The following is a 58,913-nucleotide window of genomic DNA, read 5'->3' as shown; positions in this document are numbered from 1 at the left end:
TGGACAATTTTAAAAGGTAGAACCTAGGAGCCTAGGAGATTTGTTTTATTTCCGTTTAAGAGTAAGCATTTCCCTTACAAAAACACCTAATTATTTTATATTCCCTGACGTGCCTTTATGTGCGCACCCCGCCCCCAATCACCCATAAATAAAAAAAAAACGTCATTTCAGCTGGGTTTTGTTACTTTTGTAGTAGCTTGTCCTCCGCCGCCAACAACTAAAACAAAAATAGGCAAAACACTGACAACCTTCCAATGATATCAAGTGTCTCACATCTTTCAAGTTTGATTTATTTTGTATAATTCCTTAGTCTTATTGACATACAAATATTTAAACCAATTCATACAAACAAATACAAAAGATTCCAAATGAGGGAAAAAAGTTGGGCAGAAGGCCAATAAATTTGAGAAATTAATAATCACTTTATAATATCATAGATGATTATTACATAAGCAACTACTACATGACTCTACACGGTAAAGCCAGGTTTTTGTATTTCGCCATTTTGTGAATAAGATTTTTAAAAGGGAAGATAAAACTTGGGAATGCCCCCCCCCAAAAAAAAAAACAAAAAAAAATTCCTAGATTATTTTGAAACAATTCAGGACTATATTTTGTCTAATTAGCTATGGTGAAAAAAATATTTGATGCGAGGCAAGTTCAACACTCGATATATATTGCGTTTATCCTTTTGTGAGGTTAGTTAATTATTATTAAGAAAAGAAAAAGACATGCAAAACCACCACGAAAAACAATTGTGCAAACGAAGTAAAAATATATCAAGTAAAAAATGTGCAATGACATAAATCACAAAAGGACAAACACAAATGTAATTTGAGTGTCACTCATACCTGTTGCAATGCATTTTGATGGATAGAAGTTCCTGAACAGTTTATTCTTTAAATTTTCCTAAAAATTAAACGTGTTTGTGTTTTCTAATGAATATACAATGGAAAGAAAGTCACGTTTTAGTTAAACCCACGTCTTGTTAAAGCCGTTAAATTTAAATAAAGTTTGTTACATTTCTTCAGTTTTTAAACAATAAATGAATCCTTTTTGAAATATTTCAAAACTCCTCTGACTTAAATTGGTTTTCTTAAAAATGCACTTGCAATATCAAATTAAATTTATAGAGCACAATTCTCCATTGTCAACTGAACAAAAAGCAATAGAAAGCCTTAGGTGAGACTTCGTTTATAATTTACCGGGAAGATCCTATTGAATGCATTAAAGGTAAGGAGTATGAAATTATTAACTTATTGATGCAATAATTTTGGATGACCCAGGACAGATCAAAGGAACATCCCTTCTCCCAGACATGTCACTGCTAAAAAGCCAGTGACAAATATTACCCTTACAATAATTTTTCAGCAAGTTTCCATTATTGTCCATTGTTAACTGTCTGTTGCAGTATCCGGTTTAAGATTATTTTAGAGGCATAAATAATTTAATGAAATCAAAATTACTTTTCATTTTATTTTAGTGTTGTTGCTTTAGTGTATAACATTAGTGACGTTGCATTATGCAGTCGATTTATCATTTCATATTGTGCAAGCTAGTTTTTTTTAAACTCAAGTTTCCGATGAGAGCATCCTTGTCAAGTAGAGCAGCTTCGTCATTGTCCAGTCTCGTCCAAGCTTGGTGGTCCTCATGTCCTAACCATGACAAAATAAGCAAGCAAATTAAAAAAAATACATATATTAGGAAATCAAGCACTGTGTATTTAGTAGGAGGGACAAACTACAATCAGAGGAATAACAAATTATAATCCTCATACCCTGGTCTTTTTTCGTTTTCAAAGTAAACTCACCTCAAGTATCAGAAATGGCCAGGCCAGCAAGCGGTGTCAGTCCATCGTCGGTCCTCCCAGCATACGATGGCTTGAGGCACGCTCATCCTCATCTCAGTAAGACAATTCCCTCATCAGTCAGTGGTCCTCATTTCTGTACAGGGTTTCAAATGACGAAAAAAAAAATATCTGAAATATTATTAAGAAATATGTGCAAGGAGAAAGAAAACTTCGATTTTTACCCCACAAAGCAACACAACGCTATACCAGCACTCGTTATGGAAGGACACAGAAAAGTGCCAATCACCAATTTTGAGTTCTGTGACTAAGAGGAAGCCTACATGTAAACTTACTTCAAGAATCAGTATTAAATTGGAAGCCAAGCAAGTAGGTCATCCGTTCATATGTCGGTCCTCCTCCCTGCTTCCGGTTCCTCGAGTTTCTGTGTGATGAGGCTGTTGGAGCCTTGGAGGGTTCATTTTCGTCCAGACAAAGCAGCCTAGCTCATCCATGCAGTCTCAACTTTTAGATCATCAATTTCTTTGATGAAAGCTGCAACTCTTTCCTAAGTGGACAGGGGTACGAAAACACTGGGCCTAGCCCATTTGTTACTGAAGTGAAACATTGCAAATGTAGCCAATAATTATGTCTAAGCCTACCTATAACCAGGTCATGGGTAGGACCCAATGGAAACCAAACGATTCTACCCATGTTTCCATTATTTCCTTTGTCATAATGTGCCGACGCTGATAATGGCAGGTTGCTTTGGAAACTGCATATAACTCGCACACTATAAACAACCATTAAAAGAAATTCACGTGACATTAAGATGACAAAATGCCATCTTAATCCTTGCCGATCCCTTCCAAATCGGACTTACATTGAACATAGTACTATACGAAGGGAGGGTTACACGTAGGCTAATATCAACAAGGAAATAGTAGTTTTCTATGTTACTCTAAACCTGTCGCATATCTTGAAATGCTTTCTTTTGAAATTTACGTTAACTAATTCAACGCTTTTTTTCCGTTATGGTTTTCGTGTTCTCCCCTTCAATAAAACAGCACTGTCGACCTTATACGTTATCAAAGGTCAAAGTAAGAGAACCAAATGAGTAACTCAAAGGAGAAATAATATACTTGGTGAATTAACATATATCCCTGCCGATCTTTCCAAATCGGACTCACATAAATGATGTAGATTAAGTTTAAACCTTTACAAAAACACGAAGAAATGTCGCATGCGATCTAAATATGTCGCATGTCTTATACAGCCATTTTCCCTATCGCTTTGTTTATTACACTTAAGTTGTACCCTTTCACAATGCATAACCTGGCTATTTCTGGCCTTTTTGAAGGCAAACTTCTTGCCAATGTCACAAATTGCAGTTATTTTCACTGACGAATAATACTTAAAAGATGTGGTGTAGGCCTAGAACTTGGGGAATGCCTTTAACATGCTGCTTTAATTGAAATTCAGTCATTTTCTTAACATCGATATAAAAGAGTTTTTCCTTAATTTCCGTCATTTTTTAAAACTTTTTTTTTGCCGTCATTTTCCCCACCGTTTACCAAAATTCGCTTTCCGACTTTTTTAAGCAGTGTAGTACCGTACCGGAAGTGGCTGCCGATTATAATTTGAAATTTGTTGTTTAACATTATTTCGGTCATTTTCCTTAGCAAATTTGTGCATGGCATAGAGCCTAGAAGTTTAGAAAATTACCGATTTTCAAATATTTATTTCTTTCGAAGCCGCTGTTAATCGTTTTACCGTAATTTTCGTTTCTTTAATTTCGTTCTTCCGCAATCCAATCTTTTTTACTTTGTAGGTAAGAAAAATAACACTGATATCAAGTATTATTCCTCTCACTAACGCTGTGATTTTTTAGCCGTGTAAACTATGTTTCGTCACTTCACTTATATGCCGCTTTGATTTTCGGTGTAATTTTCGTAATTTTCCTGTAGCTACCTGTAGAAACAGAGTGCCGTGCTTCGAGAAGAAACTCCACGTACTAAGTGATTTTCGTTGTAATTTAATTTGGACCGATTTTATTTTTGTTTCCACGTTTTGTCACACGCGTTTAGTCAAATATTTCCTGTAGGTATCGCAGTAAAGGTAAAAACAACACTGATTTCAGTTATTTTCAGCGTAAGTTTCATCATTTTCTCAGCCACTTGTTGGAAGCGGAGAAGCTTTCTGTAAGAAGAAAATCCGCTCACGATTTGATTTTCACTGCAATGTATTTTACACACATTTGAATTTTTTTCTTCAATTTTCGTCATATTCGCAAATATTTCAGGTATAGGTATCTCAGTAAAGTTAACAAGTAACAGTGATTTAAGCTATTATTTCTTCCAATTATAGCGGTAACTTTGGCGTAAGAATTCGTATTTTCGTCGTTTTTATGTTTTATAATATTGCAAAATAATATGCAGTCTGATTTTTGATCCAATATTCCGCAAATTGGAAAGTGTCTGATGAGGGCATCCTTGTCCAGATAGAGCAGCTTCGTAATAGAGCAGCTTCGTAATTTTCCAGTTTCATCCAAGCTTGGCGGTCCTCATCTTCTAAAACATGACAAAAAGAGTAAACTAGCAACGTTTAGAATTAATATTTAAAGAGGAAATCAAGCATCGTAAGAGGTGACATAGTATTAAAGGAATAACAAATTTAAGTGTAGGCCTACATTATGCCTGGTATCTTTTTAAGTAAACATACCTCATGAATCGGTAATGGCCAACCAAGCAGGCAGAGTCAGTCAACCGTCGGTCCTCCCAGCTTATGGCAGCTTGAGGCAGGCTCATCCAACATAGGGCAATTCCCTCACCGGTCAGTGGTCCTCATGTCTGTAAAAAGATTCAAATGACGAAAGAAAGTATCCGAATTATTATTAAGAAATATCTGAAAGGTAGAGCAAGAAGGGGGGGGGGGGGAGAAATGTTCGAATTAACCCCACAAAGCAGTGCCCCACTACCAGCACTCTTTATTTGTGGGAGAACATAGAAGAGCGCCAGATCACCCATTTTGATTACTTGTTTCTGCTCATTCTTTAGGTACATGTAACTAAAAACTAACCTCAAGAATTACTAATGGGAAGCCCAGCAAGCAGGTCATCCGTTCATCTGCCGGCCCTCCTCCCTGCTTCCGGTTCCTCGGGTTTCTGTTTGATGAGGCTGTCGGAGCCCTGACGATGTCTTGAGGCAGGCTCATCCTCATCTCAGTAGAGCAATTCCCTCATCACTCAGTGGTCCTCACTTTGCTGAAAGGATTCAAATAACGAAAGGAAACATTTGAATTATTGAGCTGAATTCGTGCCAGGGCTCGAAAGGGGAAAGAAAACATTGAATTAACCCCACAAAGCAAAGCCCTGCTATATGTCCAGAACTCGTTTGTGGACGAACATAATAACAGAGTCAGATCGCCCATTTAAATTAGTTTTGTGACTTGATTGTTCCTGTTCAGAGGAGGCCTACATGTAAACTAACCTAATAATCAGGAATGGGTAGCCCAGCAAGCAGGTCATCCGTTCATCTGTCGGTCCTCCTCCCTGCTTCCGGTTCCTCGGGCTTCTGTTTGATGAGGCTGTCGGAGCCCTGACGATGTCTTGAGGCAGGCTCATCCTCATCTCAGTAGAGCGATTCCCTCATCAGTCAGTGGTCCTCACTTTGCTGAAAGGATTCAAAAACGAAAGGAAACATTTTAATTATTGAGCTGTATTCGTGCCAGAACTCGAAAGGGGAAAGAAAACATTGAATAACCCGACAAAGCAAAGCCCCTCTACCAGAACTCGTTGTTTGTGGACGAACATAGAAGAGCGCCAGATCGCCCATTTTGATTAGTTCTTGATTGTTTCTGTTTAAGTAGGCTACATGTACACAAACCTGATAGCCAGTAATGGGAAGTCCAGCAAGCAGGTCATCCGTTCATCTGTCGGTCCTCCTCCCTGCTTCCGGTTCCTCGAGTTTAATGCTGATGGAGCACTGACGATGTCTTGAGGCAGGCACATCAATCTCAGTAAAGCAAGTCCCTCATCAGCCAGTGGTCCTCATTTTTCTGAAAGGATACGAAAGAAAAGATTTGAATTATTGAGCTGTATTCGTGCCAGGGCTAGAAATGGGAAAGAAAACATTGAATTAACCCCACAAAGCAAAGCCCGCTACCAAGAACTCGTTCTTTGTGGAAGAACATTATAACAGAGTCAGATCGCCCATTTTGATGAGTTCTGTGACTTGATTGATCCTGCGAAGAGGAGGCCAACATGTAAACTAACCTCAAGAATCAGCAATGGGTAGCCCAGCAAGCAAGTCATCCGTTCATCTGTCGGTCCTCCTCCCTGCTTCCGGTTCCTCGAGTTTCTGTGTGATGAGGCTGTTGGAGCCTTGGAGGGTTCATTTTCGTTCAGACAAAGCAGCCTAGCTCATCCATGCAGTCTCAACTTTGAGATCATCAGTTTCTTTGATGAAAGCTGCAACTCTTTCCTAAGTGAACAGGGTTACAAAAACACTGGGCCTAGCCCATTTGTTACTGAAGTGAAACATTCCAAAGCATTATGTCTAAGCCTACCTGGAATAAGGCCACTTGTGACAAAATAGAAACTGAACGATTCTACCCATGTTTCCACTATTTACTTTTAAAAACACACATGATCTTTTTTGTCATAATGCACACGAAATGCCGACGCCGATAATGGCAGGTTGCCAATACGTTGTACCCTTTCACAATGTACTTTATTTGTTGGGGGGGGGGGGGGGAATTAGGTCTTTTTGAAGGCACTTCTCGACAATGCCAACCATTTTGATGTGTTTGAAATGCCGCTGTATATAACTGAAATTCAGTCATTTTCGAAACAGATATTTTATTCATTATGGTGTTTTTTATTCTCGTAATTTCGTCAATTTCATTTTCTTTTGCTGTCGTCATTTTCCCACCGTTTGCTAAAATTCGCTTTCCGACTTTTTGAGGCAATGTAGAACAGGTATTTCATACTTGTTTTAAATCTTAATTTCGGGTTTTTTTTCTGTGGCCAAATTTGCACGTACATGTTCATGTATTTACTTCTCTCGTTTCGGATGATTAATTTTTATGCCGTTATTTTCGTCATTTTGATTTGTTATTTCCATTTATGGAACCCATTTTGTTTACTTTGTGGCAAGAAAAATAATACTGATTTCGGGTATTTTTACTCTTACTAACGCTATTATGTTTTCCTCGCGTTATTTTCATCATTTTCCTAGCGTGTAGGCCTACACGTAGAAAGCGGAGTGATTTTTTTTTTTTTAGGAAAAAAAAATCGCTTACGATGTGATTTCGCTACAATTTATTTTGGACCGATTTGAATTTTGTTTTCAGTTTTCGTCATACGCGTAGTCAAGTAAATATCCGGGTAGGTATTTCAGTAAAGGTAAAAAATAACACCGATTTCAGGTATTATTTATTCCAATACTGCCTAACATTTTAAAGTTGATTTCGTATTTTCGTCAATTTGAGGCTTGCCGCTTTAAAACCGTAACTTTTTTTGCCCGCCGTATTGGAGTTGAGAAAAAAAAATAACACTGATTTCAAGTATTATTCCTTTCAACATCTGCTTCGATTTTGCTTAACGATTTGACATTTTCGTAGCCGCAACGATTAATTTGATTTAAATATTTAATTTTGTCTATTGTCAGAGACAACAGACGGATACAATTAAAAAAAAAAACACCACACAGAGAGCAATGCACACAAAGGCAAAAAAATCAAACATGCAACATTTACAATGAAACAAAATACAATCTACTTTTGAGTTTTTTCCCCCAAAAGTCATTCTTTCTGTAAGCATTTTTTTACTCACAGATAAGTTTATCTTTAAATACTTAATAATGAACCGAGCTTAAAAGCTCTTCACAAAATAAAAATGTCTTTTCAATAAATTTATGCAAAGTATAATTAACCAAATTTATGACTTTTGATTTTTCTACGATCATTAAAATATTGTCAACTGTCATGTGCCCTCACTGCTCACAGACTAGCGAAGTATAGATAATGCGGCGCTTTTTCAGACGCTGTTAATCCCAGATGTTTTTACCTTTTAGTGTTACTATACGAGCGTATATGTCACCTTAACAGAGAGCTCATTTAGGAATTAGTGTTATTTATTAACCAACAGTTTTCTCTGTATGGCTATTTAAATAGTAACGTCCTTCCGTGTTTTTGTTAAATGGTTTAAGTTTTGATGTTCAAGTTCTTCTGAAGGAAGGGGCCTCTTGGAAATCGGCGCTAATATGCACCGAAGAGGGTATCCCTTACAAGTGACACTGCACCAGGCATGGTCACTGTCATTAGCCGATGGCCTAGATTTTATGAATCTTGTTTGTTCTTAAACATTTTATACAATTATAAAGAAATCATATCGTCGTTGGTGGACAACGCACCAGGCATTGCCACTTTCTGTAGTTGTTTTACTAACTTTGTTTAATTATTAAATCTTAAAATTAATGTGGCCTGACGTTGCGAACTTAGCAAGTTCTTCTTCAGAGGCTAAAACAGAAATGACAGAGGTACATACATTAACATGGGGGTGCACACAAACATGCAGGGCTGAAAGAAGAAACACAAAAGGAGGATTAGGTGTGAAAGGTGCGGAAAGATGCAGGGGAGGGTGGATGAGAGAACAAAGAAACAAAGGGAGAGGGCAAACCACAAGGGGTCTTGTGTAAACAGGGGAGGGACCAGAAAGGGGAAGGATCAAAGGTCACAGGGAGTGGGAGCGGACAAAAGAGTGTGAGAGTGAAGGGATGATGCGGGGGGGGGGGGGACAGTATGGAGGTGGAAAGGGATGAAAGATGGGGGAAGATGAGTAAACACAAACAAGGAAGACCAGGTGGATTATCCGTAACAGAAGACAATGGAGGAAGAGAAGGATTAGTCATTTCCAAGTTGGATGTTGAGACCATGTGGTTGAATAGTACGAAGACGATTCATCCACACTTTCTCTCTGCTGAGGCGAACTGAGTCCTTGCGATGGCCAAGAGATTCAATGCCCTGCAAAATCATATCAGAAATGGAGTGGTTAGGCAGGTTGAAGTGATGACCAACAGGGGTGTCTAGTTTCTTGGTGTTGACCGTTGACCGGTGGGCATAGAAACGCTTCTTGAGCGTATTCTTAGTCTCACCTACATACTGCACACCACAGACCCTGCAAGAAATGAGATATATGACATTAGAGGTGTTACAAGTGATGTTACCAATGGTTCTGTGGGTAGTGACAGAAGAGTAGCCAGAAAAGGAGTCAGACTCCTGGATATGAATCTGGCAGACAACACATCTGGAACTGCACTTGAAAGTACCATGCTGGGTGGGAGGGGATGCATCTAAGGAAGGGACTTCAGCTCGAACAATCAAGTCCCGTAGATTTCGAAGACGCCTGTAAGCCAATGTGGGGCCGTTGGGGATGGCGCGGGCAAGGCGATCTGAAGTATGGAGGATATGATGATTGTCATTAGTGATTTTGCGAAGGGGAGGGAGATTGGGGTGAAACGTGGTAACCAAGGGAATCATGGGTTTGGCCATGGCATCAGGGGCCTTTCCCGTGAGAGCTAGATTTCTGGGGATAGCTTTAGCTCTGGCAATGGCACGATGAACTTGGCGAGAGCTGTGACCCCTGGCCACCAAGTTGTTCCTCAGTATCTGTGTATGGCGGGAGAAATCGGAATCATTAGAACAAATTCTTCTGAGTCTGAGTGCCTGGCTAAACGCTATGCCAGTTTTGCAGTGCCTGGGGTGACAGCTGGAGGAGTGGAGGTACTGGTGGGTGTCTGTGGGTTTGGAATACAGGTCAGTGGTTAGTGAGTTGCCTTGCTTGCGGACGGTGACATCCAGAAAGTGGGTTTGGTGAGCCGAGAACTCCGATGTGAATTTGATGGTTCTGTGGAAGGAATTGATGTGGTTAGTGAAGGTCAAGAGACTGTCCTCATCACTGGTCCAGATGAAAAAAACATCATCAATATATCTCCACCAGATCCAAGGGCGACATGGGGCCGAGGCAAGAATGCGTTCTTCGAGGTCGCCCATGAAGAGGCAAGCCATCGACGGGGCCATGCGAGTGCCCATTGCAGTGCCGTGTACCTGTAGATAGTGTTCACCAAGGAAGGAAAATTGTTCTTCGTTAGTATAAGTCTCATGAGGGTGCCAACATCACTGATGGGAGGAGTCATTGTTTAATTATTGTTTTGAGTTGGGCAAAGTACCAGCCAATGTCCGTATAGAGGGCAGCATTCCAGTTGATGATCGATAAAACATCACAAAATGACTCTCGATCAATTACAAAATCGACTTTAAATTTGCGAGTGAAGTTTCTTAATAGCGAAAATAAAATAAAATACACCAGTACTTTCAAGTTTAGGGGGACAGTGTTGTTCATAAGACAGATTTTCGTTTGCATTAAGTTAGTGTTATTTGTATCCTTTTTTTTTATTATAGAAAACTACTAAAACTCCCCATCGCACTGCCTGCAGGCTCAATGTGCGCATGCTCGCAGCGGGCTATGCTTGTTCCTTAATTTTCCTTTGCTTCATTTTCCCTAACACTGTTCATTGCACTTTGCTAAACAGTTCCCTAGATTTTATCACTTCGAAGTACGGTACACGAATTCGCGCGATTACGCAGGTACGCGGATACGCGGATATGCGGATACGTGGGTACGAAGACCAAGAGGAGATGAACATTGTTCTTATTTAGGGCCTACTTATATACATATGACAATCACAAAGTACGTACGTGATACATTTAATTTATCACATACGTACGTGATAATACAATATTACGTAGTAACGCAATATTAGTATTATTATTGCGTACATACCTGATAAATAAATACGTATTACGTACGTACATGTATTGCATATGTAAGTGATAATACGTTTTTCCTTAAACGAGTATACGTTGTGTATACGTACTTAATAATTATCATGTGGGCCCTACGTACGTAATAATTATCACGTGGGCCCTACGTGATAATATTACCTACGTACGTGATAATATTTAAGTACGTGCGTGAGTTACGTACGTACGTGACAATAACACATACGTAATAGTATTATGAAAAAAAAAAAACTCCCATGTCCCTTCACGGTCTTCGTACCAAACCGTCTCCGGTCTAGCCACAAAAAAAAACCACGAGTTTGCCGAACATTACGTAAGAATATGCCTTATTGTCGAACGGAAAAGCGATAGAACGCGGTGCGGAGGTTTCTAAACGCGTATAAGAATATTTCGCCGAATTTAAATGCCTATAACATTATCCTAACACTCCTAAAGATCAAGCAGCTGCTTTGCTTTGCGGATGCTGCATAATGCACGCCTGCAGCGTCTGCACTCCTCCCAACTTGACCTACAAAAAACTAATTAATAATATTGTTTGCATCACTTGCACCAATGTTTTGCCTAGAATGTTGATTAGGTTTTATATTGTTTCAATTTATTTGTTAGTTTCTGAGACTGAGGTGGAGAACATCTTTTAACCTTCTCCAGAAAGGGAGTTACATAAGACCTGCAAGTCAATGTGACAATGAAGGAGACACTGTCACAGGTTTATCATTGAAAATACTGGTGTAAATTAGCGAGTTTAATTATTCAGGGACAAAAATTTGAAAAAAAAAAATACGTATCAAATTCCTATGCAAATTAACTCACGTGCGAACACAATGTCACTGCACGTGTCTGACGAATTCTTTCGAAATTGTATTTTTTCCCCACGTGCGAACACAAAGTCACTGACGAATTTCTATGCAAACTTGTTATACTCAACGTGCGAACGCAATGTCACTGCACGTATTTTATAAATTCCTATATGCAAATTAACACACGTGCGAACACAATGTCACTGCATGTGACAAACTCCTATTCGCATTGCATTATTATTGAATATAATAATAATGTTCGTTCAACCTTAATTCTGCTGTAATTTATCTTCCATAAATCTTCTAAACACGTTATTTGCATAATGTGCATTCAGCACAAGCCTGGGTTAGAAATGAGAATCGGATAGAATGCTAATGACGTACTCCCGATGGGCGATTACATTTTGGTCACGAGACTTACTTAGAGGGGTGGCACAGTTTCATACTGATCAACTTGAGTTGAAAACAATTGCCTGTTTCAATAAATTTGTGAAGGACGAAAACAAAATGTACTGCACCCACTTTTGGGGGTTGAATTTTTGGACTAGCTGACCGGTTACAGTCGCATCACCGGGGCACTTGCTCAATAAAAGGCATCTTCCGTTGGTGTATTAGCGTATCCTGGGTTTTTTTTTTTTTTTGGGGGGGGGGGGGGGCACATCAGTGCTGAACTTGATTTCGACATGTTTATTTCACCGGACACTTGGCCTCCGTAAAATCAAATGGGGGGGGGGGGGGGCTGGTACCAGTTTACAAAAATTGGAGCGCTCTTCGAAACCGGCCATTTTATTCTGGTTCTGTATCTGTGCATGCATAATCTCATCACAAGGATATCTTGGAAAAAAAATAATGACAGTGCGGGAACACATTGCCCGATCGTAGCATGAAACCCAATGGAGCCAAATTATTCAAACGCCACTTTTGAAGGATTTCCGGTACAAATGCAAGAAACTATTGATCTTTTATGAAGAATTTGGGTTGGAAACACATTAGCACAGCTGTACCGATATTCGTGGAAAGAGTGCCCGGGGCCTATCGCGCGTAGCAGCCGGTCTATTTCGCGGTCCTTTCATGGTGACTGCGGGCGCGCGGCATGTACCGCGTTCACCGTTTGTAAATCTCAACTTTAGGTCCTCAGTTTCATTAAAAAGTATTTTAGGAATTAAGGATGTATATTGTGAAAATAAAAAAAATAGTTATTTGTTTGGTGTTCTTAAAATGTTATAGGAGGAGCTGAGGCTCAACTTTGAGAATCAAAACCGAAACTCAGATAACGAAGATTATTTGAACGTGATTTACCCTCTTCTCTTGCGGAAAGGGATTGTTTTATTTTCATGATGTGTGACCTTTTTATTATTGGTTATTATTACCATTTATTATCATAATTATTGTTATTGTAAATCATTTCAAATGGCGTTTCAAAAATTTGGCTCCATTGAGATTCACGACACGACCAGGCATGCAATGTGTTCCAGGGGGCGAGTCGGCCAGGGGGCCGAGTCGGCGGGGGGGGGGGGGGGGGGGAGTCGGCCAGGGGGCGAGTTGACCTTCAATCGGTCGGTCATGCTGTGGTATATTATTTAGCAATGAAATAGGCCTTCGTGATCATCGCATTTTGTAACACGGCAACATTTGGGAATGCCAAGGTTTTTCTCTAATGTATGCATTCGGGTAGGTATTCATCCAAACCAGACATAACTAGGGCATTGTAACCGGGGAGAGTGGGATATATTAGTTTTAAAATCCTGCCGACTACGCCAAGTGTAACCGGGGAGAAATTGCTGACATTCCGGGCATTTCGGTTAATTTTCTTGTAAGGCTAGCTGCGAAATAACTTGGCTTTCGATCCAAGACCTTGTTGCGTTCAGACCATCAATTTTTGCGAGCTCTTACACTCTCCACTTTTATCTACAAATTTTGAGTGAGGCTCCCTGATACTTGTGATAGCAGTAAAATATTGTCATCTATTTTAACTGCTGATCTTCTATTTTGACATTGGACACGGAGAAGGCATGAACGTAGACCATCCCAAGTGATGCTATCCTTGGAGCAACTTCATTAGCCTATTTTCCCTTTTTGACTGTCGTTTTTGTATACACCCAACAAAGTTTCGGTTTTGTATACACCCAACAAAGTTTCGCTTGATATACCCAAAGTTCATATATATACTGTAATTCTTTTTGTAAATACCTAATAAATTGTATATATATATATATATATTGTCTCATATTTGTGCTGTAAATAAAACATTTGATATTATTGAGACAAACAGAAATTTCGCTCCACTCCATTACAAAGCGCGGTGGAATGCCAAACTCGCCTGCTCGCTACGCCCATTGCATACTGTTGAGCAAAATTCTAGGCGGCGCGCGCTGTGCAAAAAAAAGTTTAGTTGGCCGCGAGAGGGCGCTAGGCAAAAAGCATGATCGCGATGGCTGCTCACATGTGAAATGACACAAACACGAAGTTACAAAAATTATGAAATGAATGCTGGAGCACGGAACCAGTCGGGTAAAAGTAAGTACTGAAACCCGACCTGGTTACACCATGATATCTGGCCATCACTTGTCACCCTGTGCACAATGAGACTGATCTGAAAATTTCTCAGTTCAGTTTGTAATGCCTAGGCATTGCTAGGCCTAGCCCTGTCATGCCTGTGGCCGCGGTATGCTGCGCTGAACCTCTGCAGAGGTTCAGCGCAGCATACCGCGGCCACACTAGTGGGGCTTTAATATGCCTAGCGCCCTAGGCCTCAAACAAAGTTCAATATTTTCCCTGCTTAATTTGACTTTTTAGGACATAGGCCTTATTAGCACTTTTTGATGGCTGATAGGACATTGAAGGGAAACATTAGTAATGGCCAGATATGGAATCCATCTTTCCGAAGTAATAACATACATGTAACAACAGTTTATTCTTCCGAAGTGGCTATCGTTACGGCAGCCGTTGTTTAGCGCCCTCTACGAGACTTTTTTGATACGCACACAGGAATATAATTATTTGTTTCCCCACGTTTTAGCGAGCAGTGTGACAGCTCAGTCGATAGACATGATAGATGGTAGGATTTTGCTCCGCAAGGTTGCGGGTTCGCATCTCAGTTTTGCACTCGAATTTTTTTACTTTTTTAACCTGAGGCTTTGGAGGATTTTTTTTAAAAGGGAAATAAAGTCCGAATGTTATAACGTTCATATTCACTTTTTTCCATCTAATTTTATATTTTCTTCTCATGTTTTTATAAAAGTTGCAGTACTACCGTAACGATAGAAAATGGGAAATGCGTTACGGCTGCCGTAACGATCGATAGCCACTGCGTTACTCTTCAAAGCCAGAAAATTAAAAAAGCAATAAGCCTCTTAAGAGTAGGCCTACTACTGCGCATCCGCACATCGAGATTCAACAATCTACTTTTGTGGATAAACAGTTTGCCATACGCGTGCAAAATCTTGGTGGGGTAGGCCTACCAACAAAATCAAAGAAAAGATCTTGTTTTGAAGTAAATGCAAACTTTTGAGTTCTTTTAATGGCACTGTCGAGCGCAAAAGTTTCCATCTTTTTGATTCGATGAAAAATTGCAAAATGCGGATTTGGTTCAAGGGAAGATACATTTGCAAACATCAAAAAATGAAATGATCAAATTATCACGAAATACCTTACTGGATTGTTAAGGAATGACGTACAATCTGAAGCATCCTGTAAAATCGTGGGTCCTGGTGTGCTGACATTTTCAAGAAAAACTATTTTTCCAACGCTGGTCGGCCGACCAGCGTTGGAGAAAACTGCTCCTAATTTTTTATATTTAGTTATTCTGCATTTTCTTTACAGTTGATTACACACCTGTGAAGGGGTACAAGCCTGCTAGACCGATTCTCTGAACTTACAATTCCTCAAAGTCTATAAATTGATCGGTTTCATCTTAAGTGGAGTCAGGGAATCAGACTACAAGAACATGATTGGTTTTTTTGGTTTTTCCAGCATCTACAAGCCCAAAACGTGAAACAAGTCAGTTTAACAATATTTGCTATAACATACTAATCCTCCAAATCCATTTATTTCAGAAAATTGCAGCAAAAGCAAATGTTGTATATTCCCTTTAATTACCACATCCCCCATAGACTTGTGTGCATTTATCTGCTTTAACTCAATCGTTGAATCTGATGTGCGCATGCGCAGTAGTATAGTCTCCGAAGTGGCTTATTTGTTAAGGACTAATTAAACAACGTATTTTGAGATTTTCAGATATGAATCAGATGGCGGTTTTACAAAAATGTAATTACGCAGTGAACATAGTGAAACTGTCTAAGCCATTGTCACGGCTGGCAGTCAACCGTCTGGTTCCCTGACCTAGTAATAGTGGTATTCGTTATCTTTAGGAGCCCGTTCCTAAGGTTAGACTTGCCAAAACAGCTGACTATAAATGACACTCAAAAGTGACTTTCTGATATTTCTTGGCACATCTGAACAGCTGGTAGGCCTAATGACACCTCGTTGAATATCAGCAGGTTAATTTTGTAGAAAGAGGGCAGGGCTTTGATTTATGAGGGAAATTACGGGGTAAAAAACCGAAACCAGAAACACTTTTTTCCCCTTGTTAATACATGCATACCTTTGTTTCTTTTACAGATGTGCTTTTCTTTAAGGGCAGTAACAAGGCATTTGTGTAAGAAGTACCGCGCAACCTTGGGACTTTTATCAACGGACAAGTTGATGATCACACCTGCTATAATGAGCAGCTCATCACCTGGCAATTCAGGAGCTATAGAGGGCGCCGCAGTTATTCAACATCTTCACAGAGATGGGGACAACACAGTGGCCTACAGGTGTAAATAAATATACATAGACCCTGATGATGTTCACAGGAAGATATCCTATATACATGTATGTGCATGGCTTTCTGCACAATCGGAATAAAATAGATTGTGCGCACTTTGCGATATACGCACACAAACCAGTACGTGCATGCGGTGTGTTCCGTCCTCTTTGCTCTTGAAACTGTTACAAAAAAAAACACCCTCTCTGAAGAGAAGGCTTAAAGGAAAAATACAACATTTGCAAACATCGAAGAATAAAACTACTGAGTTTTTACGAAATACCTTACAAGGATGTTGGTAAATGACAGTCTTACGCATCCTGTAAAATTATGGCACCTGGTGTCAAGTCATTTTCAAGAAAATGATATTTTTGTATACATTTCCAACGGTGGTCGGCCGACCACCGTTGGAAAAACCTAACTATTTTTCAACTACTGCTCCTAATTTACAATTTGTGTCAGTCCAAATGTTGTTTGCTATTGGTTACATGTTTATGAACGGGTGCAGGCGAGCTAGACTGGTTCCCTTACCTTACAATTTTCCGACATCTATAAATTGATCCATTTTATCTGTAGTGGAGTTAGGAAACCAGACTACTTAAATATTTTTGTTTTTCTTGGTTTTTCCAGCATTTTCGAACACAAAACTTCAAACATGTCAGTGTAACAATATTTGATCTATTATACTAACCCCTCAAATAGTTCATTTCTGAATATTACAGCAAAAACCAATGATGTACATTCCCTTTAATGCATATATTACGTTTTCTTTTTCCTTGAAGGCAAACTGGAGGAAAGTCACCAGGAGTGATGTTTCTCCCTGGGTTCATGTCCAACATGAATGGAGGCAAGGCTTGTGAATTGGAGAAGTATTGTCGGCGGGCGGGATTGGCCTATGTCAGGTAGGCCTATATGATAAAGACTAAGGTCCCTGACCTGCGAGAGCAGGCCGGGTGGTGGTGCTGTCAACCCACAAAGTTGCACTTTTCATCTCAACATCCGTGTTGTGCATACACTGTACGCTTATCCTGACGAAGGATGCTCAGTGTGCACAAAAGACATAATTCATGCTAGTTTTAGTCCAAGACTGGTTTGGGATTTAATTCTCAGCTACCCAAGAAATTCTGAGCACATGTACGTACATTTGTACCTCGCGCATGCATGAGCTTGAAATTTCGAGAATAGATTCATACATTTGGCCAATGTGCATAAAAGGGAACTGAACTTGGGAAACAGATTCTTATATACCTGAACTTGGGTGATAGATATTTCTATTTAACTAATGTGCTCTTCAAGGGAAAATACAACATTTGCAAACATCAAAAAATAAAACTACCAAATCATTTTGAAATACCTTGCTGGACTGTTAGTGAATGACAGTGTAAAGCATCCTGTAAAATCATGGCACCTGGTATACTGTCATTTTCAAGAAAAGTGGTATTTTTGTATCTATTTTCAACGCTGGTCGGCCGACCAGCGTTGGAAAAAACTGGCTTTTTTTCAAATACTGGCCCCAATTGACCATCGCACTTGTTTGCAATCGATTACACACCTATGAACGGGTACAAGCCAGCTAGACTGGTTCCCTGACCTTACAATTCCCCAATGTATGTAAACTGCTCTGTTTCTTCTTATATGGAGTCAGGGAACCAGACGACAGGAAAATGATTGTTTTTCTTGGTTTTTATAGCATTTTTGAACCCAAAACCTAAAAAAAGTCAGTGTAACTATATTTGCCATATTTCCAACCCCCAATTCCATCCATTTCTGAAAATTACAGCAAAAGCAAATGATGTATATTCCCTTTAAAAGGCACTGAACTTAGGTAAAAGATTCTTCTGTACAACACCTGAATAAATCCCCGTCATGTCATTGAATTATTTGCCCCAACTCAAGGCCCGGCTGCATCGCAAAAAAAAAAAAGTTCTGTTCCACGGTAATCATGGTAATAGAAGCTCCATTACACGGTAACACTATTGATGGCTCTGACCAATCAGATGAAGAGAGTGTATTCAGGTGTTGTATCAAACAATAATGAATGTTTCACATTCACACAACGGTAAGAGTAATTTCATTCGGTGACAGATGCAATTTTTCATTCCACTCGGCCTCGCCTCGTGGAATGGAACATCATCTGTCACCTCATGAAATTACTCTTACCATTGCACTCATAAACAATCATTGTTTGTATACTACATGTGCATTTATTTGACCAATGTTCTTCTGAAGGGAACTGAATTGGGTAATAGATTCTTCTCTGTGACCAATGTGTGTACATTCCCAGGTTTGATTATCAAGGCTTGGGGGATTCACATGGGCATCTGCAGCCAGGGATTAAGGCCTTTGACGTATGGAAATCAGACGCACTTGCAGTTCTGGATCACTTGACAACGGGACCTCAGGTAAATAGGGCGTGCCTTGCCGGTCCACGTTCACTTTTTCTATGAACGTCTTGGTACCAAACACTGACTAGTCTAGTCACAGACTCCCGTGTTTGAATTTAAGCAAATATATGCACTTGTTATTCGCGTGATCAATTGAACGGAAGTTCAGGTCAACAATTTGAAGTTGAAAATAGTCATTGATTCATTACTGGAGCAAGCCCAGTCTAATGTGGCTTTCTTAGCTGTAGGTAGCTTTCCAGCACTTAACTGGCTCATCACTCGTCACTCAAATTCTGTTGGGAGGCAGGCTGGCTCTGGACAACAGACGCAGGTACATTGGGGATAGCCTGACTGTTTATCAAGGACAAATCACTGTTTTATTAGTATGTGCAAACATGAATATGAACCCGGGAATCCTGGGTTCGCGAAAGCCACATTAGACTGGGCTTGGTCCAGTAATGTCGCAACGTTTTCAATATGTTGTAAATTGTAATGCTTTCTTTTCTTTGAAATACCCATTGCCCTTGGTTTGATGGGTCCTGTCTGGACACATAAAACCCCCAAAACAGGATGTTAATTACGCGTGTACATGTAGTCAAGTCCATCACAAGTCCCTTTTACTCCCTGCAAGTCCATCACAAGTCCTCCAGTCCCAACTCAACTCACAAGTTATTCAAATGAGCTTTGACAAAGGCAATTCCTTTGTTATTTTTCAATCGTTGTTACTTGTGACTGGACTTGTGATGTGATTTACATGCGACATGATTTGTGATGGAATTGTGATGGACGCGACTACATGTGGGATGCTGCGGTAGTACACGTGAACCAGTCACCATGCTTGCACCAATTTATGAACACGAAGCGTACAGTGTACAGTACAACTTTCTTGTATCCATTTATGGAGTACATTATGCGTACAGGGAAAGGGGGTTTGAACCACTGCGTATGCCATACGTACATGAAGGGGGGGGGGGTTCTAAAAAGTCAGCATTCCGTGCGTACGTACTTAGGGACAGCCCTTAAGGAACATGAAATGGAATAATAAGTAAAGAGTATGAAATATAGGAGAAATGAAGCATAACAATAGATAAAATTAATCAACAAGTAATGTAATTAATTCAGTCTTAGACCCCGTTCCCACTTGATCCACCAATTGGGGGATCTGATCCACCTTTTGCCAAATTGCCGGATCAGATCCCCCAATTGGTGGATCAGATCCGGCAATTGTGTGTAGTGGGAACGCTAACCATTATAAGGTGGATCAGGATCAGATCCACCTTTTCTGATCCACCTCTCGACCAGGATACAGATCCCCCAATTGGTGGATCAGATCCGGCAATTGGCGGATCACGATCAGATGGGAACGCAAAAGGTGGATCTGATCCGGCAATTTGACCTGTTAACATCCGCCCGGTGTACGAGTGGCGCGAAAATGTTGCGGTCTCATGAACGAAGAAACACGTTTTCAGGCGTGTAGCTCATGTGAAAAGTTTCAGCGTATGCAACATGCACAATAAACAACCGCAATTTTTCCATCATGTCTCATGAACGAAGAAACACGTTTTCAGGCGTGTAGCTCATGTGAAAAGTTTCAGCGTATGCAACATGCACAATAAACAACCGCTGAACTACGGGCTAGCACCTCACACGCACCAGCACGTGGTATCCTAAAACAACACTAGGCCTTTTTTGTTGCGTCATGGTTGCGTGTTCGTCCATTTCTAAACCTTTTTCATTCGTGAAATTTTTCCATCCAAAAATGACTCTGAGTCCACACTCACCGAAACACTTCACTTTGGCACGGAATCATGGAAAAGCTTACGAGTATGCGATGAGAATATAGCCGATAATGCGGTACGTACGGCGGTGACAAATCTGTAGTATTGATTATAGAAAATTGGAAAATGATGTCGTAGTACACCATGTGACCATTTCTAACCAATGAGAAGCTTCAGAACCAGGGAATCCCTTATCGATGCATTGGTTCCTGCCGTGATGTCACACAATGAGCAGCGGTAGCTGTTCAATTTCACCAGTTAATGCACGCATGGATTCGGCACGGATCCTCTACGGATCTGTGATTTATGTTGGTCAATTTGCGTAATTTTCTTCGGTGAATTCTGATAGCGCTGTTTGAAAACTGACCCATCCTGGCCTACCATGCAACACTGGCACTCCCATCACAGAGTGCGCGCAATTCTGAACTCCGTGACCCTTCGGACTCGACATTTCCGTACGAAAAGGTGGTTCAAGCATAAGTGGGAACGCGTCTTGCGGTTTCGTTGCGGTTAGATAACGATCACACCAAAATGCTGGATTTTGATCCACCTTTTCCCAATTCGGAATGCGGTGTTAGTAAGGCTCTTAACTGATAATAATTTTAACATGCAGATGCTAGTGGGTTCCAGTATGGGTGGTGCCTAATTACTCCAAGCCTTAGAAAGGGATGTCCATCCTTCTGAACTTGAATTTATTGACAACATGCAGATCCTAGTGGGTTCCAGTATGGGTGGTGCCTATGATGTTATAACTCCTAGCCTTAGAAAGGCCCCATAGGATGTCCATCCTTCTGAACTTGGTTTTTATCCTCCATTCCATGGAGATCCTATTGACTTTTACTATGGGTGGTGTATTGATGTAACTCCTTGCCTTAGAAATGCCACACGTGATGTCCATCCTTCTGAACTGGTTTTGATTGACCGTTTGAGGCAGATCCTAGTGCAGAGCGTAGTGGGTTCCAGTATGGGTGGTGCCTAATTACTCCAAGCCTTAGAAAGGGATGTCCATCCTTCTGAACTTGAATTTATTGACACTTTCATGCAGTTCCTAGTGGGTTCCAGTAGGGGTGGTGCCTTGATGTTACTCCTAGCCTTAGAAAGGCCCATAGGATGTCCGTGCTTCTGAAGTTGGTTTCATTGACCATTTCATGCAGATTCTAGTGGGTTTAAGTATGGGTGGTGCCTTTGATGTAACTCCTACATGTAGCCTTAAAAAGTCCCCATAGGATGCCCATCCTTCTGAATTTGGGTTTTAATTAACCATTTCATGCAGATCCTAGTGGGTTCCAGTATGGGTGGTGTCTTGATGTTACTCCTAGCCTTAGAAAGGCCCATAGTATGTCCATCCTTCTGAACTTGGCTTTTATTGACCATTTTATGCAGATCCAAGAGGGTTCCAGTATGGGTGGTGCCTTAATGTTACTTCTAGCCTTGGAAAGGCCCCATATACCGGGGTACATGATATAGGATGTCCATCCTTCGGAACTGGTTTCCATTGACTATTTCATGCAGATCTAAGAGGGTTCCAGTATGGGTGATGCATTGATGTTACTCCTAGCCTTAGAAAGGCCCATAGGATGCCCATCCTTCTGAACTTGGTTTTCACTGATCATTCCATGCAGATCCTTGTGGGTTCCAGTATGGGTGGTGTCTTGATGTTACTCCTAGCCTTAGAAAGGCCCATAGTATGTCCATCCTTCTGAACTTGGCTTTTATTGACCATTTTATGCAGATCCAAGAGGGTTCCAGTATGGGTGGTGCCTTAATGTTACTCCTAGCCTTGGAAAGGCCCCATAGGATGTCCATCCTTCTGAACTGGTGTTCATTGACCATTTCATGCAGATCTAAGAGGGTTCCAGTATGGGTGGTGCCTTGATGTTACTCCTTGCCTTAGAATGGCCCATAGGATGTCCATCTTTCTGAACTTGGTTTTCACTGATCATTCTATGCAGATCCTTGTGGGTTCCAGTATGGGTGGTGCCTTGATGTTACTCCTTGCCTTAGAGAGGCCCCATAGGATAGCAGCACTGATTGGTGTCGCCACTGCAGTGAACTTCACACAGCCATTGAGCTATACCGAAGCAGGGAAATCAGAGGTAGGTATATATGTAGCCTTGGTCAAGGCGCTATTATTCATCCAGCTGTAGCGCGGTAAACGATATTTTCGCTAGTGCTATGCATGCAGTCATATGTCTATCCATACAGTGCATTAAAAATACAGCGCGAACAGCGACCTCACGCGGCCACTATTTTTATGCAAATCAGTTGGACCCAATCTATCGCCTTGGTTCAATCGTCCATGTGAGGTTTTGGGGGTGGTGCTCATTATGTTAATAGCCTTAGCTGACCTTAAATGTCGTTTTCTTATTGGTCGATCGTTGCGTGGAAACTTGCATAGTAAATCGTGCACCGTACATAATCCATACACGTACACGTTGTGTGTCTCTGCACACGGCACCGCAAAAGGCGAATAGCTGCTAATAATTTGATGACGTCCGGATTTACCAAGGTGTGATTGTACACTCCACATATTAGCCCGCCTACACTTATCTGTATTCGCATACGAGGTCATGCGCTAGAAATCCAGCGCAAAATAAAGAAAAACATAAGCTTTTGCTGACGATTGAACCAAGCCGCTAGATTTGGTCCAACTGATTTGCATAGAAATGGTGGCCGCGTGAGGTCGCTGTTCGCACTGTATTTTTAATGCATCGCATGCATAGCGCTAGCGAGGATATCGTTTACCGCGCTACGGCCGGGATGAATAACAACTAGTGCCAAGTTGACCAAGACTAGTATATATGGGATGTATCACAGCAGCATTCATTATAGTTTGCCCTGACCATACTTTCAAGCAGTCCATTTGCTTTGCTGCCTCATCACACGCATTCACTGATTACACTGCTGTACAGTTTTTGAATAATTTGGTTTTGTATAATTCTATCTTGGACTTGATCTAATTTAAAATACATTCTAGTTTTACATGCACCAGCCTAAACTTCACACCTATTTGCAGGAACCCGTGTGTGCATGAAGTGAGTCCTTCACATGTAGCTTTCATGAGTGATTAGATTTTAGACAACAGATGTAGATGGCACTACATGTATGTGACAAGGAATCTCATCAGTGTGTGAGACACTCCAAGTGCATGCGCTGGTTTACATAATATAGGGCGCGATATATACAAAATAATGAAATGTGCACAAGCCTGTAGCATCTTCACGTTGCTGCTAGATGTCATATTGGGATTCTTTTGCAAGTTTATCTGAAAGCAATGGTGTTTATACAGTACATCTGTCCAAATCTGTGTTTCAGTTGTTTTTGTTTGGTTATTTTCGCATGCAAACACCTGGAATGCCATTGCAATGCTGGAGAGCAAGCCCGTCCATACATGATTTTTTTACAAGGTTCATTCTTTTGTTTTCTTTTTTGGGCAAAACAGGGCTCATCCCACCCACCAGCAGAGGAATTGAAGTATGTGACACCACGCGATTTTGTAGACAAGAGCTATCAGCGATGCTTAATGAACGACCCCATAGAGATCAGCTGCCCAATCAGATTGCTCCACGGAATGAGGGACGACACCGTGCCACACCAGACATCGTTAGATGTCGCGCAGAGAGTAGCTAGCAAAGACGTGGAGGTGATATTGAGAAAAGACGGCGACCATCGCATGTCGCAAGAGAGGGACTTGCAGTTGCTGACGAGAACCCTGGAATCACTTGTTAAAAACATAGAGACTGATTGTTACAGTGGTGAAAGTAAACTTTAGTTTCCAGTGGGCACAATTGCAAGAATGGCTGTGAGGGTGCCAGGTTTAAAGGGAATGTACAACATTTGCTTTTGCTGCAATTTTCAGAAATAAATGGATTTGGAGGATTAGTATGTTATAGAAAATATTGTAAAACTGACTTAATTCACGTTTTGGACTTGTAGATGCTGGAAAAACCAAGAAAACCTGTCATATTCTTGTAGTCTGGTTCCCTGACCCCACTTTAGATGAAACGGAGCAATTAATACACTTTAGGGAATTGTAAGGTCAGAGAATAAGTCTAATAAGCAAGCTTGAACCCCTTCACAGGTGTGTAATCAATTGCAAAGAAAAGTCAGAATAACTAAATATGAAAAAAGTAGGGACAGTTTTTGAAAAAAGCCAGTTTTCTCCAACGCTGGTCGGCCGACCAGCGTTGGAAAAATACAGTTTTTCTTGAAAATGACAGCACACCAGGAGCCACGGTTTTAAAGGATACTTCCGGAGCTATCAGCCCCTTGATGCTACGGACCAATCACGTACAGCAGGGGTGGATCCAGGAATTTTCGCAGGTTGGGGGGGGGGGGGGTTTCATCAGCCCAAAAATCTGAAAATGTACACACGTTTTTTTCTCCGGACACTTGGCCTCCGTAAAATCAAAAACTGGAGGGGGGGGGGGGGGGGGGGCTGGTACCAATTTCAATAGGGGGCGCTGTTCAAATTCGACGATTATTAACACTCATGACAGAATGGTGTACCGTGTAACAGGCGGACATTAGACCAGTATAATGTTTTGGGGGGTGTCACAGCAGGACCCCCCCCCCCTCTCTGGATCCACGCCTGTACAGCTATTTTTAACGTTCAACACAAATCTGACAAGCGTGCGCTTGCTCATTGTGCTGCTACTGTGTAGTGTGTAGTGTGGTATTGGAGAAGTGTCCCTTCATGCCCATGCGTGTAGTTGGTTGGGCCTATTGGATCAGTCGTCGGAGGATGAATTATCAACTCGGGTGCATCAGATGCCAACGCAATTATTCATACGGGCAACAAGTAGAATGAATACAAAAACTGAAAAAAGGAAGTTAAAATTGTCGAATTTTCTGCAAACTGCACGTGACAAAACCAGGTTAGAAAAGTTGTTCAGTTATTAAAGGTTTCTTGTCTGATTGTGAAATATTCTTCTTTTTGTAACAGTCTTTCATCAATCGTTTGGAATGCTGACAAATACGTACACACAATTTATTTGTACATGGTTAATATATCAGAGTTTTTATTGTGTTATACTCAGAGAGAAACATAATATATTTTTCATAGTTAAAATAATTAAAATTGATGAAAAAAAAATGAAAGCATCCAATTGGAGTTATTGTTGTATTTTCATTAGTATTGTGATGTGGGTACAGAGAGGACCCTTGCTCTATGGCCCCATTAGGATTCCTAACTGGTCTCTTTTGCTAATAGACTTGAAGACTTGGTTTCAAGTCAGGTGCCGCACTTGTTTTGTACATCATCGCAAAGATTATTAAAAACTTAAGTGTAATAATGCGTGTTCTCGTCCCCTAGATTTTCCCAAGTGCCCCTCCTGCGGACATAAATGTGCCCCCTTGAGCATAAAATGTGCCGTCCCTCTCAAGATAAAAACAAAACTGGCTCTAAAATTTCGAATAATTTGTTTTCTTAAAATGGTATAGCCTGAGAGTTCTGATATGAGCGGGGAATATGAAAACCCGGACCCTAAAACCTCTACAATGGGCCTTGAAAATGGGCACATTATAAATTTCAACCGGAAAAACGTCAAACACAAAGCATGGGAATTTTCAAGTCAGAATTTCTGTCTCTTAACATAGATGACATCATCAGGGGCCCACTTTGTTGGGGAATGGATAGGTCGATACACAATTTGGTTGAGGACTGTACGTGTTTACCGTGACTGTTTATTCCACAATAATATTTTAATACACATTGATTGATTGAGCTGGTTACAGTGAACTGAGAAAGAGAACTGGGTGAACTGAAATAGACTAGAACAGAAATGGAACAGAATTGGAATTGAAACAGAATGAGATACTGCTAGTGGAGAAGCACTTATATACTGGTGGAAACAGGAAGTCTTGAGAGTAAGAAATACTTTAGAATGGGGAAACTTAGTCATATATGATATCGTGGTTTCCTCAGAAAAATGACTAGGAATGAGTAATGTAGTTCCTTAAAACAATGATCTTGAAAGTAACTTGGTTTAGTGACCAAAGACGTGTGTGGGCAGTGAAGGTCATTTGCTCTGTATAAAAGTAAAGGGACTACACATTGCATAGGTACTGTGTGGGTGTATGTGCATACCAGGAAAACACTGAGTAATGCATTCAGGAGAATTAATCATTAAAAAGTTCAAAAGGAACATTGATAATTAAAGTGTCATAATTAACTAAACTTCAGACGAATTGATAATTGAGATTTGATAATCTGAAAAAGCTACAACTTCATGTGAATATCTGCTCGGTCACCATGGCGTCTGCATATTACATCCCTACTGATGAGATTATGCATGCAGTATATTCCACCAGATACAGAACCAGAATAAAATGGCCGGTTTCGAAGAGCGCTCCAATTTTTGTAAATTTGGTACCAGCCCAGCCCCCCCCCCCAGCCCCCATTTGATTTTACGGAGGCCAAGTGTCCAGTGAAAAAAACATGTCGACCCGGTGATGCGACTGTAACCGGTCAGCTAGTCCAAAAATTCAACCCCCAAAAGTGGGTGCAGTACATTTTGTTTTCGTCCTTCACAAATTTATTTAAACAGGCAATTGTTTTCAACTCAAGTTGATCAGTATGAAACTGTGCCACCCCTCTAAGTAATTCTCGTGACCAAAATGTAATCGCCCATCGGGAGTACGTCATTAGCATTCTATCCGATTCTCATTTCTAACCCAGGCTTGTGCTGAATGCACATTATGCAAATAACGTGTTTAGAAGATTTCCACTCAGACTCCAGCCCTATTGTTACATACATGCCTCGCTGATCACCATGGTACAGCGACCTAGCGTGCACGGGCTTTATCTTAAGCTGTTGTTTTGGTGCTGGGCTAGGCCTTACTGTCGTTGTGCTCCTCACGCTCACTGCATGCAACTCATTACACTCTTCAAAATTATCATTTTGGCTGGTATAAAATTGTTTATTCTAATTGAACGTGCACATTGTGTCCAATTGATATTGTATTAACAAAGACATCGTTACCATTTACTCCAAGATCAACACCAAGAGGGGCAATGTCTTCAAGAGTAGAAAGAGGTATGTTATGTCTCTGATTAATGAACATGTGTATAAGGTTCTCCTACAAAATCCGAAGCAGTTTATAGATATAAAGTTTGAGGCTGCAGAAAAGAAGACACTGGCCGGCCAGGAATTGTTTTCTTCTGAGCGGATAGATTGCTTCATTTCAAGGCAGTAAAATGCTTTCATTTTTTTAGGAAGCTCTGGTAAAAGTAGAGAGTTTTGTCACCTGAAACAGAGAACTCCTTAAATTTCATTGGATGTTAAAAAAAACAGTTTACATGGAAGATAAATTACAGCAGAATTAAGGTTGAACGAACATTATTATTATATTCAATAATAATGCAATGCGAAAAGGAATTTGTCACGTGCAGTGACATTGTGTTCGCACGTGTGTTAATTTGCATATAGGAATTTATAAAATACGTGCAGTGACATTGCGTTCGCACGTTGAGTATAACAAGTTTGCATAGAAATTCGTCAGTGACTTTGTGTTCGCAAGTGGGGAAAAAAAATACAATTTCGAAAGAATTCGTCAGACACGTGCAGTGACATTGCGTTCGCACGTGGAACAGTTGAAGGGTAGCATTCCAGTGGAAGTTTTTTTTCTTCAAATTTTTGTCCCTGAATAATTAAACTCGCTAATTTACACCAGTATTTTCAATGATAAACCTGTGACAGTGTCTCCTTCATTGTCACATTGACTTGCAGTTCTTATATGTAACTCCCTTTATGGAGGAGGTTAAAAGACGTTCTCCACCTCAGTCTCAGAAACTAAATAATACATTGAAACAATATAAAACCTAATCAACATTCTGGGCAAAACATTGGTGCAAGTGATGCAAACAATATTATTAATTAGTTTTTTGTAGGTCAAGTTGGGAGGAGTGCAGACGCTGCAGGCGTGCATTATGCAGCATCCGCAAAGCAAAGCAGCTGCTGGATCTGTAGGAGTGTTAGGATAATGTTATATGCATTTAGATTCGGCGAAATATTCTTATACGCGTTTAGAAACCTCCGCACCGCGTTCTATCGCTTTTCCGTTCGACAATAATGCATATTCTTACGTAATGTTCGGCAAACTCGTGTTTTTTTGTGGCTAGACCGGAGACGGTTTGGTACGAAGACCGTGAAGGGACATGGGAGTTTTTTTTTTCATAATACTATTACGTATGTGTTATTGTCACGTACGTACGTAACTCACGCACGTACTTAAATATTATCACGTACGTAGGTAATATTATCACGTAGGGCCCACGTGATAATTATTACGTACGTAGGGCCCACGTGATAATGATTAAGTACGTATACACAACGTATACTCGTTTAAGGAAAAACGTATTATCACTTACATATGCAATACATGTACGTACGTAATACGTATTTATTTATCAGGTATGTACGCAATAATAATACTAATATTGCGTTACTACGTAATATTGTATTATCACGTACGTATGTGATTAATTAAATGTATCACGTACGTACTTTGTGATTGTCATATGTATATAAATAGGCCCTAAATAAGAACAATGTTCATCTCCTCTTGGTCTTCGTACCCACGTATCCGCCTATCCGCATATCCGCGTACCTGCGTAATCGCGCGATTTCGTGTACCATACTTCGAAGTGATAAAATCTAGGGAACTGTTTAGCAAAGTGCAATGAACAGTGTTAGGGAAAATGAAGCAAACGAAAATTAGGGAGCAAGCATAGCCCGCTGCGAGCATGCGCACATTGAGCCTGCAGGCAGTGCGATGGGGAGTTTTAGAAGTTTTCTATAAAAAAAAAGGATACAAATAACACTAACTTAATGCAAACGAAAATCTGTCTTATGAACAACACTGTCCCCCTAAACTTGAAAGTACTGGTGTATTTTATTTTATTTTCGCTATTAAGAAACTTCACTCGCAAATTTAAAGTCGATTTTGTAATTGATTGAGAGTCATTTTTTGATGTTTTATCGATCATCAACTGGAATGCTGCCCTCTTTACGGACATTGGCTGGTACTTTGCCCAACTCAAAACAATAATTAAACAAAGTTAGTAAAACAATTACAGAAAGTGGCAATGCCTGGTGCGTTGTTCACCAACGACGATATGATTTCTTTATGATTGTATAAAATGTTTAAGAGCAAACAAGATTTATAAAATCTAGGCCATCGGCTAATAACAGTGACCATGCCTTGTGCAGTGTCACTTGTAAGGGATACCCTCTTCGGTGCATATTAGCGCCGATTTCCAAGAGGCCCCTTCCTTCAGAAGAACTTGAACATCAAAACTTAAACCATTTCACAAAAACACGGAAGGACGTTACTACTTAAATAGCCATACAGAGAAAACTGTTTGTTAATAAATAACACTAATTCCTAAATGAGCTCTCTGTTAAGGTGACATATACGCTCGAATAGTAACACTAAAAGGTAAAAACATCTGGGATTAACAGCGTCTGAAAAAGCGCCGCATTGTCTATACTTCGCTAGTCTGTGAGCAGTGAGGGCACAGTTGACAGTTGACCATATTTTAATGATCGTAGAAAAATCAAAAGTCATAAATTATACTTTGCATAAATTTATTTAAAAGACATTTTTATTTTGTGAAGAGCTTTTAAGCTCGGTTCATTATTAAGTATTTAAAGATAAACTTATCTGTGAGTAAAAAAATGCTTACAGAAAGAATGACTTTTGGGGGAAAAAACTCAAAAGTAGATTGTATTTTGTTTCATTGTAAATGTTGCATGTTTGATTTTTTTGCCTTTGTGTGCATTGCTCTCTGTGTGGTGTGTGTTTTTTAATGGTATCCGTCTGTTGTCTCTGACAATAGACACAATTAAATGTTTTAAATCAAATTAATCGTTGCGGCTACGAAAATGTCAAATCGTTAAGCAAATTCGAAGCAGATGTTGAAAGGAATAATACTTGAAATCGGTGTTATTTTTTTTCTCAACTCCAATACGGCAAAAAAAGTTACGGTGTTAAAGCGGCAAGCCTCAAATTGACGAAAATACGAAATCAACTTTAAAATGTTAGGCAGTATTGGAATAAATAATACCTGAAATCGGTGTTATTTTTTACCTTTACTGAAATACCTACCCGGATATTTACTTGACTACGCGTATGACGAAAACTGAAAACAAAATTCAAATCGGTCCAAAATAAATTGTAGCGAAAATCACATCGTGAGCGATTTTCCTAAAAAAAAAAAAAATCACTCCGCTTTCTACGTGTAGGCCTACACGCTAGGAAAATGATGAAAATAACGCGAGGAAAACATCACAGCGTTAGTAAGAGTAAAAATACCCGAAATCAGTATTATTTTTCTTGCCACAAAGTAAACAAAATGGGTTATGGAAATAACAAATCAAAATGACGAAAATAACGGCATCAAAATTAATCATCCGAAACGAGAGAAGTGAATACATGTACATGTACGTGCAAATTTGGCCACAGAAAAAAAACCCGAAATTAAGATTTAAAACAAGTATGAAATACCGGTTCTACATTGCCTCAAAAAGTCGGAAAGCGAATTTAAGCAAACGGTGGGAAAATGACGGCAGCAAAAGAAAATGAAATTGACGAAATTATGAGAAAAAACACCATTATGAACAAAATATCTGTTTCGAAAATGACTGAATTTCAGTTATATACAGCGGCATTTCAAAAACATCAAAATTGTCGAGAAGTACCTTCAAAAAGACCTAATTCCCCCCCCCCCCCACACCAAATAAGGTACATTGTGAAAGGTTACAACTTATTGGCAGCCTGCCATTATCGGCGTCGGCACATGTTCGTGTGCATTATTACAAAAAAGATCATGTGTGTTTTTAAAAGTAAATCGTGGAACCATGGGTAGAATCGTTTAGTTTCTATTCGGTAACAAGTGGCCTTATTACAGGTAGGCTTAGACATAATGCTTTGGAATCATTCACTTCAGTAACAAACGGGCTAGGCCCAGTGTTTTCGTAACCCTCTTCACTTAGGAAAGAGTTGCAGCTTTCATTAAAGAAACTGATGATCTAAAGGTTGAGACTGCATGGATGAGCTAGGCTGCTTTGTCTGGACGAAAATCAACCCTCCAAGGCTCCAACAGCCTCATCACACAGAAACTCGAAGAACCGGAAGCAGGGAGGAGGACCGACAGATGAACGGATGACCTGCTTGCTGGGCTACCCATTACTGATTCTTGAGGTTAGTTTACATGTTGGCCTCCTCTTCGCAGGATCAATCAAGTCACAGAACTCATCAAAATGGGCGATCTGACTCTGTTATAATGTTTTTCCCTAAACAACGAGTTCTGGCAGCAGGGCTTTGCTTTGCGGCGTTAAGTTAATGTTTCCTTTCCCCTTTCTAGCCCTGGCACGAGTACAGCTCAATAATTCAAATGTTTTTTGTCGTATCCTTTCAGAAAAATAAGGACCACTGACTGATGAGGGAATTGCTTTACTGGGATTGATGAGCCTGCCTCAAGACATCGTCAGGGCCCCAACAGCCTCATCAAACAGAAACTCGAGGAACCGGAAGCAGGGAGGAGGACCGACAGATGAACGGATGACCTGCTTGCTGGGCTTCCCATTACTGATTCTTGAGGTTAGTTTACATGTTGGCCTCCTCTTCACAGGATCAATCAAGTCACAGAACTCATCAAAATGGGCGATCTGACTCTGTTATAATGTTCTTCCACAAACAACGAGTTCTGGTAGCGGGCTTTGCTTTGCGGGGTTAATTCAATGTTTTCTTTCCCCTTTCTAGCCCTGGCACGAATACAGCTTAATAATAGAAATGTTTTCTTTCGTATCCTTTCAGAAAAATAAGGACCACTGACTGATGAGGGAATTGCTTTACTGAGATTGATGAGCCTGCCTCAAGACTTCGTCGGGGATCCAACAGCCTTATGACACAGAAACTCGAGGAACCGGAAGCAGGGAGGAGGACCGACAGATGAACACATGACCTGCTTGCTGGGCTTCCCATTCCTGAATATTAGGTTAGTTTACATGTAGGCCTTCTCTTAACAGGAACAATCTAGTCACAGAACTAATTCAAATGGACGATCTGACTCTGTTATTTTGTTCGTCCACAAACAAGTTCTGGTAGCAGGGCTTTGCTTTGTGGGGTTAATTCAATGTTTTCTTTCCCCTTTCGAGCCCTGGCACGAATACAGCTCAATAATTTAAAGGGTTCCTTTCGTTATTTGAATCCTTTCAGCAATGTGAGGACCACTGACTGATGAGGGAATAGCTCTACTAATATGAGGATGAGCCTGCCTCAAGACATCGTCAGGGCTCCGACAGCGTTATCAAACAGAAACCCGAGGAACTGGAAGCAGGGAGGAGGACCGACAGATGAACGGATGACCCGCTTGCTGGACTACCCACTGATTCTTGAGGTTAGTTTACATGTTGGCCTCCTCTTCTCAGGATCAATCAAGTCACAGAACTTATCAAAATGGGCGATCTGACTCTGTTATAATGTTCTTCCCCAAACAACGAGTTCTGGTAGCGGGCTTTGCTTTGTGGGGTTAATTCAATGTTTTCTTTCCCCTTTCTAGCCCTGGCATGAATACAGCTCAATAATTCAAATGTTTTCTTCGTATCCTTTCAGAAAAATAAGGACCACAGACTGATGAAGGAATTACTTTACTGAGATTGATGAGCCCGCCTCAAGACATCGTCAAGGCTCCAATAGCCTTATCACACATAAACTCGAGGAACCGGAAGCAGGGAGGAGGACTGATAGATCAACGGATGACCTGCTTGCTGGGCTACCCATTCCTGATTATTAAGTTAGTTTACATGTAGGCCTTCTCTTAACAGGAACAATCTAGTCACAGAACTAATTTAAATGGACGATCTGACTCTGTTATTATGTTAGTCCACAAACGAGTTCTGGGAGCAGGGCTTTGCTTTGTGGGGTTAATTCAATGTTTTCTTTCCCCTTTCGAGCCCTGGCACGAATACAGCTCAATAATTCAAATATTTTCTGTCGTATCCTTTCAGAAAAATGAGGACCACTGACTGATGAGGGAATTTGCTATACTGAGATTGATGAGCCTGCCTCAAGACATCGTCAGGGCTCCAACAGCCTCATCAAACAGAAACCCGAGGAACCGGAAGCAGGGAGTAGGACCGACAGATGAACGGATGACCTGCTTGCTGGGCTTCCCATTCCTGATTATTAGGTTAGTTTACATGTAGGCCTTCTCTTAACAGGAACAATCTAGTAACAGAACTAATTTAAATGGACGATCTGACTCTGTTATTAGGTTCGTCCACAAACAAGTTCTGGTAGCAGGGCTTTGCTTTGTGGGGTTAATTCAATGTTTTCTTTCCCCTTTCGAGCCCTGGCCTAAATACAGCTCAATAATTCAAATGTTTCCTTTCGTTATTTGAATCCTTTCAGCAATGTGAGGACCACTGACTGATGAGGGAATTGCTCCACTGAGATGAGGATGAGCCTGCCTCAAGACATCGTCAGGGCTTAGACAGCTTCATCAAACAGAAACCCGAGGAACCGGAAGCAGGGAGGAGGACCGAGAGATGAACGGATGATCTGCTTGCTGGGTTCCCATTACTTAATCTTGAGGTTAGTTTACAGTTGGCCTCCTCTTCGCAGGATCTATCAAGTCACAGAACTCATCAAAATGGGCGATCTGACTCTGTTATAATGTTCGTCCACAAACGAGTTCTGGTAGCAGGGCTTTGCTTTGTGGGGTTAATTCAATGTTTTCTTTCCCCTTTCTAGTCCTGGCACGAATACAGCTCAATAATTCAAATGTTTTCTTTCGTATCCTTTCAGAAAAATAAGGACCACTGACTGATGAGGGAATTGCTCAACTGAGATGAGGATGAGCCTGCCTCAAGACATCGTCAGGGCTCCGACAGCCTCATCAAACAGAAACCCGAGGAACCGGAAGCAGGGAGGAGGACCGACATATGAATGGATGACCTGTTTGCTGGGCTACCCATTACTCATTCTTGAGGTTAGTTTACATGTTGGCCTTCTCTTCGCAGGATCAATCAAGTCACAGAACTCATCAAAATGGGCGATCTGACTCTGTTATAATGTTCTTCCTCAAACAACGAGTACTGGTAGCGGGCTTTGCTTGACGGGGTTAATTCAATGTTTTCTTTTCCTTTCTAGCCCTGGCACAAATACAGCTCAATAATTCAAATGTTTTCTTTCGTATCCTTTCACAAAAATAAGGACCACTGACTGATGAGGGAATTGCTTTACTGAGATTGATGAGCCTGCCTCTAGATATCGTCAGGGCTCCAACGGCCTTATCACACAGAAACTCTAGGAACCGGAAGCAGGGAGGAGGACCGACAGATGAACGGATGACCTGCTTGTTGGGCTACCCATTCCTGATTATTAGGTTAGTTTACATGTAGGCCTTCTCTTAACCATGTTAACAGGAACAATCTAGTCACAGAACTAATTTAAATGGACGATCTGACTCTGTTATAATGTTCTTCCTCAAACAACGAGTACTGGTAGCGGGCTTTGCTTTGAGGGGTTAATTCAATGTTTTCTTTCCCCTTTCTAGCCCTGGCACGAATACAGCTCAATAATTCAAAATTATATTTTCTTTCGTATCCTATCAGAAAAATAAGGACCGCTGACTGATGAGGGAACTGCTTTACTGAGATTGATGAGCCCGCCTCAAAACATCGTCAGGGCTCCAACAGCCATATCACACAGAAACTCAGGAACCGGAAGCAGGGAGAAGGACTGACAGATGAATGGATGACCTGCTTGCTGGGCTTCCCATTACTGACTATCAGGTTTGTGTACATGTAGCCTACTTAAACAGAAACAATCAAGAACTAATCAAAATGAGTGATCTGGCGCTCTTCTATGTTCGTCCACAAACAACGAGTTCTCGTAGCGGGCTTTTGCTTTGTGGGGTTAATTCCATGTTTTCTTTCCCCTTTCTAGCCCTGGCACGAATACAGCTCAATAATTCAAATATTTTCTTTGGTATCCTTTCAGAAAAATGAGGACCACTGACTGATGAGGGAATTGCTTTACTGAGATTGATGAGCCTGTCTCAAGACATCGTCAGGGCTCCAACAACCTCATCAAACAGAAACTCGAGGAACCGGAAGCAGGGAGGAGGACCGACAGATGAACGGATGACCTGCTTGCTGGGCTTCCCATTCCTGATTATTAGGTTAGTTTACATGTAGGCCTTCTCTTAACAGGAACAATCTAGTCACAGAACTAATTTAAATGGACGATCTGACTCTGTTATTATGTTCGTCCAAAAACAAGTTCTGGTAGCAGGGCTTTGCTTTGTGGGGTTAATTCAATGTTTTCTTTCCCCTTTCGAGCCCTGGCATGAATACATCTCAATAATTCAAATGTTTCCTTTCGTTATTTGAATCCTTTCAGCAATGTGAGGACCACTGACTGATGAGGGAGTTGCTCTACTGAGATGAGGATGAGCCTGCCTCAAGACATCGTCAGGGCTCCGACAGCCTCATCAAACAGAAACCCGAGGAACCGGAAGCAGGTAGGAAGACCGAAAGATGAACGGATGACCTGCTTGCTGGGCTACCCTTTACTGAATCTTGAGGTTAGTTTACAGTTGGCCTCCTCTTTGCAGGATCAATCAAGTCACAGAACTCATCAAAATGGACGATCTGATTCTGTTATAATGTTCTTCCACAAACAACGAGTTCTGGTAGCGGGCTTTGCTTTGCGGGGTTAATTCAATGTTTTCTTTCCCCTTTCTAGCCCTGGCACGAATACAGCTCAATAATTCAAAATTATATTTTCTTTCGTATCCTATCAGAAAAATAAGGACCGCTGACTGATAAGGGAACTGCTTTACTGAGATTGATGAGCCCGCCTCAAAACATCGGCAGGGCTCCAACAGCCTTATCTCACAGAAACTCGAGGAACCGGAAGCAGGGAGGAGGACCGACAGATGAACGGATGACCTGCTTGCTGGGCTTCCCATTACTGACTATCAGGTTTGTGTACACTTAGCCTACTTAAACAGAAACAATCAAGAACTAAACAAAATGGGTTATCTGGCGCTCTTCTATGTTCGTCCACAAACGAGTTCTGGTAGCAGGGCTTTGCTTTGTGGGGTTAATTCAATGTTTTCATTCCCCTTTCTAGCCCTGGCACGAATACAGCTCAATAATTCAAATGTTTCCTTTCGTATCCTATCAGAAAAATAAGGACCACTGACTGATGAGGGAATTGCTTTACTGAGATTGATGAGCCTGCCTCAAGACATCTTCAGGGCTCCAACAGCCTCATCCAACAGAAACTCGAGGAACAGGAAGCAGGGAGGAGGACCGACAGACGAACGGATGACCTGCTTGCTGGGCTTCCCATTCCTGATTATTAGGTTAGTTTACATGTAGGCCTTCTCTTAACAGAAACAATCTAGTCACAGAACTAATTTAAATGGACGATCTGACTCTGTTATTATGTTCGTCCACAAACGAGTTCTGGTAGCAGGGCTTTGCTTTGAGGGGTTAATTCAATGTTATCTTTCCCCTTTCGAGCCCTGGCACGAATACAGCTCAATAATTCAAATGTTTCCTTTCGTTATTTGAATCCTTTCAGCAATGTGAGGACCACTGACTGATGAGGGAATTGCTCTACTGAGATGAGGATGAGCCTGCCTCAAGACATCGTCAGGGCTCCGACAGCCTCATCAAACAGAAACCCGAGAAACCGGAAGCAGGTAGGAAGACCGACAGATGAACGGATGACCTGCTTGCTGGGCTTCCCATTACTGATTCTTGAGGTTAGTTTACATGTTGGCCTCCTCTTCACAGGATCAATCAAGTCACAACACTCATCAAAATGGGCGATCTGACTCTGTTATAATGTTCTTCCACAAACAACGAGTTCTGGTAGCGGGATTTGCTTTGCGGGGTTAATTCAATGTTTTCTTTCCCCTTTCGAGCCCTGGCACGAATACAGCTCAATAATTCAAATGTTTCCTTTCGTTTTTTGAATCCTTTCAGCAATGTGAGGACCACTGACTGATGAGGGAATTGCTCTACTGAGATGAGGATGAGCCTGCCTCAAGACATCGTCAGGGCTCCGACAGCCTCTTCAAACAGAAACCCGAGGAACCGGAAGCAGGTAGGAAGACCGACAGATGAACGGATGACCTGCTTGCTGGGCTTCCCATTCCTGATTATTAGGTTAGTTTACATGTAGGCCTTCTCTTAACAGGAACAATCTAGTCATAGAACTAATTTAAATGGACGATCTGACTCTGTTATTATGTTCGTCCACAAACGAATTCTGGTAGCAGGGCTTTGCTTTGTGGGGTTAATTCAATGTGTTCTTTCCCCTTTCGAGCCCTGGCACAAATACAGTTCAATAATTCAAATGTTTCCTTTCGTTATTTGAATCCTTTCAGCAATGTGAGGACCACTGACTGATGAGGGAATTGCTCTACTGAGATGAGGATGAGCCTGCCTCAAGACATCGTCAGGGCCCCAACAGCCTCATCAAACAGAAACTCGAGGAACCGGAAGCAGGGAGGAGGACAGACAGATGAACGGATGACCTGCTTGCTGGGCTTCCCATTACTGATTCTTGAGGTTAGTTTACATGTTGGCCTCCTCTTCGCAGGATCAATCAAGTCACAGAACTCATCAAAATGGGCGATCTGACTCTGTTATAATGTTCTTCCACAAACAACGAGTTCTGGTAGCGGGATTTGCTTTGCGGGGTTAATTCAATGTTTTCTTTCCCCTTTCGAGCCCTGGCACGAATACAGCTCAATAATTCAAATGTTTCCTTTCGTTTTTTGAATCCTTTCAGCAATGTGAGGACCACTGACTGATGAGGGAATTGCTCTACTGAGATAAGGATGAGCCTGCCTCAAGACATCGTCAGGGCTCCGACAGCCTCATCAAACAGAAACCTGAGAAACCGGAAGCAGGTAGGAAGACCGACAGATGAACGGATGACCTGCTGCTTGCTGGGCTTCCCATTCCTGATTATTAGGTTAGTTTACATGTATGCCTTCTCTTAACAGGAACAATCTAGTCACAGAACTAATTTAAATGGACGATCTGACTCTGTTATTATGTTCGTCCACAAATGAGTTCTGGTAGCAGGGCTTTGCTTTGAGGGGTTAATTCAATGTTTTCTTTCCCCTTCTAGCCCTGGCACGAATACAGCTCAATAATTCAAATGTTTCCTTTCGTTATTTGAATCCTTTCAGCAATGTGAGGACCACTGACTGATGAGGGAATTGCTCTTCTGAGATAAGGATGAGCCTGCCTCAAGACATCGTCAGGGCTCCGACAGCCTCATCAAACAGAAACCCGAGGAACCGGAAGCAGGTAGGAAGACCGACAGATGAACGGATGACCTGCTTGCTGGGCTTCCCATTACTAATTCTTGAGGTTATGGTTTTTAGTTACATGTACCTAAAGAATAAGCAGAAACAAGTAATCAGAATGGGTGATCTGGCGCTCTTCTATATGTTCTCCCAGAAATAAAGAGTGCTGGTAGTGGGGTACTGCTTTGTGGGGTTAATTCGAACATTTCTGTCCCCCCCCCCCCCTCTTGCTCTACCTATCAGATATTTGTTAATAATAATTTGGATATTTTCTTTCGTCATTTGAATCTTTTTACAGACATGAGGACCACTGACTGGTGAGGGAATTGCCCTATGATGGATGAGCCTGCTTCAAGCTGCCATTAGCTGGGAGGACCGACGGTTGACTGACTCTGCCTGCTTGGTTGGCCATTACCGATTTTTTAGGTATGTTTACTTGAAAAGAGACCAGGGATATGTAGGTCTACACTTAAATTTGTTATTCCTTTTACCTTTTACGTACGATGCTTGATTTCCTCTTTAAATTTTAATTCTAAATTTTGCTAGTTTATTCTTTTTGTCATGTTTTAGAAGATGAGGACCGCCAAGCTTAGATGAGACTGGAAAATTACGAAAGCTGCTCTATCTGGACAAGGATGCCCTCATCAGACACTTTCCAATTTGCGGAATATTGGATCAAAAATCAGACTGCATATTATTAGGCAATATTATAAAACATAAAAACGACGAAAATACGAATTCTTACGCCAAAGTTACCGCTAAACATATGTAATTGGAAGAAATAATAGCTCAAATCACTGTTACTTGTTAACTTTACTGAGATACCTATACCTGAAATATTTGACAACGAATATGACAAAAATTGAAGAAAAAAAGTCAAATGTGTGTAAAATACATTGCAGTGAAAATCAAATCATGAGTGGATTTTCTTCTCACAGAAATGATTCTCTGCTTCCAACAAGTGGCTGAGAAAATGATGAAATTTACGCCGAAAATAACTGAAATTGGTGTTGTTTTTACCTTTACTGCGATACCTACCCAAAATATTTGACTAAACGCGTGTGACGAAACGTGGAAAGAAAAATCAAATCTTCCAAATTAAATTACAACGAAAATCACATAGTACGTGGAGTTTCTTCTCGCAGCACTGCACTCTGTTTCTACAGGTAGCTACAGGAAAATTACGAAAATTATACCGAAAATCAACGAGGCATGTAAGTGAAGTGACGAAACATAGTTTACACGGCAAAAAATCACAGCGTTAGTGAGAGAAATAATACTTGATATCAATGTTATTTTTCTTACCTACAAAGTAAAAAAAAATCAATTGCGGAAGAACGAAATTAAAGAAACGAAAATTACGGTAAAAAGATTAACAAAGGCAGCAAAAGAAATAAATATTTAAAAATCGGTAATTTTCTAAACTTCTAGGCCCTATGCCATGCAAAAATTTGCTAAGGAAAAATGACCGAAATAATGTTAACAAAAAAATTCAAATTATATTCGGCAGCCACTTCCGGTACGGTACTACACTGCTTAAAAATGTCGGAAAGCGAATTTTGGTAAACGGTGGGGAAAATGACGGCAGAAAAAAAGGTAAAAAAATGACGGAAATTTAGAAAAAACTCCATTATATCGATGTAAAGAAAATGACTGAATTTCAATTAAAGCAGCATGTTAAAGGCATTCCCCCAAATTCTAGGCCTACACCACACCTTTTAAGTATTATTCGTCAGCGAAAATAACTGCGATTTGTGACATTGTCAAGAAGTTTGCCTTCAAAAAGGCCAGAAACAGCCAGGTTATGCATGTGAAAGGGTACAACTTAAGTGTAATCAACAAAGCGATAGGGAAAATGGCTGTATAAGACATGCGACATATATACTATCGCATGCGACATTTCTTCGTGTTTTTGTAAAGGTTTAAACTTAATCTACATTATTTATGTGAGTCCGATTTGGAAAGATCGGCAGGGATACACGTTTTCTTCAAGTTTATATTCCTCCTTTGAGTTACTCATTTGGTTGTCTTACTTTGACCTTTGATAACGTATAAGGCCGACAGTGCTGTTTTATTGAAGGGGAGAACACGAAAACCATAACGGAAAAAAGCGTTGCAGTAGTTAAAGAGATCGGTATAATATAGACTTATACGATCAAATCTTTGTGGGCTTCGAGTATACCGTACTTAACGTAAATTTCTAAAGAAAGCATTTCAAGATATGCGACAGGTTTAGAGTGTCATAGAAAACTACTATTTCCTTGTTGATTTTAGCCTACGTGTAACCCTCCTTCCGTATAGTACTATGTTCAATGTAAGTCCGATTTGGAAGGGATCGGCAAGGATTAAGATGGCATTTTGTCATCTTAATGTCACGTGAATTTCTTTTAATGGTTGTTTATAGTGTGCGAGTTATATGCAGTTTCCAAAGCAACCTGCCGTTATCAGCGTCGGCACATTATGACAAAGTAATCGTGTCTGTTTTAAAAAGGAAATAATGGAAACATGGGTAGAATCGTTTGGTTCCCATTGGGTCCTACCCATGACCTGGTTATAGGTAGGCTTAGACATAATTATTGGCTACATTTGCAATGTTTCACTTCAGTAACAAATGGGCTAGGCCCAGTGTTTTCGTACCCCTGTCCACTAAGGAAAGAGTTGCAGCTTTCATCAAAAAAACTGATGATCTAAAAGTTGAGACAGACTGGATGAGCTAGGCTGCTTTGTCTGGATGAAAATGAACCCTCCAAGGCTCCAACAGCCTCATCACACAGAAACTCGAGGAACCGGAAGCAGGAAGGAGGACCGACAGATGAACGGATGGCCTGCTTGCTGGGCTTCCCATTACTGATTCTTGAAGTTAGTTTACATGTAGGCCTAGGCTTCCTCTTAGTCACATAACTCAAAATTGATGATTGGCGCTTTTCTGTGTTCTTCCACAACGAGTGCTGGTATAGCGTTGTGTTGCTTTGTGGGGTACACATCGAAGTTTTCTTTCTCCTTGCAAATTTTTCAGATTTTTTTTGTTCGTCATTTGAATCCTTGTAGAGAAATGAGGACCACTGACTGATGAGGGAATTGTCTTACTGATATGAGATGAGCCTGCCTCAAGCCATCGTAAGCTGGGAGGACCGATGATGGACTGACACCGCCTGCTGGCCTGGCCATTACTGATTCTTGAGGTGAGTTTACTTTGAAAACGAAAAAAGACCAGGGTATGAGGATTATAATTTGTTATTCATCTGATTGTAGTTTGTCCCTCCTACAAAATGCACAGTGCTTGATTTCCTAATATATATGTATTTTTTTTTAATTTGCTTACTTATGTTGTCATGTTTAGGACATGAGGACCACCAAGCTTGGACGAGACTGGACAATGACGAAGCTACTGGACAAGGATGCCCTCATCGGAAACTTGAGTTAAAAAAAACTAGCCTGCACAATATGAAATGATAAATCAGACTGCATAATGCAACGTCATTAATGTTATACACTAAGGAAACAACACTAAAATAAAATGAAAAGTAATTTTGATTTCATTAAATTATTTATGCCTCTAAAATAATCTTAAACCGGATACTGCAACAGACAGTTAACAATGGACAATAATGGAAACTTGCTGAAAAATTATTGCAAGGGTAATATTTGTCACTGGCTTTTTAGCAGTGACATGTCTGGGAGAAGGGATGTTCCTTTGATCTGCCCTGGGTCATCCAAATAAGTTAATAATTTCATACTCCTTACCTTTAATGCATTCAATTGGATCTTCTCGGTAAATTATAAACGAAGTCTCGCCTAAGGCTTTCTGTTTGCTTTTTGTTCAGTTGACAATGGAGAATTTTGCTCTATAAATTTAATTTGATATTGAGAGTGCACTTTAAGAAAACCAATTTAAGTCAGAAGAGTTTTGAAAGCTTTCAAAAAGGATTAATTTATTGTTTAAAAACTGAAGAAATGTAACAAACTTTATTTAAATTTAACGTCTTTAACAAGACGTCGGTTTAAGTAAAACGTGACTTTCTTTCCATTGTATATTTATTAGAAAACACAAGAACGTTAAGTTTTTAGGAAAATTTAAAGAATAAATTGTTCAGGAACTTCTATCCATCAAAATGCATTGCAACAGGTATAAGTGACACTCAAATTACATTTGTGTTTGTCCTTTTGTGATATATTTCATTGCACTTTTTTTTACTTGTTATATGTTTTACTTCGTATGCACTATTTTTTTTTCTTGGTGGTTTTGCATGTCTTTTCATTTTCTTATTAATAATTAACTAACCTCACAAAAGGATAAACGCAATATATATCGAGTGTTGAACTTGTATTTGCCTCGCATCAAATTTTTCACATACTAGCTAAAATAGACAAAATATAGTTCTGAAATGTTTCAAAATAATCTAGAATTTTTTTTTTTTTTGGGGGGGGGCATTCCCAAGTTTTATCTTCCCTTTTTAAAATCTTATTCACAAAATGGCGAAATACAAAAACCTGGCTTTACCGTGTACAGTTATGTAGTCGTTGCTTATGTAATGATCATCTATGATATTATAAAGTGATTATTAATTTCTCAAATTAATTGGCCTTCTGCCCAACTTTTTTCCTCATTTGGAATCTTTTGTATTTCTTTGTATGAATTGGTTTAAATATTTGTATGTCAATAAGACCAAGGAATTAAACAAAATAAATAAAACTTGAAAGATGTGAGACACTTGATATCCTTGGAAGGGTGTCAGTATTTGCCTATTTTTGTTGTAGTTGTTGGCGGGGGAGGTCAAGCTACTACAAAAGTAACAAAACCCAGAGTTTTATTATTTATGGGTGATTGGGGGCGGGGTGCGCACATAAAGGCAGTCAGGGAATATAAAATAATTAGGTGTTTTTGTAAGGGAAATCTTACTCTTAAACGGAAATAAAAAAATCTCCTAGGTTCCTAGGTTCTACCTTATAAGATTGTCCAATAAAAAGACCCGAATTTGCATACGCCGCCCAAATCACAATTTGCATGCCCCCATGGGCTTTTCAAAAGAAGTTTTGCAAATGGGAAAGACACTTTGGAAACATCCAATCAGTTTGAATATGCTTCATGAATTTCTGAATAAACGAGCACATTTTTAAACAGTATTTAATTACTATTATTTTTCGATGTGGTGGTGGTGGTGGGGTGGGGGGGGGGCGGCTGGGGGGGGGGGGGTGCTAGACAGAAAATATATCAGAAGTGGCGCAATAAAACCGACAGCGGGCGCAATAATTTTGATAAGGGTTTCAAACATTTCTACGCGAGTCGTTAATTTGCATAAAAAGTGCCCCCCCCAAAAAAAAAAAAAAAAATTCGTAAAAAAAACGAGACCGTCTAGTTTAAAAGTCGGTGGAATCGTGCGAAAATAGCCGAGGATCATCTCCCTAGCTTTTGGGCTATTATCTAAGAGCAGATTTGATAAAAATTTGGGTCCAAAAATGGGTCCTATTTGCACGAGAAAATGTAGGGATGCCATTGGTAACTTTGGCAGTATGCAGGCTCAGCATTACCGGCATACCGGCAGGCTTCAACCCGGTTGATGGGCTTTTAAAAAGAACTTTTGCAAATGGGAAAGACACTTTGGAAACATCCAATCAGTTTGAATATGCTTCATGAATTTCTGAATAAACGAGCACATTTTTAAACAGTATTTAATTACTATTATTTTTCGATGTGGTGGTGGGGGTGGCTGGAGGGGGGGGGGGGGGGCTAGACAGAAGATATTTCAGAAGTGGCGCAATAAAACCGACAGCGGGCGCAATCATTACGGACACACTCTCGCAAAATGTGGTTCGGCAGCTTTTTATACAAAAACCTCGTTGGCTCGGGGTTTTGTGCGTAAACCTTACCAGTCAGCCGATCACGCTCAATTGACTTCGGCCAAACCGCAAGTCCCATCATAAGGAATAAGTTAACCATGTTAACCGGACCATTTTTTCCAAGAGTGTGTCTCTAATGTAACCCTTAATGGGAACGGATACCAAAATGCAAACAGCAAGTATCCATCAAGTGAAATTGTGCATCTCCATACTAGGTGCCACCGAAGCCAGACTAGCTTACCTTTATCAATCCGAAGAGGTCACATGCACTCATACACTCCGGTGGTACAACAAAGATCAATGGTGAAGCTCTCTTTGTGCGTCCACCTTTCAACAAAGCTATAACCAAATGGCAGGCAATCTTCTGTGATCGCCTCCGTGTGAGACTAACATCGCCACGGTCAGCTTATGTACGGTCTTATGTACGGTCTGATGACTACGGTTAGAATCTATTATATGACCGACTGACCGCCGTTACCAAGAATATGCCCCATGACGAATTCGTTGTCCCTGGCGACATGAACGCCACCCAATGTTGCTCAAGGAATGGTTTCGAATCCATCCTAGGCCCCCTTCAACTCCGGTCCTGTCAATGACAACTAAGAATGACTCCTCTCCTTCTGCGCCTCACAGAACATCTCCATAGTAGGTTCCGGCGCCCTAACATGCATAGAATGACCTGGATCTCCAATAATGGTCACACACGAAAATAATTTGACCACATTCTTGTCAAGAACCGGAACATAGTAACATCTTCCAGGGTCTATAGAGGAGCTGAAGTCCCAGCAACTACAGATCATCGCCTGCTAATTGCAAAACTAGCAATCTGGTGTAAGTACAGGGCTGCATCATGGCACCTTCTCCTTTCTGTCGCGCCATGGGCTGGATCCTCGAGAGGGCGACCACGTGAATGTGGGGATCGCGGCCGTCGGCCAGTTCAAGTTCTCAGACCTGGAATATATGCTGATGATGTTGCTCTATCTAGTCTGTGACGAGTTCAGTCTTTTCAGAGCGAGGCTGCGAATCTCGGTCGCAACATCTCGCAGAAAACGAACAACCAACTGGCACCAGCACTCCCTCTCAAGTTAAGGTGAACGGCCAGTCTGTCGACATTGTGGAGGATTTCGAATATCTCGGAAGTATAATCTTTAACACTGGCCTGAGCGCAGTGAACCCGACATCCTCTGACGAATCGAGTCACTCGGCCTCGCTTCATCTGCCTACGCAGCATCTGGAGTTTATTGGGCTGAAACTTACCACCAATCTGGGTATATACAGGACATGCGTCTTTCCTGTCCTGCTTTACTATAGGCTTAGAAACCTGGACCCTCCTTAATTCCGATCTCAGAAGATTTGAGTCATTCCACCAAACGTGTCAACGCTCGATCCCAGGAATCCAGTGGTATGCTATCGTCAGCAATAACGAGGACTCCTACAGAACAAGATTGCCAACCATCATCCACCAAATCCAACATCACCGCACCGCTTCGGTCAAGTCGCTCGCCTGGCTGACAATATCCCAGCCAAAAAGTTCTGGGCATCGCCATCAATTTCAGGAGAGGTCAACAGCCAACTCCCGGCTGGAAGAGACCCCGTGGCCGTCCAAGATCATCTTGGTTGGAACAACTCGGACGGCCTAGCCAGCCTGACTGCATGTGGAATGAGGCTGTAGGACGCAGGCACAGGAGATCGGCGCGACGGACCTATGCTGTCTATGCGGATGAGTGAGTGAGTGAGTGACAATCAGCAGTGTGGTTCGATCTGCTCGTGATCTGCTCATGAACACAACTATATACACCGGGACCGAGTGAATGTGGTAACGGCCGGTGTTCGAACCAATCAGCCCATAATTATTACGAATGTGTTGAATTGAAACACCAATTAAGCAGCAGCATATTAACTGACAGACCCGATTCGGAAATCCCAGGAATACTATCACTTGGCACATTTACAACCTTTATGACTTTGTCCATTAACCGGCACAGCACGTCTAACTGACAGAAAAAGGGCTTGAAATGGATGCATGATGGGCAGCAGACCCGAAGAACTTCTTGTAGGACCGCAACTTTGGAACAGTACAAAATGTGCATTTCCGGACTATGTGAATTACTCTTTGGAGACTGTGCTGATTATATTACTACATCTATAAAGGTAACTATGAGAGATGAAGCAACGCTGCCAGTGTAGCAAATGTGTCAGAAAGCAGTAACTAATGGTTATGCTGACTAGCGCCCTCTTGTGATAATATTAATCAAGGCCTTACTACCGGTCAGCTTCGCTCGTACCCCCCCCCCCCCCGCCCTGCAAACAGGACGCTGGGATACTCTGATGAATTCACGCTCTGATTGGTTGGATTTTGTGTGACTAGTGACCTGCGCGTCATCAAGGTCATGTCTCTGCAAGGTTTAAAACGGCTGTAAGACTGATTCATACCTCTTTTATTCCAGTTTAGAGATTTTTTTTCTCGTTGAAAAGCGTAATATTGTGTAGGACATTCTGTAAAACTTATTTGTGTTGTAATTTACAATTCCCGTCACTCGCTCAGGCTCCGTTTCGAATCACGAACGGTTAGATTGCATTATGCGATGCTCAAAATGTTGTCCACATGGTCCGCAATGAAACAGAAATCACATCCGGTATGAAATGTGCGCAATTCTATGGGAAGTTTTCGGATAGCATTTGCGCACATTGTCTAGCTGCGGTCTTGAACAGCTGCAGCCAGATGCTTTATACATAGGTCAAAGGCCATTTCCTTCACAAGATTCTGTGAAGCTCATCAGAGTATCCCAGCGTCCTGTTTGCAGGGCGGGGGGTACGAGCGAACCGGTCAGCATGTAGGGCGCCCTCAATCATATCCTTAGTTTTCCAATCACATTTTTGTCCACACCTCCATTCCAGTATTTTCCAATCCAAAGTTGACCCATTTTTCTGTTATAACAAAACCAGGTCGACTAAAATTTCATCCCAAGTTATCCTTAAATCATCAAAGATCATTCCTGTGCGTGATTTTAAAAAGTAAATATATTTCTGATGGTTTTATGGGGACTTTTCTACAGTGATTTTGTAACTTCTTTGACGACCTATTTTTAGTACTTGTGTATAATTCCCCAATTATGTAAAGTACTTACCTGCAATATAATTGGAATTATATGAGACAATGGAGGAGAGACTCACCCTGTAGATTGTTTCTCGTATTGCAATCTGATCCACCCTTAGAAGCTAATAGAACGTACCTCATTAGCATAACAAAAGGTCCTTCCCCGGCGTGGTAGTGAAGCTGCGTTCTCCCAGGGTATCTGTGTCTTTTTGAAGCTAGTAGTAAGGTAACGGTAGTAAGGTAAACCTCATCGGAAACCAACCAGAATTACTCGGGCGGGTTATCTGCAGTAAGAAAATGAAGAAAAAGGGAGGGAGGTTGAGTCTCTCCTCCATTGTCTCATATAATTCCAATTATATTGCGGGTAAGTACTTTACATAATTGGGGAATTATATTTCGCCAACTCCGGAGAGACTCACCCTGTAGACTTTAAAGCTGTTGTGTTGCCGATGACAGCACAGCACCTCCAAAGTCTGACAGAGGGAGTTGTCTGTGGTAGAAATTGGCAAAGATAGAGGCTGATGACCAGTCTGCTGTTTTTAAAATTTCACTTGTGGAGACCCCAGCTCGACCTGCGGCTGAAGTACTCGCACTTCTTGTTGAGTGGGCCTGAAACTGTGATGTATCAATGCCAGACTGAGACATTAAGTCTTTCAACCATCTAGAAATTGTTGAGGGGACCACTGGATGGAATGGCTTTGAATGGGAGAGGAAAAGCTGGGTCATCCTAGAAGAACCAGTTCCTCTGTGATGTCGGGTTCTCTGAAGATACTCTTCTAAAGAACGAACTGGGCAGAGGTTTCTGACCGGCTGGAACTTGAAAATCTCAATTTGATGGAAGGGCTTACTGACAGAAACACACTTTGATGGCTTGACAAGGAGAAAACGGTATTTTCCATCAGATGATCGAGTCATGTTATCGACGTCAATAGCTGTCAAGGAAGCTTGGCGACTGGCAGTTACAAGTGCAAGCAGCATGGCTAACTTGAGGGTTAACTGCCTCAAGGACAAACGGCGATTGTCGGGGAGAGACTTGATCAATCTAAGGACCTTCCCAACGTCCCATGTGCTGTTGTACTTCGGTCTTGGAGGGCGAAGTCCAAAAATACCTTTAAAGAATCGTTTCACTAAACGATGTTGACCCATAGGCAAATTATCAATTAAGGAGTGAGCTGATGAAAGCGCAGAACGATAGCCATTAATGGTTCTGTAGGACAGACCTTCGTCAAACAACTGCTGAAGAAACTCTAAGAAATCAGCTACAGGGGTGTGAAGTATCAAGTTTCCTCTGTAAACACCAGCTTGCCCACCTTCTCCATGCTGAGTTATACTGTGCATTGGACTGTGGTCTCCAAGAAGCAAGGATTGTGGCTGACACCGTCTGTGAAAGTCCCTCTGAAGAGAGATTTGCCCTGATAACTTCCATGCGGCCAGTTGGAGGTGGCCTGTCAGTGGATGAACTTGTGACCGATTGTGGGGAAGCTGAAGGAGATCTGTTCTCCGTGGGAGGAGCAGTGGCATGTCTATTGCTAGTTCCAGCAGCAATGGGTACCAAGCTTGAGTCTTCCATACTGGAGCGACAAGAATAACTGTAGCTTCCTCTCTGCGGATCTTTTGAAGGATTCTCAGAAGAAGTGAAAACGGAGGAAAAGCGTAGCCGTTTACATCCTTCCATTTTAGAAGAAGAGCATTGACCCTCCAAGCCATGGGGTCTGGCTGCCATGAAACGAACGTTTCTAGTTGTGTATTCAGGCGAGACGCAAAGAGGTCTACCGATGGGACAAAATGTAGGGCATTGAGTTAATTGAGGAAAATCGATATCATGTTATTTGAAGAAAAATAAATGTCAAAAACCCTTCCATGTACTCTACAAATTACATTTAATGTACAATTTCATTAGAAATAAAGTGATAAGTTTGATAGGGTGATTTTTTTTCAAATAGTCATCTTGTTGTTTTTCTTGATCAATACGAGGTGTGGACGTCAATTTAACATCCTGCTGTCGCCTAAGTATTAGTCTCAAGTGAAAGTATACCCGAATACAATGACTTTCACAGGACAAATTCTCAACTGTACTCCGTTGATGAGTTTGAGAAAAGAAGAAAAAAATCATGTAGCCCCAATAACCAAACGTATGCAGTTATGGCGGTCTCTCATAACGCCTGGGTCCAGAGCCCAGATCACGTAAACGATCCTTAAGTTATTTAGGCCAAAAAAGTCTCCGGTTTCTGGTATGGAGCTTGCCCAAAAAGTGGTGCGGCGACGCGGCTTTTTTTTTTTTTTTTTACCTGATTTTTATGCTTCAAATGTCGGCTGATGACTGCAAATGGTGCCTGACTAAACTTAGTGCAAATATATGGGAGTCCAGAGAGGCCACATAAAGCTTATTCTCGACCATAACCCAATGTAAAAACACGTTAAAATTGTGCAGCAGCAGGATTCCAGTAAAACCAGTGAGTTTGGCGGTTTTGAGACATCATCTTTCATTGAAAAAAAACTGTTTCATTTTGCTGACGCGCATGGCTACGGCGACGCGCGCGCATACCAGAAACCGGATACTTGATTTGGCCCTAAGAAAACCAACTTGCTCAAGATGTGACGTAGTTATAATAACAATAGCATCAAGAGGACGGCTGTTGCATGTTTCACACTGGATGCAATGACCATTATTCACCATAGTTCATAGCTGTGAGCGTATCATTGTTGGTGGTTCATTAAACAGTCGTATGGTAGTACTGACAGAGCACCACAATGGTCGTGTGTACGAAGGGCGCGGAACCTATAAATACTTTCCTCTAGACAGAAGTTTGCCTTTTCGGATCAGCCGACTGGCCAACATTATTAGAGGGAAGAGGTCACAAAGTTCACACGCTTCACACACGTGATTGCATGTGTAACGCTTATGAATTGGAAGGTTGTACAAATTTAAATCATAATATAAGTTTACCATCATCTCATTAGCATGGTTTTTTGCAGCGTCATTTACTACTGGCGTGAAATTGAATGACTCTCAGGGATGCAACCCTGCCAAAAAAATCCCATTGACACTGGTGCTAAACGCGCATACTTCAAAATTCTTTTTAAAATACTCAGAACTCTCACAGGTATTCAAGCTGCTGCATTTTTGGCGGGTTGACCATTGACTTTTCAAGATATTCTCACCCAAAGAAGACGACCCCTATTTTCCCCAAAGCGGAAAAGTAGCCATCTTGAAAAACGATCCCTCCACAACAAGGCAAAATAGCGCCACTTTCGAGCCCAATTGCATCCAAAATGCTCAGAATTGGAAGCCCCAAGTCCGGGCCAGAGTTTCATTACCATATCTCCTCAATTCTCCAATTTTATGGCTCTCAAAAGTTTCTAATATAGAATATTTTGAGGGTATAACTTATATTCATGAGCTCGGCGGACGGATTTTTAGCCTATTTACAGGCGTACACCCTCAGCTTGCTATCCAGCCAGCAAAGTTTTTCATTATTTAAACAGCGCCACCTTGCGACTAAAAGATACTTCCTTCCTCCATGGTTTCAGCTGCGTGTCTGCTTTCTATGTGGGGCATTTAAATCATTGTAACGTACGGCCATTAATTTTACGAGCATGTGCTCATTTTACTAACATTTGTTCTTCAAATTATGTGCAAACTGGCGAAATAAGAAAGTTCGAATGAACAGCATTCATTCTATTTGACACTGTCCCACTGTGACACCTGAATAGCAAATTAAAGATTTACTTTAAATTCACGTTCTCTATTTAAATTTCAAAGCGTCAAACTGTCAAAGCCGTTGCTTTGATGTAGCATTGTAAAGTAACCAGTCACTCACGAACAAGAATGTAGAAACAAAAAACAATGCTGCATAATCAGATTAACAAATAAGGGGAGAATGAGAGGGAAAACGGTGAATATTGTTTCGTTAGGATGTCCTAGGGAAAAACCTTAGTACTGAGATCAGTGTAATCAACGACACAGAGACAGTTCGTTACATGGCATGCATCATGAGAATTTAGGTTCCATTTCTAGTGAGTGACCTTGCGACTGGACTGTTTATAGTGTAACAAAAGAGGGCGCTATTATCGTAACAATAATCAATTTGCACTGTATTGGAAACGAGAATGAAAATGTAGTACCTCTGGGGACGAGGTTGGAATACAGGAAGAAAGTTTCCCATCCGTGGATTACTATCGTAAACGAGGTTGAAAATATGGTAACCCTTGGTGACGGAGGTTTCATCGCTGTAACTTAAGGCATGAACTGCCTTCAAGTCAGGTTTTAGAAAGCACATTTAATATGGAAGTGGTATACGTGCTTTTTGCAAATTTCGATTTTCTTTTCCAAACGACATTTAAAAGAATATAAAATGTTCTGCAACAACTATTTTGTTTGTTCTTGTTTTTTGCAGGCTTTTATACAGTTATAAAAAGTGGTTTAACCCTAAAGGGGCCGGGGGGGCAGAATCCGCCCCCCCCCCTCAACATTTTCCGCGATAGCCTTTAAAAAAAAAAAATTTGCGACCCGAGCTGTTATGACTTTTTAGCCTCGAGCTTTGCGCATCTTTTGATACCAAAAACATAAAAATCGGACCACGGGTTGCCGCGTAGCAAAAAATGTTTCGGCGCTATGCGCCGTGAAAACTGAATTTTCGCATATACGTCGTGTACACAGAGCAGAATTGCCATTCGTACATATGAATAAATAATTAACCATAATTCCACAACCCTTTGACCTATAGTCGTGAAATTTCTTGGGTATGTTTAGGAAGAGTTCCTCTATAAATGTGCTGAGTTTCAAAATTGTTCGTCACTCGATGGCCGAGATCTTGGATCGATGGCGGACCCTCCCCTCCCCCCAGGGCTGAGAGATTATCAAAATAACCCGGCCGTTTAGGGTTAAAACGGCACGCTGCAGTTCAGAAATTGCGCACAGTATTCAGAACGAATTAGGAGCTATTGTTCAAGGTGCCACACCCGAAAAGCACGTATACACAACTTTAAGAAGAATACAATGTCGATAAAAGAGACATCCATTCATGTTGTCAATTGAAATGAATTGCATGAACTTGGCAAAATATTACATGTCTCTATTAAACATTCCCCCCCCCCCCCAGAAAAAAGTATTCAATATTATATCTAACAGACAACGCGAGAGGGTTACATGTGAAAATGTCCAATTCAAACTACAGGAAATAATGCAGATATGATCTTCACCAAGTCTTGTTATTGCAAAGACAACGGCTTCATGATACTTGTTGCAATAAAATAACAGAGATTGCCTTAAATCCGGGTATTCGCTTTCTTAGCAAACGGACATGCAACAAAGACTGTTATTTTGGCGTTGAAGTTTCCTTATTTGTTAAGTTGCGTATGTTTATATTTTTGGCACCAGTGTTCGTGAGATCGCTTTGTTTGGTCACGTAACAAAATATGACATATTTGCTTTCAATGTACTTTATCTATTTTGAAGTAAAATACACCAGCCGGATAAGCCTCTTTGATTTGATGATCTTATGAAGTTTCCTTTTTTATTTCCTTGTTTTTTTTTCTGGCATCGTCAAGAAGTATAAATGCTTGTCGGTAGTGTAAATTCTCACAGTTCTTCGTACGGTTTGATCTTCGACGGATGCTGTTCTTCGGAGAAGGGAACTCTTTCGTGACGTCTTCAATCAAAGTTTGCAACATTGACCGGTCGCCGAAGGAAAGGACAGAAATAAAGGTAAATTGTTCATATAAATTAATATTAATTTGTGCCTGCCATCCTGAATAATCAAGGAGTTTTGGGTTGCGCTAAAGAAGGTATCTGTTTAAAAAAAGTGACTAACTGAGTAGTTTTTAGAACTGAGTAGTTTTTAGAACCAGTCACTTTTGTAATTTTTGCTTTTTAAGACAGTCTCTCCACATGATGTATGCCAAACAACGTCTAATCCGGCGGCAGCCATTCTTTGCGGTGACACCGGGCTCGCGCAAGTCTGAAATTTTGGACTTATGAGGCGTTGTACCTATGAGGCGTCGGACTTATGAGACGGCCCCGTGTTTATACAGGGTGATTAAAAAAAACCATAATAATAATACAAAAAATGCGGGACTAATGTCTAGTAAGTTTTCTGCATGTAGCACTTACAAAATCTTGGATATGAAAGCCCAACACATAAGCTTTCTTTTAGTAGGCCTACAACAATCATTCAAATCAATATGTACTATTCAAGTTACGGATTTTTAAACACAACCGCCGTTTTAAAGTTCTGTCCACTGATCACACAAAAGGTGTGAGTTCTTTCAGCAAAACGAAAGCAATTCACACACTATGTGATTTGCTGAAAGAACGCACACCTTTTTTGTGATCCGTGGACAGAACTTTAAAACGGTGGTTGTATTTAAAATTCCGTAACTTGAAAAGTACATGAGTGGTTTGAATCATTCTTAAACTAAAAGAAAGCTTAGTAATTGGGCTTTCATATCCTAGATTTTGAAAGTGCTACATGCAGATGTTCACTAAAACAATGGTCCCGACATTTGGGTTTCGTTTTTTTTTTAATTCACCCTGTAGTCATCATTTGAATCCGTAAGGAATTTAAGAAAGTATGGTAGGCCTATGCTTTCCCTTGTTGAAAACCATTGCGCACATTGAAAAATTATAATGACCAGCGCCCACTGACAAATTTGGATATCATTTTATACAGTGACCACCGGTGTTCCGGAGGTTACGGGCGTCAAATCCCACTTTCTTGGCCTAAGGGGCCATTCAGAATTTTCAGTGTTTTAAAATTTCGACTTTTTATCCAAATTATTTTGACCCACCCACCCACCCCTAATTTCGATTAATAAAAAACTGATTTGTTAATATGCAGAAGTTAAAAAACAAAACATGTACATGCACTTGCATGTACATTATACTTGAACATGTACATGTATTCCCAAGTATGTCACATGTCATCCAGAAAACTTTTCAGTGACGGCGTGATGTTGTCTGTCTTCCTCGCTTGCACTGGTAGCCTTCAGTTTTCTTGTGTTTTGCCAGCTGATATGCCGTTGGGAATGACAGATTGCAGTCTTGGAAGCCGCAAAGATGACCGTGGTTTTGTCGTTTTCTGGATGACATGTGACATACGAGGTTGTGCCTGTCACGTGACGTAGCTGAGAAAAACATCAGGTTTGGGCAGACATCACACAGAAGAGGATCACTGGAAGACAGAGATGGGCAAGTTGTGCTGTCAGGCGAACTGGTGTAAACTGAGATGGTTTCGAGATATGTATGATAACTGTTCGGTAAAAGATCACTAGGGGTGGGGGCCAGGATACCGTGTTGGTTAAGGTACCTCCATGTTTTGCTGCGAGGTGGGTGATTACCACAGGTGTCACACGATTTGTCTGTGCATTTCATGAATGTCAGGGCATGTGGTTTCCTCTTCAAATGTCTCCTTAGAGAGGAATACTCTTTGGCGTAGTTGCATGATCAGATTGAAGTTTCGCTCTGCTGTTACATTTGAGAAATTTGTCGATGTCCTCCCTGTCAGAGAACAGCAGATCTTCTGAGTCACACGGGACACACAATTAAAGCTTTTAACAGGGAAGCCATCATAAGTTTTACCATCCCAGTAGCCATTCAGGTTTTGAATTGCCAAATCATAGACCTGTTTTTCCTTCGCGGTGATCTCTTCCTGTGGCAGCCAGCTTCTGAGATGCTGGGGGTTTGTCTTCACCTGGCAAGTCCAAGTCTATTGAAAAACACCTCCTTCTCATGCCACAGTGGGTCTACATACACGTAAATGACGTACATGTACAGTACATGTATATACAGGGTACGAAGTTGCAAAAGAAACGCGCATCGCGATATCGGAACGCTTGCGCGTTGTTCAGGCAAGTCAAAATATCTTTTTTTCTTTTTTTTTTTGGCTCTTTTTTCCATGAAAAGTGAATTTCGATTTTCAGTTTTTTACCTTGACCCACCCACCCACAATTTGGATAAAAAATCGAAATTTTAAAACATCGAAAATTCTGAACGGCCCCTAACTCCAATTTCTTTGTTGACCCCTAAAATGTCAAATAATCGATTTCCGACTGTACTTTATTGTTGGTCTACCATTGCTCTTTAACTTTCTATGTTGGACTTGTTCGACCCAGCAAAAACACGCTTTATATTTTGGGGGGTTCTCTGCACCCCTTACACGCTCACACAAATGTAAAGTGACAATTCCATAATTAAAGGGACATTACGGCCTGGAAAGTGCCCAATTGGGCTACACAAACGCGTCTTAAACGAAATGATGTTAATTGGAAAGAGCATTTAAAAGAAAGATATAAACATCCAAACCACCATCCTTTAAAAAAGGCCTGCAGGCATTTTATGTTATTATTGGGAGAACAATGGTAGAACGAATCTCGGTGGTCAAAATTTTCAAAAATCGCACATGTTCCGCCACTCGCATTTTGCGGACGGCGAGAAGCTACATTGGTGTATTGGTGCTGTGTGTATTGTGTGTCACACACAAAGTACATACACTGAATGGACACGGCTTGAAATATGTATATGCGTATGCCACAAAATGTCAGCCGCGTCAGAAGAAAAAAAATCCAGCTTTTTTCGTATTTTCTCAGGAACAGTCCGACAATAGATTAGTTTCCTTTATGGATCTTTAAAACAGGATAAGTAAACAATCCAAAACGTACACTTTTGGGGATTTCAGATTGCAAGGTCCATTTAAACGTGGGTAGATTTCTTTATTCAGTGTCGCATTCAAAAGTGAATAACTTTTGTATTGCTAGAAAATTAGCAGTTGGGAAAAAATGTATTTTGGGGTTGAAACCTGAAAATAACACTGGAAGCGAAACTTTGATGAAAATAAATCGCAGATACACAAATTGATTTTGTGTAAAAGCGGGCAACAAAATGATGATCACAATTTAGCATGACGAATTATTAGATCAATAATATTTATACCACAAAGATATTGACAAGCCAATTATGCATTGTTTCTTGACTACACTTCTAACACACGAATTTTAAATCACACCATTTTTCGTCGGACTCAGTAGAGATTGTTTTGTTCAATTAAGGAAATAAACCTAAAAGAGTATTGGCGTGTGATACACTAATCGGACACTGTTAATGTTGCGGTACCATGATTTTCTTCAAACTTAAAAGTTCCAAGAAAAGTGAATCTTTCTCAGGAACATACTTTGTGCAAATTTCTACTCCCTTAATTGTACGGTATGAAAACTGTTTGACATCCTTTTTGGTTAATTATTTTATTGAATATTGCACTTTTTTAAACATTTACAATTGTCAATGCTTTTCCGGACAACTGAGGGCGCTGTTGCTGTGATGTCATTTCAGGAAGACACTAATCAGTTTAGGGGTTTTGTGTTCAAATTGTGAGCCCACTTTTGCTCATTGAAAACATTTTGTGAGTTTGTTCATCGCCTTACTGCCATGAACTTATAACAACGGATTACCAAAAAAAGCACATTGACGACGGCGAAGCCTTCCAAAATTCTGGCAACTTTTGGTGCTAAAATACCTGTAATATTGAGGTTTTTGTGCCTGAAAGGACATCTCACATTCATGAATATGGAAATTCGCATTAGCATAAATAAAAACAACAAAACAATACCAAAATACCCTTGAAAGTGGCAAGACGAATATTTGAAAATAGGGTTAAGTGGGACACAAACGTGTCCCCTTTTCGATATTGACCACGCTACACACGATGTAGATTAGAATGATCATCTTGTACCATTTTTTTTTGGCGGGGGATATGCCTTTCACTACTGAAAACAACATCTCGATGTCTCCGAATTAATACCACGGTACATCATCCTATACAGGATGTTTGGTACTGAACTTGTACAAAAATAATATATCAATTTAGAGCCCCGTCCTTGCGCAGTGCATAACGACTCAAAGATTGCTACTATTATTTTGTAACACTTCTTCATAGATTATACCCTGCATGCATGCAGAAAACTATCACAAGAAGGCTCACACAGTGGTCAAGACGAGATGGACGCCTTACGATGCATCCTGGCAGTAGGGCTGATCTTAAGCGTGGCAACACCCGTCGGATCAGTGTAAGAGAAAAACATTCCCCCACCGTATGGTGCCCTTTTGGAATCTTGGTTGGGTTTTCGGGCTCGTTTTATCCCAGGATTTAGAATCATTTAAAGAAACCCAACGAAAGAAGCCTCTAAACTTTAGTCTCATAATATGATATTCGATGCCTTCAGTAAGCAGACAGTAATTGCCCCATATTGGGTAAATGGTTTACAAGTTAGAAGCCTTGGGCCTATACCTGTCCCGAGAGCCAAAAACAAGACGAAGCCGATGTTTCGTTAACGAACCCAATGATTCTGCATCTGGTGGATGCACATTATATTTTCTAGGCGGGCCCATGCAATTCCATTTACCTGCTAAGAAGGAACTATACTGATTACTAAATGTAATGTATGTGCTACTTTTTGGTTGCTCAACCCTACCCTTTTTACCCCTCAGCCGAGAGGCTCGAGGGGTATTGTCATCGCCTACGGTGTCCGTCCGCATGTCCGTCCGTCCGTCCGGGCAGCTTAGTTTCCGGATGATAACTTCCGTTAGAAATGTCGTTTGGGATTGTTACTTCGGTAGGGGGTTTGCCCTTGGATGTAGGCAAGTAAGAATTGGTTTTGAGGTCAAAAGGTCAAAGGTCAAGGTCACCGTTGTGAGTTAAAGGTAAATGATTTCCGGATGATAACTTCAGTTGGAAATGAGATTTTGGTGTCTAACTTATGAAGGGGGTTGCCCTTGGGTACAACATGTTGGGATTGGTTTTGGGGTCAAAAGGTCAAAGGTCAAGGTCACCGTGGTGAGTTAAAGGTAAATGGTTTCCAGATGATAACTTGAGTTAGAAATGCAATTTTGGTGTCTAACTTCGGTAGGGGTTTGCCAAAAAAGTACAGGCATGTTTGGATTGGTTCTGGGGTCAAGGTCACCATGTTCAGTTAAAGGTTAATGGTTTCCTGATGATAACCTGACTCTGGCTGAGGGGTTTCAACAACAACGCTGTTATTTTTTGATAAGCATTGCTTTGCTGAGAATTTTGCCCGAAGACGTAGCCCCTCAGAGAAGTATGGTCAAAACTTAAAGAGGAACCTATTTGCTATGCGAAAAAAACTTTTCCTATTTTTTCTATTTTGCTGAATATACGTACCCATACCAAATATTGTTGTGTTCATTACATCTCAAAAAGGCTAACGA

The 58,913-nt window shown here is 40.8% G+C and overlaps 1 protein-coding gene and 5 long non-coding RNA genes across 10 annotated transcripts; 3 read left to right on the top strand and 3 right to left on the bottom strand.

Moving 5' to 3' along the window:
- Window positions 1-1,062: 1,062 nt before the first annotated feature.
- LOC119736008 lies at window positions 1,063-4,924 on the bottom strand. Its single transcript, XR_005272253.1, has 5 exons — window positions 4,865-4,924; window positions 4,508-4,635; window positions 2,143-4,356; window positions 1,811-1,943; window positions 1,063-1,655 (listed from the first exon to the last, which is right to left on the bottom strand). It is a non-coding gene; the product is annotated as an uncharacterized LOC119736008 (long non-coding RNA).
- A 494-nt stretch (window positions 4,925-5,418) lies between these two features.
- Window positions 5,419-6,903, bottom strand: LOC119736009. Its single transcript, XR_005272254.1, has 3 exons — window positions 6,060-6,903; window positions 5,671-5,842; window positions 5,419-5,457 (listed from the first exon to the last, which is right to left on the bottom strand). It is a non-coding gene; the product is annotated as an uncharacterized LOC119736009 (long non-coding RNA).
- A 26-nt stretch (window positions 6,904-6,929) lies between these two features.
- Window positions 6,930-7,432, top strand: LOC119736007. The gene is made up of 2 exons (XR_005272252.1): window positions 6,930-7,176; window positions 7,214-7,432. It is a non-coding gene; the product is annotated as an uncharacterized LOC119736007 (long non-coding RNA).
- A 6,417-nt stretch (window positions 7,433-13,849) lies between these two features.
- Window positions 13,850-24,454, top strand: LOC119736177 (palmitoyl-protein thioesterase ABHD10, mitochondrial-like). Of its 2 annotated transcripts, none has more exons than XM_038210199.1 (6): window positions 13,850-13,962; window positions 16,066-16,262; window positions 17,035-17,154; window positions 18,537-18,654; window positions 22,367-22,510; window positions 23,857-24,453. In XM_038210199.1, the coding sequence occupies exons 1-6, from the start codon at window positions 13,933-13,935 to the stop codon at window positions 24,184-24,186; spliced, it is 939 nt and encodes a 312-aa protein (XP_038066127.1). In that variant the 5' UTR covers window positions 13,850-13,932; the 3' UTR covers window positions 24,187-24,453. The 2 variants fall into 2 exon arrangements, with proteins under 2 accessions (XP_038066127.1, XP_038066128.1); XM_038210200.1 differs by lacking the exon at window positions 13,850-13,962 and adding an exon at window positions 15,812-15,830 and having other exon boundaries at window positions 23,857-24,454.
- A 5,764-nt stretch (window positions 24,455-30,218) lies between these two features.
- LOC119735963 lies at window positions 30,219-30,607 on the bottom strand. The gene is made up of 2 exons (XR_005272243.1): window positions 30,521-30,607; window positions 30,219-30,483 (listed from the first exon to the last, which is right to left on the bottom strand). It is a non-coding gene; the product is annotated as an uncharacterized LOC119735963 (long non-coding RNA).
- Window positions 30,608-35,891: 5,284 nt separating this feature from the next.
- On the top strand, window positions 35,892-42,849 carry LOC119735962. Of its 4 annotated transcripts, none has more exons than XR_005272239.1 (5): window positions 35,892-35,946; window positions 39,059-39,186; window positions 39,331-41,619; window positions 41,809-41,942; window positions 42,101-42,849. It is a non-coding gene; the product is annotated as an uncharacterized LOC119735962 (long non-coding RNA). The 4 variants fall into 4 exon arrangements; XR_005272241.1 differs by lacking the exon at window positions 35,892-35,946 and adding an exon at window positions 37,047-37,200; XR_005272242.1 differs by lacking the exon at window positions 35,892-35,946 and adding an exon at window positions 38,749-38,761.
- Window positions 42,850-58,913: the final 16,064 nt, after the last annotated feature.

Source organism: Patiria miniata, unplaced genomic scaffold (assembly GCF_015706575.1).
Source record: "Patiria miniata isolate m_02_andy unplaced genomic scaffold, ASM1570657v1 HiC_scaffold_29, whole genome shotgun sequence".
Classification (NCBI taxonomy): Eukaryota; Metazoa; Echinodermata; class Asteroidea; order Valvatida; family Asterinidae; genus Patiria; species Patiria miniata.
This window is presented reverse-complemented; position numbering and strand designations above follow the sequence as displayed.

Excerpts from the sequence above, each read along its gene's own strand:
- LOC119736177 (XM_038210199.1), top strand. The coding sequence starts at position 13,933 with ATGCTGGAGCACGGAACCAGTCGGGTAAAA. Across the intron at positions 16,263-17,034 it reads GACAACACAGTGGCCTACAG|GCAAACTGGAGGAAAGTCAC; the intron begins GTGTAAATAAAT and ends TTTTCCTTGAAG. Across the intron at positions 18,655-22,366 it reads ACTTGACAACGGGACCTCAG|ATCCTTGTGGGTTCCAGTAT; the intron begins GTAAATAGGGCG and ends CATTCTATGCAG.